The sequence below is a fragment of the Stegostoma tigrinum genome, chromosome 11 (assembly GCF_030684315.1).
Source record: "Stegostoma tigrinum isolate sSteTig4 chromosome 11, sSteTig4.hap1, whole genome shotgun sequence".
NCBI lineage: Eukaryota > Metazoa > Chordata > Chondrichthyes > Orectolobiformes > Stegostomatidae > Stegostoma > Stegostoma tigrinum.
Window position 1 is genome coordinate 81,826,798 of NC_081364.1, and position 71,634 is coordinate 81,898,431.

Consider the following 71,634-nt stretch of genomic DNA (forward strand, 5'->3'; position numbering starts at 1 on the left):
GTTCTTTTTTGATTAACCTCCCTCTCTGCCCAATCACAGTTCATATGAACAACACTCACCCCACTTCACCACGTGGTGTTCTTCATATTCATAATTATTCTCTTTACATCTTACCTGAGGACTGCTAGACCTGTATTTATTACCCTTATTTCACCGCTATTTCTCTATTGGCTGACAGAGCGGTATCAAGAGTATCTTTAGCTTTGAGCTGCCGGAAGCCTTTTCAATCGCGACTTGTTAAAAAATAACAAAAGAACTGGGATGTTGTCAATCAGGAACAAAAACAAAGTTGCTCGAAAAGCTCAGCAGGTCTGGCAGCATCTGTGAAGGTAAAAAGACAGATCCAGTTTTCAGTCTCATTCGTCTCAAAATGCAACATTGCGACGACGTTCATTTGCTTCCAACAATAACACAAAGCACTGCGCATGCTCCAGCTCACAGTGAAGTCTGGCTGATTGATGTCAGTGCGCGACCAATAGGAGTACAGGTGTATAGAGATAATGGGAACTGCAGATGCTGGAGATTCCAAGATAATAAAATGTGAGGCTGGATGAACACAGCAGGCCAAGCAGCATCTCAGGAGCACAAAAGCTGACGTTTCGGGCCTAGACCCTTCATCAGAGAGTACAGGTGTGCCGTGCATGACCGGACGGATGTCGCCCAATCGGAATGAAGGGAGGGCGGGATCAGTGAAAACCACGTGATCATCCACGAGTGCGGTGCAGAGTCGCTGAGATAACCGGAACTGCAGATGCTGGAGAATCCGAGATAACACGGTGTGCAGCTGGATGTACACAGCAGGTCAAGCAGCATCAGAGGAGCAGGAAAGCTGACGTTTCGGGCCTAGATCCTTCGCTGAGACCAAGATTTGTGCAATTGAGGTAAGAGCAGGCCACAGTAAAGAAAGCAAAACGGTAGAAAGCTGGAGGGAAGTGATATTCGTATGGGTTTGGAAGTTTTACAAACAGTTAGTGCACGTCGGAAAACACACCCATTTGAAACTCCCAGACTCACGTTTGCAGAAAACAAATCAACGCCTCAGATGGCGACCGTCACCATCTTTATTGGGGGCAGTGATCCGCGGGGCGCATGCGCGACAGCTTTGAAACTTTAAAAGGGCCGGGGGTGAAGCTGGAGGAACACAACAGGACAGGCAGCATCAGAGAAACAGGAAAACTGACGTATTCGGGCCCACACCCTTCAGAAATGGGGGAGGGGAAGGGGATGCTGAAACAAACAGGGAGAGAGTGGGAGACAAGTGGAGAGGAGACAGACAAGTTAAAGAGGTGGGGATGGAGCAGGTAAAGGTGAGTGTAGGTGGGGAGGGGATGGGTCAGTCTATGGAGGACCAACAAGTCAAAGGGGTGGGATGAGGTTAGCAAGTAGGAAATGGGGGTGTGGCTTGAGATGGGAGGAGGGGATAGGTGAGAGGAAGAGCAGGTTAGGGAGGTGGGGATGAGTAATTGTTTATTGCGAACTGAGTGTAGGTGTTCTGTAAAGTGGTCCCCAAGCCTCTGCTTGGTTTCCCTGATGTAGAGGAGGCCAGAACGGGTGCAGCGGTGCAGTATACCACATTAGCACCTGCCTACCCCATACAGATGGCCTCAAAGCCCTACGCTATTTCCTGTCCTGCAGGTCTGACCAGTTCCCCTCCACTGACCCCATTATGTGCTTCGGTGAACTCGTCCCACTGCCTACAGACAAAGGGGGTGGCCATGGGTACCTGCATGGGCCCAAGCTTTGCCTGCCTCTTTGTTGGAACAATCCCTCTTCCGTACCTCTTCCTCCAGTACATGGATGACTGTATCGGCGCTGCCTCGTGCTCCTATGAGGAGCTCGAACAGTTCGCCCACTTCACCAACACCTTCCACCCCAACGTTAAGTTCACCTGGACCATCTCTAACCACCTCTCTCACCTTCCTGGTCCTCTATTTCCATCTTGGGGAACAATCTCAAAACCGATATATATTTCAAGCCCACTGACTCCCACAGCTACCTAGAATACACCTCCTCCCACCTGTCAAGTTTGTTTTCGGAGACCCTCACGGACGTGCTGCAATAACAAGACACTGACCTGTTTAGAAAAACGCCAATCATTTTCTTACCAAGCAAGTACAAGCTGTGAAGAATCACTGTACTCAACCCGGCACACAGTGCAAAGTCTCACAAGGAGTTCTCCCCGGACAGTCCCTGCTTTTTATACTTTACAAAAGACATGATACAGAAAACGATTTCACAACCTCCAATGACATGATACATAAAACAATTACTACAACAGACAAAAACAGGATACCAAGCAATTATTACATCGACAACATAAAAGACCAGGATATAGTATCGATTGCTTGTGAAGTAGCTGCTCATAGCAGGTGGTGATTTTGAGTTGTTGTCCGGGACAGATTGTGATTTCAAGTTGCCAGTGTGTCTGGCTAGGACAAAGTCAGTGCCCTGGCCCCTTAGTCAGCGACAGAAGTTACATGCTTTAGAGGTTTCACACCTTTACAAAATTTCCCCACCTAACCCTATTTGATACAGATTGATTCTAATTTCAGTTCAGTCAGGAAACTTAAGACAGTGTCTGCATGCCGATGTGTGAGAAGATAAGGAGTTACAAAAGCTTTACACTGAATTCCTAGCTGGGCAGGAAGCTTCAGGGCAGTGTCTGCATACCGATGTGAGTAGATAAAAGACTTTACTTCTATAAATCAAAGTCTCTGTATAGGAATCAAATGCAGATGAAAGACTTTGATTTCTATACTTCTTTAAATTAATGGGATGTTATCACATTAACATCTCACACCCACCCACCGTCCTGCAAAAATGCCATCTCCTATTCCCAATTGCTTCACCTCTGCTGCATCTGCTCCCAGGATTCCACTCCCGTACATCTATGATGTCCTTGTTTTTCAAGGACCGCAACTCCACTCCCCACCTCCCCACCGGAGTGGTCAAGAACACCCTTGACCGTGTCTCCTGCATTTTTCTACAACTCCTCCCTCGCACCCTGTCCCTGCAATAACAACTGAAAAAGAATCCCCCTCATCCTCACATACCACTCCACCAATCTCCGGATCGAACACGTCATCCTCTGACACTTCCGCCATCAGCAATCCGACCTCACCATCAAAGACATTTTTCCCTCCCCACCCTTGCTTGCCTTCCGGAGAGACCAGTCTCTCCGTGACTCCCTTGTCCGCTCCACACTGCCCTCCAACCCCACTACTCCCAGCACCTTCCCCTGCAACCAAAGGAAGTGCTACACTTGCCTCCACACCTCCTATCTCTTCTACCCCCGCCCCCCCCATCCCAGGCCCCAAGAAGACTTTCTACATCGAGCAGATGTTCACCTGCACATCTGCTAATGTGGTATACTGCATCCCCTCTACCCGTTGTGGCCTCCTCTACATTGCAGAAACCAAGCGGAGGCTTGGGGACTGCTTTGCAGAACACCTACGCTCAGTTCGCAAGAAACAACTGCACCTCCCGGTCGCGAACCATTTCAACTCCCCATCCCATTCCTCAGATGACATGTCCATCCTGGGCCACCTGCAGTGCCACAATGATGCCACCCAAGGGTTGCAGGAACAGCAACACATATTCTGCCTGGGAACCCTGCAGCCCAATGGTGTCCATGTGGATTTCAGAAGCCTCAAAATCTCCCCTCCCCCCAACTGCATCCCAAAACTAGCCCAGCTTGTCCCTGCCTCCCTAACCTGTTCTTCCTCTCTCCTATCGCCTCCTCCCACCTCAAGCTGCACCCCTATTTCCTGCTTACTAACTTCATCCCACCCCCTTGACCTGTCTGTCCTGCCTGGACTGACCTATCACCTCCCTACCTCCCCACCTCTCCTCATCTTTACCTGCTCCATGCCCGCCTCTTTAACTTGTCTGTCTCCTCTCCAAATATCTTTTCTCTCCATTTTTGATCTGTCTCCCCCTCTCTCCCTATTTCGTTCAGAATCCTCTTCCCCTCCCCCATTTCTGATGAAGTGTCCAGGCCCAAAACGTCAGCTTTCCTGCTCCGAAGATGCTCCTTGGCCTGCTGTGTTCATCCAGCTCCACACCTTGTTATCTTGGATTCTCCAGCATCTGCAGTTCCTATTATCTCTTATCCAAGAGAAATGTTTGTTTCTTATGGATTTTTTTTCCCAGACTGTTGGATCATAGCAGCTCACACTGCTCTTGCTCACTTCTGTGCTCCCTGATCACCTTTGTTGGTGTCTAATCTCTTCAGTCTGTAATGATGGATAGATTTGATCTCTGTAGTATTTTACTGTAATTTCCTTGTACCTTTTTTGTAAATAAATTTTCCACTGCTGCCCACCCCCTGACCATGTGCTGCTCTCTTAGCAGATTAATTTTTGAATGGTATCTTTCACAGTCAGGAAATATTTTCCCAGAAAGAGAGTGTATTTTTCTTCCATTTCAGACCACCAAATTCTACAGCGTTTTTATCTGTGTCATTCATTTTGCACTTCTGCAACATTTACTGTGTTTCTCCTTCCACAGATACCAGCGATCGTTGCCAAAGCCCTGTTACCTGTGGAGAAGGTGATGTTTAACTTTCGTGTGCTGCTGCAGTTTGTATGATAAAGGTGCTCTCACAATGCTCCATTTGAGAAGTTACAGATCATTCATCTAGCGATACTGAAGAGCTAATGGTGTATGTCCAAATCAACAAACTATTTGTATTTTTATCATGTTTTATAATTTCACAAAAATATTATCAACAAACTTTTGACATAAGGCCATATTAGGTCAGGTGACCAAAAAGTTACCAAATCTACAGGTTTTCCTGACTCTCTCAAGGAAAGCAAACCTAAGAGGTTTATCAGGGGAATTCCAGATCACGTTTTCTGGCAACTGTAGAAACAGCCTCCAATAGTGAAGGGATGATTAAACGCATTGTTGGAGTCTGGAACTAAATGAGTTATCGAAGTCTTGAAGGTTGTTTGGTGCAGGGAGATGGGGCTCATCACAGCCAGGAATTAAATCAAGGGTGAGAATTTTAAATTGTTGCTTATAAATAGGAGCCTTTGTGGGCCAGGGAGCACAGCAGTGATGGTGAACAGGTCTTGGTACAAATGAACTTGTGTGCAGCAGAATTTTAGGTATTCTTGAGGTTGCAGGGATGTTGAATGTGGGAGGCCAACTGGCAGTGAATTTGGGTAGTTAAGCCTAGAGATAACACAGGAATAGATGAGAGGTTCAGCAGATGAGCTGATACTAAGGTGTCACTGTCAGATCACTTCCACTGAAGTGAAAATAAGTGGTTTTTGTGCAGGGCTCTGCTGTTTACCCTCACCTCACCTCAGGAATTCAGCTGTTTGTGAATTTGTGGATCAAGTCTGTAATAAGATCAGGAACCGAGTGCCCACCATGGCCCAAACTGGGTGTCACTGAGCAGGTTACTGCTGAGTAAGTGCTGCTTAATACTGCTGTGACAACACCTTCTATCACTTTACTGATGATAGAGAGTAGATTGCTTGAGGGGAAATTGGTCGGGTTCGATTTTCAATGTTTTTGTGCTGATCAGACCTGGGCAGTTTCACAAATTGTCAATAGATGCCAGCGCTGTAGCAGGACTGAAATAGTTTGGCTTGGATGCTAGCAAGCTGTAGAGCACTAGTCATCGCTACTATTGTCAGAGTGTTGCCAGGGCCCATAACCTTTGCACTGTTCATTCATTTCTTTAATATTATGTGAAATGAATCAAATTGGATGAAAACTCACATCTCTGATGTTGAGGACCTCTGGAGAAGGCTGAGATGGATCATCCAGTTGGCACTTCTGGCTGAAGATTGCTGCAGACTTGTCTTTTGCATGGATAGGTTGGGCTCCTGTGTCGGGTAAAGATGGGGATTTTTGGCATTCTTCCTCCAGTGAGTTGTTTAATTGTCCATCACCGTTCACGACTGGGTGTGGCAGAACTGCAGAGCTTGCATCTGATCTATTGGTTATGGGGTGGCTGAGCTCTAACTCTTGCTGCTTATGCTATTTGGCATGCAGATAGTCCTGTTTGGTGGTTTTACCAGGTTGGCACCTTATTTTTTAGGTATGCCTGGTGCTGCCCTTGGTGTGCCCTCCAATACTCTCCGTTTAACCAGTGTTGGTCCCCTGGATCAATGGCAATGGCTGTCTGTAGAATATGCTGGGCCATGAGGTTACAGATTGTGCTGGAGAAGGTCTGCTACTGTTGCAGTCTCTCTCAAAGCCTCATAGATATCTGGTTTTGAGCTCCTGTGTCTGTTCCAAGTCTGTCCCTTTTCGCCGAAGTTAGTGCCACCCAACGCAATGGGGGGGTATTCTCAAGTTTAAGATGAGGCTTTGTCTCCACAGGACTGTGTGTTGGTTGCTGTTAACAATCCTGTCATGGACAGATGCCTCTGCAGCTGGGAAATTGGTGATGATGAGATCAGCTATATTTTCCCCGTTTGGTGCGTCAGCACCTGCTGCAGTCCCAGCCAAGCAGCTTTGTCCTTCAGGACCCGACCAGCCTGATTGGTAATCCTCCTGCAAACTACTCCTGATGTGGACATCGAGTGTGAATAGCACTAAGTGTACTCACAGTGCTTTCTCCAAGTGCTGTTCAACATGATGGAGTTTTTTGTTTCTTAAAATTCCCTCTTGGGATGTGGAAATCGCTGGCTGGACCAGCGTTTATTACCTGGAAGGCAGTTAAGAGTCAAGCACATCACTATGGGTTTGGAGTCACATGTCATCCAGACCAGGTAAGGATGGCACATTTCCGGAAAGGGCATAAGTGAACCAGATGGGTCTTTCCTGATAATTGGCAATGGTTTCATGGTCATCATGAGAATCTTAGTTCCAGATCATTATTTAATTCATGTTTCACCATCTGCCATGGCAGGATGCGAACCCAGGTCCCCAGAATGTTACCTGGGTCTCTGGATTAATAATCTAGTGATAATACTACTGCTGATTTATCAACCAAGGGAGGATGGTACATGGTAATCAGCAGGAGCCGTGAGACTTCCAGGCGTCAGAGTCAAAGTTGAGTACTCCCAGGTCAAATAATCTGGTCAGAATAGCACTGTGCTGTCACGTCTGCTGGGACAGGGCTTCACTAAGGACAATGATAGTGGTGTGTGTCATTGTTTGCCAGGTATGTTTCCATGAGTCTGACACTGTTCCTTGACTCGTCTTTGAAGCGGCTCTCCAAATTTTGCCACTAGCCCCCAGATATTATTAAGCAGGAGTTTGGGGGGCCGATAGGGCTGATTCTGCAGTTGTCTTTCCTAGTTCCCTGGTAGATGCCAAATGGGCCACCCAGCTTCATTCCTTTGTTGAAACTTTGCAGTGATTTGCAACTGAGTGGCTTGCTGAGGTTGGCAAATTTCTTTCCCCGAAGGACATTAGATTTTTTTTTCACTCTGTCATCAGCAATTGTTGCCATGGCAACCAGTTGATTCTTCCAGTTTTTTTATTGAATTCAAATTCCACCATCTGCTGAGATAGGATTTGAACCTGGACTTCTGTTGTACATTTTAACATTCTGGATAAAAGTTAGTCATCAGGTTTGTTCACTCATTTTTAAATATCACTAACACAGGCATTGTTTCTTTGCAAAACACTGTCCATCATCCTGTCTCCTCCATCCTCTGCTCCAACAGCAAGTGAAGGAGACACATGCAGTTTCTATGTCACTAAGATTGAGACAATCCAATCAGCTGCCTCTGCTGCTTCCCTCTCTTCCACAAGCCCACCAAACCAAATTGCCTAGCATGTTGCTCCTCGTTTTAGGCTTAAACTTGCATCTTTGTCCAGTTTCATGTCAAGCCTTATCAGAGCTCATCTTAACCCTTTGCCCTATTCTCACTAAACTACAAATATTCCAACTCTTATTTCTCCTCCTCCTCCTCTTCCCCCATGCCAATTCACAGATATTGTTACTTGTTCTGTCTGTTTCTCTTTTCTGGTTATGTCCTTCTCACCCATTCTGTTTAAAACCAATGTTCGACCTCACCGTCATTGGAAAATCCCACTCCATCTCTCTTTCCTGTCTGAAATCCATGTAGTAAATGTCCCTCAAGGATCTATCCTTGGCCCATGCTGTTTCTCACCAACATACTTCCAGGAGGTGAGATCTTTCACATGTATTCTACAATGTTCAGATCTAACTCGTCTCCATCACTTTGCTCCACTGTTACTCAATTATAAAACTGCTTATCATGCTTCCACTACTTGATTAGCTGAAATTTCCTCCAATAACACTTTGTGATAGTAAAACACATTGCCTTCAGTTATTATTACAAATTATTTTTCCTTACTATTGTACTGAATCCATCCCTCTCATTGGGAACTGTCTGAGGCTGAACTGCACCCTTCTCAATAATGCTCTCATATCTGGTCTCAAGATGAACATCTTACCGTACATTTCAATCACAAATACCAGAAATTTAAATCTCTAAAATGCTCCTTCTCTCCACCTCTCTCCAGCTCATTCGCGACTGAAACCCCTTACCCATGTCTGTGTTGCCTTAAGCTTGACAATTCCAAAAGAGAACCCTCTCTTCTCTGCCTTATCAAGAATCTGCTCCCACGATGAGAAATATTTCCTCAGCATTTATCCTGTTAACTCCCTTGAGAATCCTCTATTTTTAATTAGAACATCTCTCATTCTTCAAAAAAATCTAGTTAGTATATTCCATACCTGTTTAGTCTTAGCTTAAAACATAATCCCTCCAAACCAATGATCATCTTAGTTCATCTTCTTTGAAATGCCTCCAGTGAAGTTATATACTTGCTCGAATAAGTGGACCAAAAAAGCTGCTCGCATTCTTCCAGATGTGGTCTTGCCAGCAAGTTGTACATTTGTCCTAAGACATGTATTCCAAACTCTTCTACTGCAAACACCTTGACATAAGGATAACATCCCATGACCCTTCCCGATTACCTGTTGCAACTGTGTGCTCGCTTCATGCTTCCTGCACAATTATTCCTGAATCCCTTTTGTGTTGCAGTTTTCCACAGTTTTTACATTTTTAAATAACACTGTTCTTTGGTCATGTCCTCAAAAAATAGCAACTTCACGTTTTCCCAAATTATACTCCATTTGCCGACTTATTGCCCATTTATCAATATCTCTCCATAAACTCTAACCCTCATGGAACTTGACTGTTATCCCTTTTTATGAGATCCTCCCTCATTCTTCTCATCTTTTTGTTGGGAGCACTGGGCAACATGACACATATGTAATTGCTGCCTTTTTAAGGGGCGTTTTTTCAAATGACTAGGAGAAGCTGACTGCCCATTTCTCAGAATCGAGACAACTTGTTCATCAAGTTGCATTGGGCCGGAAAAGCTGATGTCTCATTGTGGCAGTGCAGCAGCACAGAAGGAAAGAAAAGGAAGCAAATCCTGCTGCCTGCATCTCACTAAATCTTGGCCATTCTTTGCCTTGTGTCAAACACCTGTTGTTCTGTTCAGTGACATGAAGCCCCAATGTGGAAATTCCTAGAAACCCAAATAGAAATCCCTCGAATCAGCTGCTGACTCCCACAAGGAATAATGTGCAGCAGGAACAATGCACAGTTACCCTCGGCCAGGAGGAGGGGATGTTGTGGATTTCTACTCTGACAGTGATGGATTTTCTGAATTTGTGTTACAGGATATTACAAGTGGACTTTCAGGTAGGAAGCTCAATTGTAACACCAAACTCTGACAGAATTACTCAATTCATCAGGACCTGGATATTCCCATTGTGTGTGAGTATTGTGTTCCTGCTCATTCCCATTTGCCATGTAAAATTTCTCTCTCATTACTCCATTCTCTCAATAGATCTTTCCTACAACTTTCAATATATGTCCTGTAGTCCTTTTTTATGGCCAGTTGAGTGTACGTTTTACCATTCTAATGTTTATCTTTTGTAAACACCTCCTATCAAAGGTCCCCTCAAAATCCTTTGTTACAAGGAGATCAATCTCAGTTTCCCCAAGCACCTGATTACCGAATGACAGTTTGCTTCTTGTGTGTAAGGCACTCATCCACTTTTCACTTCCACTTACCTGCATGAGTACAGCCCCAACAATATTAAAGGAAGTTAACATCCTCCAGATGAAGCAGTGTCGGAGTGGTGTCCCATCCACCACATTCAACATTCCCCTCTACACCACTGAGGCAAAGTGGCATCACTGTGTGCCTAAGGTGAAGTCACCATTATCCTACCTGACCATAGGGCTGGTTTAACCTGAAGATTACCACACCCCAGGCAAGGGGAGAGGTTGTGAAGGAGAGTCCATCTATTGTCGATGGATATTCTCAATATGTACCAGCAATGCCTAAGTCACATGAAATTAAACTTTAAAAAAAAACCCTATCCATGCAACTAAAAACCCTCTTCGTACAAACCATTCTGTTAAATCTCCTCTCTCCCCTATCAGGGACCCTCCCATCCTTCACAGTGTGTGGGGGATCTTTGGTTTGCACAGACTCAGCTCGTCTCTGTTCCTGTCTGTGATGTCATCATGCTGTGACAATGGCACTGAGCCTCACTGTCTGTGAGGGTGGTAGGCACCGAGATCCTCATAGCGTTTAAGGCATATTTAGATGCACACTTGTGATGCCAACACAGACAAGTGTATGGGCCAAGTGCTGGAAAATTAGATTAGAATAGTTAGGGTGTGGTTTTTAACCAGCCCAGGCTGTATGGGCCACAAAGCCTTTTTCTGTACTGTAGACCTCCGAGACTCTTCACATAGGAAGATGCCCAGCAATATTTCAAGTTATTTCAGAAAATGAGATATTAGACTAAATGACTGACTGATTGGTCAGTGTTTTCGGGAGAAAAGTGAGGTATAGAGGTAAAGCGGTTGACTTCAATTCTGGGGCCTGAAGCCCAGGAAATTGAAAGTGCCGCCATCATGTGGATGAATAAAAATAAGGATTGTATTAGAGGAAAGAAATATCGTTCTTGTGTCACTGATCTGTGAGGCTGGATGATATGAGAGACAGGAAGGGTTCTGAGACTGGAGAAGACTACAAAAATAGAGAAAAGTGAGCTTGGAGGAGATTACAGAAATGGGGAAGATTGTGAGGCTGGAGGAGACCAGACAGAGGGAGTTTGTGACGGTAAAGACAATTAGAGAGCTAAAGAAGTTTGTGGGCTGGAGCAGATGACAGATAAGGTGGTCTGTGAGACTGGAGGAATCTAGATAGATGGTGTGAGTTGAGGCTGGAGGGGGATTCCAACGATAGGCAGGTCATGAGGCTGGAGAGGGATTCCACAGATGTGAAGGGTGTTGAGACTCGAGAATGATGCCTGCAACAATGCAGGTAGTGAGGCTTGAGGGCATGATCTGGAGGGTGGTGAGGTCTGAGGTATGATTCCTGCAGTAGGGAGGGTAGTGAGGCTCCAGGGTGGATTATCATCATAACAGCACAGTGGTGTACTTCCAGGAGATGGAGTGCAGCAGGAATAGAAAGTACCACTTTCTCCAAATCGAATAAAAGTGGAAATCAATATTAGCCTGTGCAGCAAAGGCCACATCCCATAAGTCAATTAAAATTGATGGGTAAAATAGTATCAGAGATAATGGGAACTGCAGATGCTGGAGATTCCAAGATAATAAAATGTGAGGCTGGATGAACACAGCAGGCCAAGCAGCATCTCAGGAGCACAAAAGCTGACGTTTCGGGCCTAGACCCTTCATCAGAGAGCTCTCTGATGAAGGGTCTAGGCCCGAAACGTCAGCTTTTGTGCTCCTGAGATGCTGCTTGGCCTGCTGTGTTCATCCAGCCTCACATTTTATTATCTTAAAATTGATGGGTCTCTGGTTTGGAGAGAGTGAACAGAAGCTCGGGTAATTCTCCATGGAGAACCGTGGAGTACAACATTCAGATAATTGGCAAAAAATGCAGGGTGAAAATGTGAAGAGTGTTTGACTCAGCAAGTTCCCAGGATCTGGAACAGTCTGAATGGCAGCTGGATGCAGATTTAGCAGTTATTCTCAAAAAAGAGTTGGGATTTAACTTTTCAAGGAATGATGGGCAAATGGTGGGGGAATTGTTTCAGTTTTGCAGCACCTCCCAGAGTGAGAGTAAAGCCTTTGACACGATTCCACATGGTAGACTGATGCATAAAGTTGGATCACATGTGATTCAGGAAGAGCTTGCTAATTGGAAGCGGAATTGGCTCAGTTGGAGGAGAGACGGTGGTGCTGGAGGATTTTTCAGAGTGGAGTTCTGTGACCAGCATGTTCCACAGCATTTGGCACAGGGTCCACTTTTGTTTCTCATTTATATTAATGATTTGGATGAGAATTTAAGGGACAAGATTAGTAAGTTTGCAGATGATACTAGAATTAGTGGTATGAAATGTTGGTATAGTGGTCAGTGAAGGTTATCGAAGATGACAGCAAGATCTTGATCAATTATGTCAATGGGTTGAGGAGTGGAGGATCAAGTTCAATTTGAATAAATGTGAGACATTGTATTTTGGTGAAATGAACAGGGTAGGACTTGCACAATTGATGGTTGCACCCAGGGTAGTGTTGTGGAACAGAGAAATGCTGAGATTCAAGTGCATAATTCTTTGAAGTTTATGTAGACAAGTAGACAGAGTGATTAATAAGTTGTTTAGCTCACTTGCTTTCATTGCTCAGACCTTAGAGTCTCAGAGTTGGGATGTTATGTTGAGGTTGTACAGGACATTGTTTTGGCTTCATTTGAGGTATTGTGTGCAGCTCTGGTCGCCCTGTTACAGGAAGGACATTATTATTAAACTGGAGACAATTCAGAATAGACTTGCTGGGATGTTGCCAGGAATGGAGGGCTTGATTATCAAATAGATGGCCAAAGCTGGCACTTTTCTCACTGCAGCATAATGGGTTAACGAGTGGCCTTGGAGGTTCATAAAATCATGAGGGCACAGATTATGCAAATAGCAAGGGTTTATTCACAAGGTTGGCTGATTTCAAGACAAGCGGACATGTGTGTAAGGTGAGAGGAGAAAGACATATTTAAAAAGACATGAGGGAAACTTTTATTTTTACGGAGTTGTCCATGTGTGGAACAAACTTTCAGAGGAAGTGGCAGATACAGGTACAGCCACGTTGTTTAAAAGACATTTGAATTAGGACATAGACAAGAGAGGTTTAGAGGAGTATATGCCAGATGCAGGCAGATGTGATCAGTTTAAAATAAAACTTATTTATTTAATATACATTTCAAAATTCTAAATTGGAGTAAGGCCAACTTTGACATTGTTGGGCAAGAACTTGCAAAAGATGATCGAGAGGGGTAATATGCAGGTCAAGGAATGCTTGGAACGTGGGAGGTCTTCAAAACTAAAATAAGGAGAGCCCAGACACAATATGTTCCTGTTCATGTGAAGGGCAAGGCTGGTAAATGTAGGGGATACTGGCTGACTGGAGAAATTGAGGCTGTGGTCAAGAAAAAGGCGGCAGCACATGTCGGGTATTGACAGCAGGAATTAGGTCAATCCCTCGAAGTACAAGGGCAGTAGGAGTATACTTGAGAAATCAGGACGGCAAAAAGGAGACATGAGCTATCTTTGGCAAATCAAGTTAAGGGGAGTCCCAAGAGATTCTGAAACTTCATTTGGGACAAAAAAGCAACTAGGGAGAAAATAGGGCCCCTTTAAAGATCAACAAGGCTGTCTGTGTGGAACTGCAGGCTGAGATCGTGAATGAGTATTTCGCATTAGTATTTACTGCAGAGAAGGATATGGAAGTGAGAGAGCTTGGAAACATTAAATAGTGAGTCGTGAGAAGTGTCTATATTACAGAGATCTAGGTGCCGGATGTCTTAAAATGCATAAAGGTGGATAGGTTCCTGGCACCTGATCAGGTGTTACCCACAAACTCTGGGAGAAGCTGGGGAAGTAATTGCTGGCCCCTTGCTGAGGTATTTGTATCACTGACACTAGTGAAGTGCCAGAAGGCCGGGTGGCTAATGTGGTGTCATTCTTTAAGGAAAAGCCATGGGACCATCGACCGTTGAGCCTGATGTCAGTGGTGGGTAAGTTGCTGGTGGGGATTCTGAGGGACAGGATTTGCATGTGTTTAGAGAAGCAAAGACTGATTAGGGGTAGTCAACATAGCTTTGTGAGTAGGAAATCTTGTCTCACTAACTTGATTGAGTTTTTTGAAGAAGTGACAAAGAAGATTGAAGAAGGCAAAGCAGTGGACATTGTCTATTATGGACTTCAGCAAGGCATTCACCAAAGCTCCACATGACGGATTGGTTAGCAAGATTAGATCAAATGGAACCCAGGGAGAGTTAGCTATTTGAAACAAAATTGGCTTGAAGGTAGGAGACAAGATCATGGTCAGCTGGGGGAGAGTGGATTCAGTCTAGATGACTATGAACAGCAGTGTGCTGCAAGGATCGGTGCTGGGTCCACTGCTTTTTTTTAATCATTGATGCAAATCATGCGGAATGAATATTGGAGGAATGGTTAGTAAGTTTGCAGATGACACTAAAATTGTTGTTGTAGTAGACAGCAAAGGCGTTTACTTTCCAAGCACAATGGGAACATAATCACATGGGTTGATGTGCCAAGGCGTGATAGAAATAAGTTTAGTTCAGATAAATGTGAGCGATTTGCATTATGGTAATGCAAATCAGCGCAGGACTTAAACAGTTAATGATGAGGCCCTGGGGACTGTTATGCAACACGGACTCCTTGGGGTGCATGTGCACAGTTCCTTGAAGGTGGATTGCAGGTACAGAAGGTAGTGAAGATGATATTTGCTATGCTTGCATTTATAGGTCAGTGCGTTGAGCGTAGGAGTTGGGAGGTCAATGTTATAGGCTGAACAAGGCATTGATTATGCTGCTTTTGGAATACTGTGTTCAGTTCTGGTCTCCCTGCTATAGGAATGATGCTGTTAAACTTGGCAGGGTGCAGAAAAGATTTACAAGGATGTTGCAAGAGGTGGAATTTTGAGCTGTAGGGAGAAGTTGAATATGCTGGGTCTATTTTCCCTGGAGCATTGAAGGCTGAGGGGAGACCTTATTAGAGGTTGTTAAAATTATGGTGGGCGTAGGGTGAATGGCCAAGATTGTTTTCCCAGGTTAGGGGAGACTAGAGCTAATAACATTGGCTTAAGCTGAGAGGGAAAGTCTTAAAAGGGAACCAAAAGAACTGCAGATGCCTTAAATCTGGAAAAAAAAAACAAATTTGCTGGAAAAGCCTAGCAGGTTTGGCAGCATCTGTGGAGGAGAGAAGAGTTTTGGGTTCTGAGGAAGGGTCACCGGTCCTGAAATGTTAACTTTTTTTCCTCCTTAACAGATGCTACAGGCCTGCTGAGCTTTTCCAGCGAATTTGTTTTTTTTTTAAAAGGGAAAGTGGGTGGCGCCTGTGTAGAATGAGCTGCCAGAGGAACTGGTGGAAGCTGGTACAGTTATCCATCCAGATACCTTTTAAATGTTGTATGTGAATAGGAAGGGTGTAGCAGAATATAGGTCAAATGCTTGCAAATGGGATTAGATTAATTTGGGATATCTAGTCAGCGTGGACAACTGGGACCAAAGGGATTGTTTTGTGCTGTAGAATGCTGATGAAGCATTTTTTGTTTTCATTTCAGATTTCCACAATTTTACTTCTGCACTATTCTTCGTCTTTCAGAGGGATCGAAAGGTTGAGTTACAGATCTATACAATGACTGTCCTTCCTCGCTGGCTCCCCCACCTCTCTCTTTTGGTAGTTTTATGCAAACACTGACTGGATCCCTTACCTGGAGGATATTTATGAATGAATTTGTTCTAATGGTGATCCAGCATTTTCCCCAAGTATCGCTCCACACATGCCCAGAGAATTTCTCAGTTTCACAATCTGTGTCCTTCTGGTTTCTTACTCGCTACACTTAACTTTCTGTTTGAAAGTATAGTCTGCAGTTGGAGAATTTAAACAGGTCCACATCCAGGTCTGACGGTCACTTTGTTTATCACAACCCAATTATCTCAGGATTTTGAACATTGAAGGAAAACGCAGCACTCACATTGGGGAGAAATGCACATGGTGTGTGTGTTGAAGAGTCTGTGAAGATTCATCTGAAATGTCCGAACACCAGTGCAGTGACACTGGGAGACAGTGTGGAAATGTGCAGATTGCAGGAAGGAATTTCTTCATCCATCCCAGCTAGAAACTGACCACCAGAGTCACACTGGAGAGAGACCATTGACGTGTTCTGCATGAGGGAAAGGCTTTGCTGATTCGAATTCCCCGCTGATACACCAGCGAGTTCACTCTGGGGAGAGACCTTTCATGAGCTCTGAGTGTGGGAAGGGATTCATTGTCATCCAAACTGTTAACACACCAGCGAGTTCACAGACAACCACAGTTGAAGAACTTTGCTGTCACTCTCACTATCAAATGAACCATGGTTTTGGGCTGTTTGTACAGATGTTACCGATCCCTGCTCAATTAAAGGTGCTGGTATTGTGAATAAAATGTCACACTAACAGTTGTGTAAGGTAGAGCTTGGAAATAGTCACGTTGTCACAACACGTCGACACATTCGCACTGACTAAAGACTATCCACCTGCACGATATGTGAAAAGGGACTTGCTGGTTCATCAGGACTGGTTAACTACCAGCAAATTTCTGAATAAGTTGATTGGTTTGAATATAGCTAACAGTAGAATCAAAAATATCATCAGTGATAATGGGAACTGCAGATGCTGGAGAATCCAAGACAACGAAGTGTGGAGCTGGATGAACGCAGCAGGCCAAGCAGCATCTCGGGAGCATAAAAGCTGACTTTTCGGGCCTAGAGAAGGGTCAAGGCCTGAAACGTCAGCTTTTGTGCTCCTGAGATGCTGCTTGACCTGTTGTGTTCATCCAGCTCCACACATTGTTATAGTAGATTCAAAAACCATGTGTTTTGGGCTTGTTGCTGGAGATCATAGAATCCCTCCAGTGTGGGAGCAGACCATTTAGCCCATCATGTCCGCACTGACCTGTCAAAGAGTGTCTTACCCAGACACTGTCTGCGTGAGTTTCCTCCAGATGCTCTGGTTTCCTCCCACTGTCCAAAACTGTGCAAATTATGTAGATTGACTATGCTAAATTGCCCATAGTATCTTGTGTGCAAAATGCAGGCATAGGGTAGGGTGTGAGACTGGGTGGGATGCTCTTTGCAGGGTTGATATTGACTGAATGGCCATCTTCCACACTGTGTAGGAATTCTGTGATGATCTCGATGGCCCTTTATTTGTTGGATAGGTCTGCACACCTTTACAATGACGGATTCTGTTGCTCTCCACAGACATTTGTTTATTGGAAACAATGTAATCTTTCATTTTGTGGATAAAAATCAAAGGAAAGTTTTAAATCCAAACATAGGATTGGGCTGAGTCATGTCCTATAATCCCTGATTGCATTTTCCCAGTCGGCTATGAAGCCTGGTGTCCGCTGTGACTCTGCCTGGGGGCATTGCAGTCTCTTCAGCTCTTTACCTGGTGTCCATAGCAGCGATGGATCTCATGATGGAAACATAAACCAAGACATTGTATGATTTCTAGTACATATTTTCTATTTAGTCTTCTGGCCTTCACTTCCCTAGAGGCTGAGATACTGTTCTGGGGACCTAGGTGTGAATCCATCTGGAAATAAGAATTTGATGATGACTGTGAATCCATTGTCTTTGTTGGAAAAAACCCATCTGTTCACCAACGGCCTTCAGGGAAGGAAACTGCCATTCCTATCCAGTGATGTGATCATCCCATGAATGAATTTTTTTTAAAAAATGTAAAAAAAACACCTGCAAATACGTTTAACTCTGTCTGAATTTATTTGACAGCTGATGGTTCAAACTGCTTGATGGTCACTTTCTCTTTTGATCAAGTTGTGGCCATTTCGTGGTTGAAACCATAGTAATTCTCGTACAAATAGTGCATGCTCTGACATGCCACTTATGAACCAGACATCCACGTTGACCATATCCTGAGGCTGTGTACCATGAAAGCGAAATTTTTCACCATGTTATCTACTTCTGCTGCTGTTTCAGGGAGCTATGGACTTGAACCTCCCAAACTCCCGAAAACCTTGAGCATTTCATCAAACTGACTTCCAATGGCAGGAATGGACAGGGTCAGTTTGGATTGATGAACATAATTCAGGCTCAACAAGTCTATTGTAGCATTTTGAGAATGTAATTAGTAGTGAGTGTGGCCACCTCTCTGTACTGTAGTGATACAGATTCCCTGATCCTGATTGCCCCAATGGCTGACTGACACTGTCAAAGTCCCTGGGCTGATATCAAATGATTCCTTGGACATGCTGTGTCAGGATCCCCTGACTGAATCCTGTCTCCCTTGCCCTGACTGAGAACTGTTTCCCTGAGACTTGTAGACGTGACCATTTGGTTGAAAAAAATGCATTAGTTGCCACAGCTGCTGACCAGCCCTTGACTGAGTGCTGGTAATAACGATGCTAAGCTGCCTGACTTATGCCTGTGATAAGCAACCAGGCAAGACAGGAGCACTGTGGGACATTAGGTTCTAGTTGAGACATCAAAGTGCAAAAATGCCAGGGAAAGGCAGAGATATTGTGCCAGGCCCTGAGCAGAACATGCCTCAGGTGCTGAAAAGCATGTAGAGTTCTGACAGCAACAATGTACTTTGTGGGCAGGCAATTCTGCATCTTGACGTAGCATTTTTATTTCACTCTGGCTCATTTTGCTAGATCTGCAAATATCTATTGGTCTGGCTAATGTGAGAAATGGCTTTCGGCGTAATATGCCACTGACTTGGTCATTCACAGTTGTGCCCCACATCAGTGAGTCAGTAATCTGATTAAACTCACAGGCCTCGACTTGCGAAAAATAAAGCAGCCACATGCACATCTGTTTGATTGGTTGCTTTTGCACTCAAATGAAAAATGTGCATTGTATACACCATATCCTTTCCTGGCTCACAGTGTTCCCAAAATCTCTCATTCAATACATCCAAGTCATCATCATCAATTTCAAAATTAGAGAATACTTCGATAGCATTTTTTTCTGAAATGCTATTTGTAATGAGGTAGTGTTGGCAGGTGATTTTCTTTTACTTCTGATGCCATGTATGAATATTCAGGGATGGTGTTGGTGGGAAGGTGCAGCGTGTACCAGGGATGAGGCAATAATATTCAGAGCAAGTGCTGAACATGCAGAAAAGGAGAGATTAACGTTTACCTTGGAACAAGCATATTTAGAAAAAGTTGGGTGAAAGTACTGAGAGAAAGCATTTTAGTGGCACGGTGGCTCAGGGGTTAGCACTGCTGCCTCACAGCACTCGGACCCGGGTTCGATTCCAGCCTTGGGCGACTGCCTGTGTAGAGTTTGCACATTCTCCCCATGTCTGTGTGAGTTTACTCCCACAGTCCAAAGATGTGCAGGTTAGGTGGATTGGCTGTGCTAAATTGCCTGTTGTATTCAGGGAGGGGTACATTAGGAGGGTTATAGATCTGGCTGGGATGCTGTGAGGTTTGGTGTGGACTTGTTGGGCTGAAGGGCCTGTTTCCACACTGTAGGAATTCCATGATTATGGTTCCAGAGCATAGAGCATTGAGCATATCCCAGCATATCAAGGATAGTAGGAACTTCAAATGCTGGAGAATCTGAGATAACAAGGTGTTTAGACCTAGGATTTTTCAAGTTTTGATCAGTCTGCTTTTAAAATTGGTTTAATAAGACTTCATCATTCCTGGGAACACTGCAATACCACAATAATGCATGGAGAAAGTTCGTATTCCAACTCCCTGCTCCAAAAATCAGTTTAATATAGGGTCCTTAGGCAAAGGACATATCAGATATTAAAGCTGATAGGGACAAATGCTTTTTCTGTGGTGTTGTCTTCACACCAAAACCACTAAAAGCAAGGCCATGTTTCCACACATGAGATAGCCACCAACTGTGAACACTTGGTATAATAAACACTTGATCCTATTTTCCACCAGCCTGACTGTGTGCAAAGACTTGCAAATCACTGCTGACAGTTTTTACTGTTGTTCCCAAACTCCTGGGTTTCTTAACCAGGGCAAAGAAGTCAGTTTGCACCAGTGCTTTTTCATCACTTTTCTAGAAAACATCTTCGGAGTGAATGTAGATCATCGAAAATGTACCAATCAGATGAGGTAGGGCAGAGCTGACGTCACCAACAAGCCTCATCAACCAGCTCCATGACTAGCAGCGGGTCAGTGAGATTGTAGCAACAATCGGCAGAGAACGGCACGCTCAGAGAATGTCCCAGCACAGAGGAAGGTGCTTCAGCCTGTCACTCTCTGCATCAGCTGTCTGTACGGGTAACTTCACCAGTCCTTCCCAATGCCCTGTAAATCTCTCATCATTCAACTCTCTCCTGAGGGCCATGAATAATTCTGCTTCCAGCGCCCTCTCAGGCAGTGCACAGCCCGCAGGAACCACTCGCTGAAGATGGTGGGTCCACCTCCCTTGATAAATGTGACTCTTTGTTACAAAAAAAAGGCGAATCACTATCCCCTCCCTCCAAATCCATCCCACCCCGTCTGTTTCTTTGGAATGTGTAACTGCCTGCAGTGTCAATGTGCCTGCAGTTGCTAAAAGGGTCTGATTTTTGTGCCATTCTATTCTGTGCACTAAGCAAACTGAACTGTTAGCAATGCATAAAAATGCCTGCCTCTTCCCAAATCAAATCAAATACTTGAAACAAATTCTAATTCTGATCAAGTAATATCCCTGTCAGGAAGTACTGGGTCACAGTTACAAACAGAATTTCTTAGACTAATCCATCTGACCTGGAATATATGAACTCTGGTCCCCAAACCACTCCAACATCCCTAACGTCACTCCCCGCCCTTCATGGAAATGAGCAGCGTGATGCTGCTGGATATTAAGTTCAGTACATTGAAAAGTCACAAATGGTTTGGCTTCGACTCCAAACATTCCAATTACAATCTGGTAATTTAGAATTGCAAATTAAGATCCAAGAGCTGCAGAGATATAAAGGATGGAAACAGACTGATTGCTGCAACTTGTCTATTCGAACCAGATATCCTAAGTTATTTTAGTCCCATTTGCCAACATTTGGCCCCTATCCCTCTGTCCCCTTCCTATTCATTTACCAATCCTGATGCTGTTTAAGAGCTGGGATTGTACCACCTCCTCCATACATGCAGCATTCTCTACATGTAAAACTGTCCCTCAGGTCCCTTTTAAACCTTTCGCCTGTCAACTTAAACCATGCTCTCAGGTTTGGATTCCTTTCCTTGAGAAAAAGATATTGACAATTCACCCCATCCAAGCCCCTCATGATTTTATAAACCTCTGTAAGGTCACGCCTCAGCCTATGACGTTACAGGGAATCAGCTCCGGCCTATTCAGCCACCTCTTCCTGTCGCTCAAACTATTCAATCCAAGCACCACTCTTGTAAATGTTTTTTTTTTCCTGAAACCTTTCAGTTAAACAATTTTCCTGTAGCAGGGATATTATAACTGAATGCAGTATTCAAAAAGTGGCAATGTTCTGTACACCTGCATTATAACGTCCAAACTCCGATACTCAATACATTGATCAATAACAGCAAGCATGCCAAATGCCTTCTTCACCACCCTGTCTAACTGTGGCTCCGCTTTCAAGGAATTTTGCATCCGCACCCCAATGTCTCTGTTTGGTGACACTCCCCAAGGCCTTACCATTAACTTGTAAGTCCTGCCCTAGTTTGCCTTACCAAATTGCATCACATCACATTTATCTGAACTCTATCTGTCACTCATAGGCCCATCTGATCAAGGTCCCGTTGTACTCTGAGATAACATTCTTCACTATCCACAACAACATGAATTTTGGGGCCATCGGCAAACTTACTAACCATCCCTCCTATGCTTCCATCTAAATCATTTATATAAAGTTATGGCTAAGCAGTGTCCCAGCACTGATTCTTGTGACATACCACAGGTCACAAGTCTCCAGTCTGAAATATAATACTCCGCCATCACTCTGTGCCTCCTGCCTTCAAGCCAGTCTTGGATCCAAACCATTAGCTTCCACTGGATTCCATGTGATCTAACCAGTCTACCATGAGGAACCTTTTCAAACACCTTTCCAAAGTGCATCCAAACAATTTTTACCCGCTCTGTCTTCACCAACCTTCTTTGTCACCTCTGCAAAATCCTCATGTAAGTGGGACATGATTTACATCACACCAACACCAGAGTCAGATGACTGGGAACAGTATGTGAAGCAAAATGTGTACATGAGATAACAAAATGTGGAGCTGGATGAATACAGCAGGCCAAACAGCCCACAGCCTCCACAGCCAGCAGCCCCAGAGGAGACAGCCACGCTGAGCCCTGCCGAATTTTCACCATCCCCCAGACCTCCCACTGACTGAGGTCAAACGGTTAGTCCTCAGTAAGGGGCTCACCTTTGTCCTCATTCACCCACACATCCACGAATGACAGTCACGTTAGGACATTGAGCAGTTTTTCTGCCACCTTTGCCTCTCCAGCTATCTTCTCCTCAATCCATCTTTGATCCGCCTCTCCCTCACTCCCTATTTATATCAGAACCCTCTCCCCATTCCGCTTTTCTGATGAAGGGTCCAAGCCCGAAACGTCAGCTTTTGTGCTCCTAAGATGTTGCTTCGCCTGCTGTGTTCATCCAGCTCCACACTTTGTTATCTCGGATTCTCCAGCATCTGCAGTTCCTATTATCTCTGATACAAAATGTGTACATGACTGGTTGAAAATAATGAAATAATTTCATTGTCTTCAACTTTAAAATCAAATGCTGGAGTCTGCAGCTCAAAAGATATCAGAGCCACTGGGATCAGAGGAAACCCACAGTTCATGAAATGCCCAGGATTCAGGGTGATGTCACTGAGCAATTGCCCGTGTGTGATAACATCACCCACTTGAACACAGAGCATTCGGGTCTGCACAAACAGGTGGTGTGCACCAAGGAAGTGAGGGTCTGTGGAGTGATTGAAAGGAGATTGATCAGAATGATTCAGGAACTGAGGGATATTAATTGTAAGGTCAGGTTGGTGAAACTGAAGATGTTCTGCACAAAGCGAAGGAGACTGATGATCTTTGACAAAGATGTCTCGTTCTATGATACTCCCAAACATCCCAGATGTCCTCTTTTTTCAAAAACCGCAACTTCCCCTCCACAGTGATCAAAAATACCCTCGACCATGTCTCCCGCATTTCCCGCAACTCATCCCTCACACCCCCTATTCGCAATAATAACCAAAATTGAATACCCATTATCCTTACATACCACATGACCAACCTCCAAATCCAACGCATCTTCGTCTGACATTTCTGCCATCTGCAATCCGACCCCACCACCAAAGACCGAAGCAAGTGCCATGCCTGCCCCTATATCTCCCCCTTCACCCCCATCCCAGGCCCGAGGAAGACTTTTCACATCAAACAGATGTTCACCTGCACATCTGTCAATGTTATACACTGTATCCGCTGTTCCCGTTGTGGCCTCCTCTACATTGAGGAAACTATACGGAGGCTTGGGGACCGCTTTGTGGAACACCTATCCTCTGTTCGCAGCAAACAACTACACCTCCCAGTTGCGAACCATTTCAATTTCCAACCCCCCCAACTCCTCGGATGGCATGTCCATCCTGGGCCTCCTGCATTGCCACAATGATGCCACCCGAAAGATGCAGGAACAGCATCTCATATTTCGCTTGGGAACCCTGCAGCCCAAGGGTATCAATGTGGATTTCACAAGCTTCAAAATCTCCCTTCCCTCGACCACATGCCAAAACCAGCCCAGCTAGTCTCTGCCTCCCTAACCATTCCTCCCTTCTCAAGCCCCACCCCCATCCCCTATCCACTATCCTCACGCAACACCCTCCCAACCTATCCATCCTCCCTGGACTGACCTATCTCCCCTTAACTCCACACCTACAGTCACCTTCACTGGTTTGAACCCCAACTCTTTGACCTGTCTGTCTCCTTTCACCCTATCTTCTCCTTTATCCATCTTCTATCCGCCTCCCTGTCTCCCTATTTATTTCAGAATCCCTTTCCTCTCACCCATTTTTGAATAAGGGTCCCGACCTGAAACGTCAAAATTTCCTGCTCCCCTGAATCTGCTTGGCCTGCTGTGTTCATCCAGCTTCACACCGTGTTATCTCGGATGCTTGGAGACTGCTTTGTGGAGCACCTACACTACCCACTCACCGACCAACCCCCACGCCCTCTTCCCACCTACACGAACCTCACCTCTACTAGTCTCATTCCTGCCTCCTCGACCTGTCCGTCTTCCCTCCCACTACTCGCCCCTCCCTCCTCACTGACCAACCCCCGTCAAATCTCCCTACCTGCCTCACCTTTACTGGCTTTATCCCCAACTCCTTGACCTGTCCATCCTCTCTCCACCTATCTGCTCCACTATCTACCTTCTGTCACTGCCTCCCCCTCTCTCTATTTCAGAGCTCTGTTCTCCTACTTCTTTTCTGAAGGAGGGTTCAGACCTGAAACATCAGCTTTCCTGCTCCTCTGATGCTGCCTGGCCTGCTGTGTTCATCCAACTCCACAGCTTGTTATCTCAGCCTTCAGCATCAGCAGTTCCTTTTGCCCCCGTCACCATTCATGACTGGTTGTAGCAGGATAGTTGCAATCCTTCCACTCTGTCTGTAATGCGTTAGTTCTGCTGTTTGTAATGCAAGCAGTTGAATGCAGTAGCAATAATGGGTTGGCATCAGTTTCAGGTACGCATGGTTCTGACCCCGGCATGTTTGCCTGCACTCGTCACTGAACCATTGATCAGCTTCATGGGAATCATAGACTGAGGGATTATCCGGGACAAAGAGTCACAGATTCTGGTGGAATACAATTCTGCTTCTGCTGCTGCTGCTGTGGTTTCCATCACGACATGGATGCCCATTTTTGAGCTGCAATAAGTGCAATGTAATGTTCCCCAGTTCAGACTGAGTCCCCATTGCCCTTGTACGCAGTGACCTACTCTATTTTCTGATGTGGTAACACTTACATTTTAATATTCTCATTCTACTGACAGTCTCTCCATGGTGTCACATCTCCAACTTGTCACATTGCTCAAAACCCTTTAACATATTCATCTGAACCTTTTCCTTTCCAGTAAGGACATCTTTGGGTGGCACAGTGGCTCAGTGGTTAACACTGCTGCCTCACAGCCCCTGTGATGTCGGCTCAATTCTACCCTCAGATGACTGTGTGGAGTTTGCATGTTCTCCCGTGTTTGTGTGGGTTTCCTCCAGGTGGTCCACTTTCCACCCACAGACCTAAGCTGTGCAGGCTCAGTGAATTGCCCATGCTAAAGTGCCCATTGTGTGGATTAGGTGAGTAATAGGGGGCTGGATCTGGATGGCATGCTGTGAGGGTCGGTGTGGATTTGTTAGGCTGGAGGGCTTGTTTCCACACTGTAGGAAGGTTTTTAAAGTGAATGTTTCTCACCCTGACCATGATTAAGAGCTCTGTACTGTCAGTGAGGCTAGAGTTGTGTAGTTTCAGAACCAAGTAATTTTTTCACCTTGCACTGTCACTCACTTCTCAGTGTTTGGTGATCCATGTTGGACAGGGTGTTTGAGCAACTTTGACACACGTTTTTGGGATTTATTCAAAAACACAAATTGCTGAAGAAACTCAGCAGGTCTGGCAGCGTCTGTAGAGTGAAAGCAAAGTTCAGCTGTTGGACCCAGTGATGCCTTTTCAAAGCTTCCAGTTCTGCAGCAATTTTTCATTTTTCAGATTTCCAGCATGCACGGTTCTTTGTTTTGTTGAAAATTCAGTCAGTGCCGATTCATTTCTGGAGAAATTCAGCAGGTCGAGATGCATCTGTGGAGACAGAGAAACAGGGTTCAGGCTTTAAGTCCAGCAAGACCCTTCTTCAGAACTGAACAGGTTCGGGAAATGGCCTTTTTAATACCTTACGAGAGGTGGAGGAGGGCTAACAGAAAACAGAGGGTGTTGGGGTGCGGTGCAAAATACAAATCGGCTTTTAATTGTGTTGAAAGAGAAGCAGATGTACAATGGGAGGAAATAAAGTTATGAATGGGGGAGATGGGTTCCCTCAACTGAATGCAATGTTAACAAGACACAAACAAGACAAGGTCACATCGTCTGTGCCATATTGTGTTCATCATATCTTCATTAATAACCCTGAGTGTGTTGAGCATATGTGAACAATCTTATATGTCTCCACACATACGCTGATTAAACAGTGTATATAAAATCATTTCTCCTCCGTTCCGTTGCAACCTATCGTGTTTTGTTCACCTTGTCAGTCACCATTCCTTCAGCCAAATTTATTCTGTCTCTTTCTCTGCATTTTATTTTATTCCATCTTAGAAGAAGAAATTGCCTACTGGGCTATATCAAGTTCATCCTGTCCAGGCTGCACAGCCACTGTCCCCTCTTCCTTACTGTTTCTTAATCAATCACATAGATATTGTCTCTGACCCTTTACTCCCAATAAGCAAAGCTATTGGAAATGTAATGTTTACTTTTGGGCTCAGGCTAAAAAAAATTGGTCAGGAAAGGCTGTATAAACTGCAAAAAAATTGTTTGCAACTTTAGAAGCAAATTATTGAAAATATTGTGTTAAAGATAAAATGTTGCCTTATTAGGGCAGTGAGAGGAAAGTTCAGTGAAACCCACATTTCCTGTCTTTCTCCAGGTTGTTGTGGCCAGAGACAGTGTTTAGATTGGCAGTTGTTGTGATGGAGGAGATTTCGGTGAAATAACAACCTCTCATTTGGCTCTCAGGAAAATGGTTACATACGTCATCACATGTGGATAACACGGCAGAATCATCGAGCCTGTGCAGAGAAAGTATCAACTTTCTCCTCTGTCTCTATCATTGTGAGAGGAATTGGAGATGGGCATTGAGTCCAATAGCAGGCAATGTCACCCAAACCAGGTAGTGTTGTTACATTAAAAGTGTCAGAGTGGAAGGGGTTAATGGGAGCTGTTTGTTCAGTGACTTGAATTAATGTCAGTCTCCATGGATACTAACTGTGTCACTGGAGGGTTTCCCTCTTCTATTAATAAGGGGTTTCTCCCAATGCGTTATCCCACAGTATCTGTGGCTGTGTCATCCTCAACACAATTGGGATCAGCAGCTCCAGAGATGTGGAGAGATCAGAATCTGTGACCAGCAGATTGGGATGTTCCAAATTATGGACCAGAATCTCAGAACCACAGCCGGGAATGTGACAATAATGTGCCAGCATCTGAGAGGAATAGATTGGAATGTTCCAACAATGGACAGGGGTTTATCCTCTGGCCTTTACTATCTTTCTATCAATTGGGCACCATTAACATTGTGGATAGAAGCTGTACTGATGGTTATTCAAGCGGGTTACTATCCCATCCTCGCTATTGTTGGTGTTCCCGGTAAGTCTCTCTATCTCTGTCCATTCATTTATTCTGTAAGCCTTTGTGACCAGCGACTCAATTTCTGAGCTCTGTAGTTGGCAAAGAAGGAAACTATTGTATTCACTTTCAATTACAAACTCAATTCTTATTCGAGGGTTTTTTTCACCTTCACTTACAAACCCCCAAGGAAGAATAAAAGTGTTCATAACCACCGTTGGCCCATTTTGTCCTGAGCTGATTTATATCACAGTATTCCCTTTATCACCAATAATATTCCCAGTCTTCACTTCTGCCTCAGTGCTGTTTATGATTAAATCATAATCTGCTCCTTTCCAGTCGCATTTCTCTTCTGGCCACACTTGCAGTTACTAAAATTTTGATTGTGTACTTATTCTTATCTCTCCCTCGACCTATGCCAGTTGTAAAGTGTGGAGCGAGTTTGATTCTAAAATGAGGTGGTCACAGCTTTGTGTCAGTGGTTTCAGCATAACCCGTCGATGGCCATCAAATGACAGTTTCATTGAACTGTTTAGATTCTAGAACTTTCCAAGTAGCAGTGGTGCCATGTCCATCATCTCCTAAGTGCAGTGCTCTGATGTGTTCACTTGTTGACAGAGGCCGTCTCTCTTCACCCCAACCCCCACTGACCCATTGCTGAGTGAATACATTAATTCTGTCTCCACAGAATAAGATATAGGAAATCTTCCAGAAATTCTACAGGACAGTGACTGTGAAAATGAGAAACTGTGGGAGATTAGAATTAATAAAGAGGAATTGCTCAAAACTAATTGAACTGAAGTTTGGTACTTTGCTCTGGTATGTCCCAGAGAATACATGGAGGTGGGAATAAAGCTTGTGAAAGAGTTACAGGGTCAGACAGCTCTTCAGTCCAACCAGTCCATGTCAAACATAATCCCAAACTATCCTAGTCCCATCTGCCTGGGCTTGGCCCATATCTCTCCGACTGTTTCCTGTTCATGAACTTGTCCAAATGTCATTTAAAACTTGTAACTACGAGAAAGAATTATTGATTACCATTCAAAATTCTTCAGATTCTGGAATTGCCAGTTGGAAGTAACTGTTGTAACGCACATAAAAAAAACTGGACTGAGAGGGAAATCAAAATAAAAATACATTTTGGACAGCTTGATATCTGTTATGAGGAAAATATGGAACCTTTTTTGAGGGCTTTAAAAACTAGACACTTGGGAAATCATGATATGACTTGGCAGAGTCAACTTAGATTCAGGAAATGGAAGTTATCTTTGGTAAACCTGTGCAGTTTATGTTAATTGAAACATCCAAAAATTTCAGATGTGTGTCCAAATTATCCCCGGAAATGTCTTCCATTGCTACTCCACCATCTTCCCTAAGATTCTATTCCTATTAACTCTAGCCAGTTCCTTCCTCATGATGTTTTTTTTAGTTTCATTACTCAATTGTCATCATGTCACATCCAAATGCACACAATACATTTAAACTGAAAGAGGGAGCTTTGAGAGATAAAACATGGAGAAAGATTGGAGTATTCATTCACTTTATTTATGTCATGTATGTATGAGATAGCGAGAAAGAGAGAGAGAGAATATGGGTGATGAGATGTAAAAATAGAGAAAACTAGATTATCGACTGAAGTTGATGTACTTTCCTATTTGTTTTGGCAATTCCTGTGTGTTGTGATCCTTTGTCCACTGCATGTACGACTGAGTAATATGTATATAATAGTTGAAGCATCCACACATGAGAACCAGTGGGAGTGGTGTATTTGAATTTACAGAATACTTTTGATATGGTTGCACAGAGGTGAGTGAATAAAATTAGAGTTGAGAGGTAAGGTGGAACATACTACATGGATTGAGAATTGTTTAGTTGAGACATTACAGAGAATGGAGCCCTTTTCCAGGCTGAATGCTGCTACATTTGGGGTATCACATGAATCAGTGTTTGGACCACAGTAATTTTAAAGGCATACAAACAATTTGAATGTGGCCAGCAACAGCATACATCTCATTTTGTAATGATTAGATGATGTGAGGTTGGGATGTGTTGTGGTCATGAAAGGGCCTGTATGTCCTTGATCATAGGTCACCAAAATTAGTACATGCAGGGGTATCAGTCATGTGGGAAGTAAATGGTATGTTGTCCTTCATTGTAAGATGATTCATGTACATGAATAGAACCATATGTCTGCACATGTACAGCCTTGATGAAAGAGTATTTATGGGCACTGTGCACAGGCTTGATCTCTTTTGTAATGAAAGAACTCCTTGCCACAGACACGGTACAAATGGTCATCACCAGTCTAATCCCTGAGATGATGGTACCATGAGGAGCGAGTGAAGAAAGTGAGTGTTTAATATGTTGTGCTGTGAGAGAATCAGAGATTACTGCATTAAAACTACAAAGTTGGTGATGAACTCTTATATCCACAAAAGAAATTGATAGGGTGAGAAATCCCATACGTGACCCATGTAAATACATGTGGATTTTACATGTAAAATGACATAGAGCCCCACAGTGATTCAGAGAGAAGCGCAGGCTCTGAATGAACTCTCCCCACATTAATCTGTGACCCTACACTGAACGCCATGTTGTTCACAATCCTGACAGCAGCCATAATACCCTCTTTGTGACATTACCCAGACCAACCAGATTCTGATCTCCATAGAGAATGCAAGCATGTCTTTTCAGAGGATGCCACTTGTGATTTTGCACAAAGCATTAGGCTTCCCACCACACAACTGTAAAGCTGCATTAAAGTACTGCATGTGTACCATGAACAATGGAGGCACGTTGAACAGCGTGAAGCACACTATCTGTACAGCCTAGCTCCATTTGCTTGTCATGTTACCTCAGTCTGTTTTCATGTAAGTGACTGTAGGGTCTCAATGGCCTTCTCCTTTCAATATGTAGGGGCTCAAGGGGCTGTAGAGCAGGGCCAAATGCTGAATTGATCCACCCTGGGTTCCTAAGGAACAGTTGGATGTGTGAACTCATGTGACATTGCTGTAACTGTGAGAGATTATTTTATTTTGGTTTCTTTTAAGAGAAGGATTGAACGAGAGGCACAAAGCTGTCCAGTTAAGACCATTGAGTAAACAGTCTTGAGAGGCCTTGGGTTTTTGTTTTAATGCAGCCTGAATGAGTGTGACGAGCTCGCACGGATCAGAATTTCTGAGTTTTGCTTTTCAGTTGCATCAGAAGCTACTGGTGTCTCAATGGAGTTGGAAGCTTCAGTGAATGTCTCCTGGCTGCAGAATTTTCTTTGGATGATTGGTTCCTCATCCTGAATTGGAGAACTGCATGTGAGAACCTGTGAATGAATTTTATTTCTTACCAAAGTGTCTGTTTATGGGCTGTTACTATGCTGGAACAGCTAATTAGTAATATTTGCTGTAGCTATTATACTATTAGGTTATCCACCAGAGCGAGGTTATTCTAAATTCCTCTTTTTTGGTTCTACTTTGACTACAGTGTTTAAATAAATCATGTTTTGTTTAACATCTGTCAACTATTTCATTAACGTATCTCTGAATAAATGTCAACAGAAATGCACCACAGGCCTCTGGGGAAGAGATTTCCCACTCCAAATGCCCTTTTAGAATTTCTTCTCGTCCACCTGATGGAATCAGAAAGTCACACAACGCAGAAACTGATTATTTTCCCCCACTGACTTGATATGTAATCTGATCTATTCCCAATTGCAAATATTTGGTCCATATCCCCCTCAACTTTTCCTATTCATGTACCAATCCAGATACTTTTTTAGCTGTGTAATTGCACACACCTTCACCACTTCTGACAGCACTTTCTGATCACACATCTCTCTCTGCGTGAAAACTTTGCCCTAAGTTCCCTTCTAGGTCGTTCCCCTTTCACATTCAACCTTAGCACTTTAATTTTGGCCTCCCCTCTCCTGGGAAACAGACCTTGGTTATTCAGACTATTCATGTCCCTCATGATCTTATAAACATCTGTCATGTCACCCTTCAGCCTCCAGCACTCCAGGGGAAAACACTTCAAACTGTTCAGCCTCTCCTGACAGTTCAAACCCTCCTGTCCTTGAACATCCTTGTAAATCTGTTTTTTCTGTGCCTCTCAAGGTTAACAATATCCTTCCTTTAGCAGAGCCAACCGATATGTGCACAGTATTCTTAAAGTGGCCTCATCAATGTCCTGTACAGGAGCAACATGCCATCCCAACCCCTATACCCAATGCTCTGACTGATTAGGGCAGTCATGACAAATGTGTCCTTCCCTACCCTGTCTCACATGCTACTCCACATTCAAGGAACTATGTGTGTGCACTAAAGGTCTCTTTATTCAGCAACAGTCCCCAGGGCCCCAGCATTGACTGTATAATGATAGAAAGCAGTGAACTCAGAGCTGATACTTGCGGCACACCGCTGGTCACTGGTCTCCAGTCTGTAAAACAATCCTCTGCATTCAAGCCAATTTTGAATTCAATTGGCTAGCTACTCGTCTGGATCCCACGTGAGCCACCATTACTAATCTGTTTACAATTCCGAACGTTACCGAACACCTTCCTGAAGCCCATATAGAAAATGTCTACCACACAGCCTTCATCAACCTTCTTTATCACCTCTTCAAAATAATCAAGTTAGTGAGACACGATTTTCACTGCACAAAGCCATGCTTACTATCCCTAATCAATACTTACTTTTCCAACTGCTTGTAAACCCTATCCCTCAGAATCCCCTCCAACAACTTACCCAGCACTCATGTCAGCCTCTCTGGTCTATGGTTCCCTGGCTTGGCTGGTCACTGTTTCCTTTTCCAGTCCCACTCCTCCACTGGTCACAGCAAATTTTATCTGTAACCAGGTTGGTGATGTGGCCGATGATATAGGGCTCAGACTGCGTCAGGGTCGGTGTAAGGAGCAAGTCAGGCAGTTTTCTTTAATCTGCGAAAACAACATATTTATGATCAAAACAAATTTACTCAAACTATGATGGAATGAAGAATGACATATGCAGTTCACACACACACACACACACACACACACACACACACACACACACGTATATTTGATGACAAGCTGAAATATTAATTTGAAAGAACTTTGTCCATGTAACAGTTGAACTCATGATAAAAGGAAGAATGTGAGAGATTGTCCCAACTATTATTCTGCTTTCAAAATTTATTCTGCTCGCACAGGTTGTTGGCAATGGGATTATTTCCTGGAACTGTTAGATTTGGCTGAATTCCCTTTGCTACAGGCAGTGGGAGATTCCAATTAATCCTCATCATGAGTCCTCCATGAGTGGTAAAGATGATTGGTGCATTTTCAGCTCTCATACATTGATGTGATGAGGAACAAGGAAATAGAGAGGGAGCGATAGGCTGTTGCTTTTCAGGCAGGTTACTTTTTCCCCTCTGAGTTGAATCGCACAATAACGCTAGCCAACCCCCAAACTGGAACGTGTGAGGTCTCCTTGAACATTGTCTCCATTATATGCTTACATCACATTCCCTGCTCCATGTAGTTGTATCATTGCTGCTGTAATACACAGAGCAACATATGATCGCACTCGTTATAAAGGTATGTTTATATGTGCCTGCATAATTTAAAAATATCATGTTTAATATATGTTTAATACATATATAATTTGTGTTAACAAGAATGTGTCTTATTCCGAAAGAAATACAAAAATTACTGGGAAAGCTCAGCAGCCTGGCGGCATCCATGAAGAGAAATGAGAATTAATGTTTTGGGTTCAGTGGTCCTTCCTCAGAACCTGTTTTATTTTTAAAATTATTTCCCCAGTTTTATTCTCCCGTACAAGAGGAAATATCAGTCAGGTCTTCACCATTTACACTCACCTCAAGTTCTTGCATAGTCAAGAGCATTTCTCGTTGTCAGGCCTAAACTGTTAATCCTCCAGAAACTGAATGTCTTCATCACAGGACGGTATATACAAGTTAGCCAGGAAGGAGCTGAAGAAAAGGCTTAGGAGAGCTATGATGGGGCATGAGAAACGTTTGGTGGATAGCATCAAGGAAAACCCCAAGGCTTTTTTACACGTATGTGCAGAACAAGAGAATGAACAGAGAAAGGGTAGGGCCAATCAAGAATTGTAAAGGGAATTTGTGCACAGATCCTAAAGAGATAGGAGGGGTCCTTAATGAATACTTTTCTTCAGTATTCACACCTGAGAGGGACCTCGTTGTAGAGGAGGACGTTGTGAAATAGGTAGGCTAGAGGGGGTGGATGTTAGTAAAGAAGATGTACTACGAATTCTGAGGAAGTTGAAGGTAGATACGTCATCCAGCCCTGATGGGATTTATCCAAGGATTCTGTGGGAAGTGAAGGACAAGATCGCAGGGCCTGTGGCGATGATCTTTTCATCCTCACTCTCCACGGTTATATTGCTGGAAGATTGGAAAGAGGCAAACATCATTCCTTTGTTCAAAAAAGGCAACAGGAATAACCCCAGAAATTATAGAACGCTCAGTCTTACTTCAGTGCTGGGCAAATTATTGGAAAGGGCTCTGAGAGATAGAATTTATGATCACTTGGACAGGCACAGTTTGATTCGTGATGTGCAGCATGGATTTGTAATGGTTAGATCATTCCTCACAAACCTTACTGAATTCTTTGAAGAGGTGACCAAACACGTGGATGAAGGTGGAGCAGTGGATGTGGTATATGCGGATTTGACCCAGGCCTTTGATAAGGTTCCCCAGGGTAGGCTCATGCAGAAGGTAAGGAGACATGGGATATGGGGAAATGTGGCAGATTGGCTGACCCTTCTAGGACAAACGGTGGTAGTGGACGGGAAATATTCAACATGGTGCTCTGTTATGAGTGGTGTACCACAAGGATCTGTTCAGGGTCCTCTTCTATTTGTGATTTTTGTAAATGATTTGGATGAACGAGTGGAATGATGGATTAGTAAGTTTGTGGATGATATAAAGGTGGGTAACTGTGGACTGTGTGGACGGCTGCTCTAGGTTACAAAGGGACATTGATAGAATGCAGAGTTGGGCTGAGAAGTGGTAAATGGAGTTTAACCCTAAAACGTGTGAGGTGATTCATTTCTGAAGGACAAACTTGAAAGCAGAATACAGGGTTAATGGAAAGATTCTTGGCAGTGCAGACGAGCAGAGGTTCATGCTCAAAGTTCCCTGAAAGCAGGTGGATAGAGTTGTTAAGAAGGCTTATGGTATTTTAGCTTTCATTAATAGAGGGATTGAGTTCAAGAGCCGTGAAGTTATGCTCGAGCTGTACCAAAGCTTGGTTCAGCCACATCTGGAGTATTGTGTTCAATTCTGATCACCTCATTACAGGAAAGATCTGGAAGCATTGTAAAAGGTGCAGAGGAAATTTTCCAGGATGTTGCCTGGAATGGAGGGAAGCTCTTCTGAGGAAAGGTTGAGAGATCTAGGGCTTTCCTCTCTAGAATGACAAAGGATGAGAGGTGACTTGATAGAAGTGTACAAAACGATCGGAGGTATAGATAGAGTGGAGAGCCAGAGACTTTTCCTGGGGTGGAGGTAGCTTTAATGAGGGGACAAATTTTTAATGTGAGTGGAAGTAGATATAGTGGAGACGTCAGAGGTAGGTTCTTTACTCAGAGAGTGGTAGAGGTGTGGAATGCATTGCCGGAGAGGGTAGTGGAGTCAGCCTCATTAGGGACATTTAAGTGGCGATGAGGCATGTAACAATGTGATAGTATAAGGTAGAGGTGGAGGTTAGATAGACCTTAGGTTTAGGGTAAAGGTCTGGCACAACATTGTGGGCCTAAGACCCGGAACTGTGCTGTACTGTTCTGTTCTATATAGAGACCCATCTTTGAAAAGTTTCAAAGGCCATCGTTTTTTTTTTATTAGTTTAGGGCATGATACCTACAGACAGTGCATTGGGTAGAATCTCAGCAATGTCCTGTAGAAATGCAGGGAAATATGCCTAAGATCATACCCAGCACCCTTTGCAGGAAACAGCACCATTCCATTTCCTTTCCAAATCACTTGTGACATCTTCAGATTAACTTTATCTGATTTATGTACCAGGACCCACAACTCCCTCTTTCACACGCAAGCTCTGTGTTCTCCCTCCAGTTAAATAATTTACCGCCGTTTTACCCTTTCCCCAAAACACAAACTTCCCATAACCCACACTGTACTGTTTTATTTGCAATGCTGAAAGTTTGCTCATTATCATCCCCTGTCTACAGCCCGTTATAGATGCTCCGCCTCCACTTGACATCTTATTGAATGACTGTCCTGGTGTACTAGCAAATTGAGCTCCAATCTTGTCAGACCTTCGTCCAAATCGTTAACCTAGATTGTGAACTGGTGATGACCTCACACATCCCCGAGGAATTCCAGTCATTGCAGCTTTCCAAACTGAAAATAAATAATTATCTCTACTCTGCATTTCCTGTTAGCAAACCAGGGCTCGCTGTGTAGCAGCCGAGAAAGGTTGCAGGGCCTCTACTGCAGTGTTTAACTGGTAGACGAGGTGTATTTGAGCTCAGCAACACACCATTAGGGCTATTTGTTGTCGGATCATCATGTAGAGGTTGTGCTGTCAATGATTCCGATTCTTGAGTGTTTAAAGAACAAGCACAGAACATAGACTGACATTTGAGTAGAATGCTACACGGTCAAGAATGCTGTCTTTCAGATGCAGCAATAAATCTTGTCTGCACTCTCAGTCAGGTGCTCAATTTTCCCCGGACACATATTGAGGAAGAGGGAAGATTTCCTATCAGTTTGGTTAACATTCGCCCCTTTACAAACACCACAAATACAGATAATCTTAATAATTAATTTCATTTCTGGCTGTAGGTGCTGTGTGAAAAATTTGCCACAATAAAATAGAACAAAGTCTTTGATGAGTGACCTTACAGACGTTTGCAAAGTCATAAGGGGCACAGATGTAAACAGCCAAAGTCTTTTCCCCGGGATGGGGGAGTCCAAAACGAGGGGGCCCAGCTTTAAGAGGAGAGAGGGGAAATCTTTAAAAGGGACTTATGGGGCAACATTTTCATGCAGAGGGTGGTGTGTTTATGGCATGAACTGCCAGAGGAAGTGGTGGAGGCTTTTACAATTACAACATTTAAAATTATCAGGATGGGTATATGTTTTGGAACAGTTTAAAGATGTATGAACCAAATGCTGCCAAAGGGGCCTGGATTTCTTTGGGATATCTGTACGGCATGGACGAGTTGGACCAAACAGTCTGTTTGGATGCTGTATATCTCGATGTCTCTCTGAATCCATGTTTGAGTGCTCCATTTGTGTAGCTCCTGAGAGGGAAAGAATGATCCCCTAGCTCATTATAACTTCCTTTCCCCCTGCAACAGCTTTGAGGGCTGGAGTGAGAGAACAACACACAGGATAGGAACTGCAGTTGGCCGTTCAGACCCTCGAGCCTGCTGCTCAATTTAGAAAGCTCATGGCTGATCTGTTTGTGGCTGAACACCTCTTTCCTGTTTACTCCCAATAATAGACCCTCTTGTCCATTAAATGTCGGTTGAGCTCTGCCTTGAATATCTTCACTAACCCAGTCTTCACTGTTCCCCGAGGATGAGAACACCACAGACAACACAATATTAAAGAGAAAGATAAATTCTTATCTCAATCTTAATCGGGAGAACCCTTAAAGTGGGTTACATCACAGCAAGTTACCTCCTCTTTAAAGAGCAGAACACTTGGGAGCAGATGTAGGCCATTCATCCCCTCAAACCTATTCCATATTCCAATTGACTCTGTTCAGTAAAGTGTTTATCAATCTCAGCCATCACTGTTCTCTTGGGAAAACATTTCCGATACCTTCAGACCAGACAGCATAAGACGTTGGAGCAGAATTAGCCATATGGCCATCAAGTTTGCACTGCTGTTTGATTATGCTTGACAGGTTTCTCAAAAAAATAGTTATCTCGCCTTCTCACCATAACCCTTCATCTGCTTATTAATTGAAGGGCATCTGTCTCTCTCTTAAAGACCTGGCTGTGTGTGTGTGTGTGTGTGTGTGTGTGTGTGTGTGTGTGTGTGTGTGTGTGTGTGTGTGTGTTTCTGCTTTATGGCAGGAGACAGGGTGTTCATGGAGGATTGTCCTTCATACTGGAAGCCTGTGATTAGCGGTGATCCACAGGGATTGGTGTTGGATTTGCATGTGTTTTTCATTTAAATAAATGATTTAGATGAAAATTATAGAAGGTATGGTTAGCAAGTTTATGGATGACAGTGAGACTATTTGAGCCGTAGACAGGGAAGGTTATCCAAGATTACAAAGAGATCCTGATCATGTGGATGAATGAATCATAAAAATGTACAGTATGGGAACAAATCATTTGGCCCAACATGTCCATGCTGACCAGATATCTGAAATTAATCTTGTCCCATTTCCCAGTGTTTGGCCTATATTCCTCTGAACCCTTCCAATGTATATAACCATCCACGTACCTTTAAAATGGTGTTTTCACAAGCCTCCAGCATGTGATCTGGCATTCATTCTTATGTTTCTTAAATCTTTCCCCTTGCAACTTAAACCTGTCCCTTCTAATGTTTGACTCCCCATACTCTGGGAAAAAGACCCTGACTATTCATTCTATCCATGCCCTTCATGATTTTATAAACATATATAAGGTGCACATTTTGCTCCAATCAACACGAATGGCTGTGCTTTCTGTTATCCCGGGCCTGAATTCTGAAATTCAACACTGATACCGCTTCCTTCTCCATCAAGTCACATTTCTGGAAAAAGCATAACCAACTTTTTCAGACATTTTATGAAAAACATCTGTGGGATTTGATTCTAGACCTTTGGGCCCAAAGGTGGAGACATTACCACCACACTGCGATGGCCCCTGAATCTGCAACCTTACTCTCCTGTATATTTGCTCATCAACCTGTTCTGACAGGCTGTGACACACCTCTGCGACTGGCAGGAGTTGGATCCAGAACTTCTGGCCCAGAGCTAGTGACATTGCCACAGGTTCAAGGATGGAAATCGAATCCAGAGCTCTGGCACAGAGGCATTTTATCCATTACACAAGACCTAAGTCATGCCCAGATTTTGAGTCACATTTTGCCTGCCAACTGAGTTTGAGTTTATCAAATTCTGGTTAACTTTACTGAAGTACACAGGGAAGATTTTTCAGTGTTGACCAAATGCAAAGTACTTGCCTCAACTATAGCATGTTGGGTGCATGTGCTGTGCCATTGAGATAAACTAATAACATCTTGAATTGCTTGGCTGTGATTTCCAACCTTAATGGTTATTATCTGAAACCCTCCCTCGACTGACACCTTCTCTCCCTCCTCCTGGACACCACCCCAAGGCGTCTTACTCTCCCTGACCTCTTAATTTCCAACTGCCATTGAGACATCAAACACCTCAACCTCTCCAGCCTCTCACCCACTCCAACCTCTCCCCCACAGAGCATGCAGCCCTTTGCTCCCTCCGCTCCAAGTCTGACCTCGGTATAAAACACACGGACAAGGGAGGTGCAGTTGTAATATGGTGCACTGACCTCTCCATCGCTGACGCCAGGACCAGCTCTCTGAAACCTCATCCTACCATCCCCAGGATCATGACCCCACCCCGACCACCAAAACATCATCCCCAAGACCATCCAAAACCTCATCACTTCAGGTGGCCTGCCACCCACAGTCTCCAACTTCATCGTTCCCCAACCCCACACCACCCGCTTCTATCTCCTTCCCAAAATCCACAAACCTGACTGACCTAGTCGACCAATTGTCTCTGCCTGCTCCAGCCCCACCGAAGTTGTCTCCACCCTTGTAGACTCAACTTTCTCCCCCTTGGTCTGGGAACTCCCTACCAACGTCTGTGACACCACCCACGCCTTCCACTGCCTCCAAAACATCCGAATCCCTGGTCCCCAACACCTCATCTTCAGAATGGATGCCCAATCCCTACATACTTGCAGTCCCCATGCAGACGGCCTGCAGACCCTCTGCTCCGTCATGTCCCGCAGGCCCGACCAGCCCCCCGCCACTGACAACCTTGTCCATTTAGTTGAACTCATCCTCAACCTTAACAACTTCTCCTTCAATTCTCCCACTTCTGACAGACAAAGGGGGTGGCCATGGGTAGCCGCATGGGCCCAAGCTATGCCTGCCTCTTTGTAGGGTACGTGGAACAGTCCCTCTTCTGAAGCTACACTGGCCCCAAACCCCATCTCTTCCTCCGTTACATTGATGACTGTATCGGCGCAGCCTCATGCTCCCACGAAGAACTTGAACAGTTCATCCACTTCACCAACTCCATCCGCTCCAACCTTAAGTTTATCTGGACCATCTCTGACAACTTTCTCTCCATCCAGGACCTCTCTGTTTCCATCTCTGGCAACCACCTGGAAACCAATATCCATTTCAAGCCTACTGACTCCTACAGCTACCTAGAATACACCTCCTCCCACCCACCTTCGTTGCAAAAATGCCATCCCCTATTCCCAATTCCTTCACCTCCGCCGCATCTGCTCCCGAGATGAGGCATTCCACTCCCGTACATCTCAGATATCCTCGTTTTTCAAGGGCTGCAACTTCCCCTCCAAGTGGTCGAAAACCCCGTCGACAGGACCTCCCGTGTTTCCCACAACTCATCCCTCACACCCCCTCCCCGCAATAACAACAAAAACAGAATCCCCCTTCTCCTCACATTCCACACCACGAACATCCAGACCCATTGCATCATCCTCCGGCACTTCCGCCACCTGCCATCAGACCCCGCTACCAAATCTGCTTTCCGGAGGGACCACGCTCCCCATGACTCCCTTGTCCGCTTCACACTCCCCACCAGCCAAACCATCCCTGGCACTTTTCCCTGCAACCGCAGGAAGTGCTACAGATGCCCCCACACCTCCCCACTCACCCCCATCCTAGGCCCCAAGAAGACTTTTCACATCAAGCAGATGTTCACCTGCACATCTGCCAATGTGGTATATGGTATCCCCTGTTCCTGATGGGGCCTCCTCTACGTTGGGAAACCAAGCAGAGGCTCAGAGACCACTTTGTGGAACACCTACGCTCGGTCTGCAACAAACGATAGCACCTCCCAGTCGCAAACCACTTCAACTCCCCCTCCCACTCTTTGGATGACATGTCCATCCTGGGCCTCCTCCAGTGCCACAGTGATGCCACCTGAAGGCTGCAGGAACAGCACCTCATATTTCGCTTGGGAACCCTGCAGCCTAATGGTATCAATGTGGACTTCATAAGCTTCAAAATCTCCCCTCACGCTATTGCATCCCAAAGCCAGCCCAGCTCATCCCTGCCCCCATAACCTGTCTGCCCTTTCTCCCACCTATCAACTACTCCCACCTCAAATCCTAACCCCACCTCATACCTACCGGCCTCATCTCCGTCTCCTTGAACTGTCCTTCTCCTCTCCACCTATCTGATCCTTTATCTATCTTCCATCTGACTTCCCCTCTTGCTCTATTTATTCGAGAATCGCCTTCACCTCTCCCATTTCTGAAGAAGGGCCCAGACCTGAAACATCAGCTTTCCTGCTCTTCTGATGCTGCTTGGCCTGCTGTGTCCATCCAGCTCTAAACCTTATTATCTCCGATTCTCCAGTATTGGCAGTTCCGACTATGTCTGTAAACTGCAATATTAGCGAAATAAATTCTGCGCTATGAAGAATCTCGATTAGACATTACTGAACACCAGACACGACAAAAGAGCATAATTTCCAACCCCAAAAGATCATATTGCAGATCACTATTTCCCACCACTAAGGTGTGACTGCCCTCCCCTAAAACCATTAAATGTTACACAGCAACAAGTTATATTCTAGGATCAAAAACAAAGTTGCTGGAAAAGCTCAGCAGGTCTGGCAGCATCTGTGAAGGAAAAAAAAACAGAGTTAATGTTTGGGGTCCAGTGACCCTTCCTCAGAAGTTATGGCCACTGGGAAAATGTCAGTTTGTCTGCTGAAAATAGGGAGGTTGGTGGGGTAGAGAGTAAACGTGATGCTGGGGCCCAGAGAGAGAGAAAGAAGTTGGACAGACAAAAGAGTTAATAAATATCAGGCTGGAAGGGTGAGTACTTGTTAATAGGGACTGTTCGTGACTAACAACAGGGAGTGTGTAATGGCAGTCTGTGTGGTAACAAGACCTGGTGTGTGCGGTGGGGTCTGGGACATGGGAGAGTTTAGGCCCTAAAATTATTGAACTCAATATTGAGTCTGGAGGGCTGTAGGGTCCCAAGCAGAAAATGAGGTGTTGTTCCTCGCAGCTTGTGTTGGACTTCGCTGGAACACTGCAGCAAGCCAGAGACAGAGGTGTTGGCCAGGGAGCAGGATGGTGCATTAAAGTGGCAGGCAACAGGAAGATCAGGGTCTTTTCTTGGGAGCAAAATGTAGATGTTCTACAAAGCGGTCGCCAAGTCTATGTTTCATTTCCCCAATGTAGAGGAGACCACATTGTGAGCAGCAAATGCAGCAGACTAGATTCTGGGAAGTGCAGGTGAAGTGTTGCTTCACCTGGAAGGTATGTTTGTGCCCTTGGATACTGGAGACGGAGGGAGTAAATGGGCAGGTGTTGCATCTTCATTGGTTCCAGGGGAAGGTGCCCTAGGGCTGTGGGGAAGTTGGGGGTTTGGACCAGGGTGTCGCAGAGGTAACGGCCCTGCAGAAGGCATACAAGTGAGGGGAGGGGAATATGTGTCTGGTGGTGGCATCTCACTGAAAGTGGCAGAAATGGTGTCTGATGATCTTCTGGATGTGGATGCTGTTGGGATGGTCGTTGAGGAGAGGGGGAACCCTATCGCTGTTGTGGGAGGAAGGAGAAGGAGTGAGGGCAGAAGTGTGGGAGATGGGTCGGACCTGGTTGAGGGCCCTGTCCACAAAGGAGCTGAGGAATCCTCGATTGAGGAAGGAGGTAGACATGTTGGAGGCTCCCTTGTTGAAGCTGGCCTCATCTGAACATATCCGACGGAGACGGGGGCCCTGAGAGAATGGGATGGTGTCTTTACAGGAAGTGGGATTGAGGATGTATAGTCCAGGTAGCTGTGGGAGTCTGTCGGTTTGTAATGGACATTAGTGCCCAGTCTATCCCCAGGAATGGAAACAGAAGTGTTAAAGAAGGGAAGGGAAGGGACAGAGGTAGACCAGATGAAAGTGAAGGCAGGGTGGAAATTGGAAGCAAAATATTTGAAGTTTTCTAATTCCAGATGAGAGAGTGAAGCAGTACCGATCATATCATTGATGCATTGGAGAAAGATTAGTGGGTGGAGGCTAGAATAGGACTGGAAAAAGTTCCACATACCCCATGAAGAGGCAGGTATAGCTTTGGCCCATCTGAGTACCCATGGCAACCCCTCTTTCCTGAAGAAAAAGAGTGTCCTCATTTGATCTGCAGTCCATCCCCCATCTGGATCCTCCTGCCCGCACAAGGCAAACCAAGCACAGAGGCTTTGTGAAAATAAAGACCGGAGTTTTTAGGCCTTCTGGAGATGGGAGGGCCTTTCAAAACATGTCAGGGTTGTTGAGGGCTGGGAATGACACTCACTGGGCTGTGGTGGGGCAGATTGTGTTTAATTTGCATAAATGTGAGACATTGCCTTTGGTGAAACAAACAAGGGCAGGGCTTATCCAATTTAAATTAGGGCCTTTGGTAGTGTTGCAGAAAGAGACTCGGCCGTCAGATATAATTCTTCGAAGTTTGAGTCACACATAGACAGTCTGGTTAAGAAGGTGTTCAGTTTGCGACCTGCTATGCTCAGACCTTTGAGTTTGGGAGGTGGGGTGTCATTTTCATGTTGTACTGGATGTAGGTGAGGCATCTTCTGGAGTACTGTGTCCAGTTCTGGTCGCGCTGTTATAGGAAGGATAATATTAATCTGGAGAGGGTTTAGCAGAGATTTACCGGGATGTCGCTGGGAATTGATAGTTTGAGTTATAAGGAGAGGCTGGACAGGCTGGGACTTTTCTCAGTTGTGCATCGGAGATTGAGGATTTTCCTGATTGAGGTTTACAAAGCTTGAGGGGCACAGATAATTTGAAAGTCAGTAATCTTTTCTTGGGGGTGGAGGATTTCAAGATGATGGGGATATTTAAATTTTTGCGGAACAAATATCTTAAAAGACATGAGGAAAAATTATTTTACAGAGAGTTGTTTGTGTATGGAACAAACTTCCAGACAAAATGCTGAATGTGCCGACAGTTACAACATTTAAAAGACATTTAGACAAGTACATGAAGAAGAAATCAGTTTGGATGGTATTGCGAGCAGCTGCCCTCCCAGGCCCACTCCGAATAAATCCCTGATGGTTCCCATCATCTGCCGCTGCCTGTGCAGTGGCGTGTGGAGACCAGCAGAGGGGGGCATTGCATCACATCAAACAGCACAGAGACTGTCAAACCTGTGCCACACAGAAACACACACAAATACACCGATACTTACACAAATAAGGGGAAACTATCAAAATTTATCTGTCTCTGTGGTTTGTCAATATTTCATTCACTCCATCTGGTGTGTGTCAGGATTTCTGTTATTCTGTGGACAGCATTTCATTGTTTGAGTCACTCGATGAGAGTACATCAGTATTTGCTCACTCCAGTGAGTGTGACAGTATTTCAGTTGTTCCATGGGGACTGTGACTCTGTGAGATTTTTAATGCTTGATTATTGATGATGTAAGGACAAGTTGTGTGTGAGTATGTTGTGAGCCCACCCTCCTGCCCACCGAGACCGTGGGGATTCCATTTGTACCGGCTCGATATAAAAGGGAGATGGCACCAGGGGCACGGTTTCTAAGCTGTGCCAGGTGGAAATGGAACTGACAGTGGGGTTAAAGTGAGAATTACCCTTCACCGAATATTGCTCCTTACTCGGTCGGTGGGACGTGTATATTTTGGAATCTCCACATGGGTCGTGCTGGTTCTCTCCAGCTCATTCCAGGGTTCTCCCCATGCGGTGGAGGAAGGTGGGCGAGGGAACTGATGTTGGGTACACCAACTCCCTCCTTGGCCCTTTCTGTCCTATTCCAGGCTGTTTCTCCTGGAATGAGGGAAAGGGAGGGAGGGAATGAAAGTGAATGTTCGTGGCCCTGCTGCTAGTGATGGTGTAGGTGAGGGGGAAATGGTGAGGTGTCCGGATTGAATCAGTCCACAGTGTTGGATCCATGCAGTGTTTTCAGTGTAGGGGAGTAGCGGAGGTGTGTGTGTGTGTGTGTGTGTGTGTGTGTGTGTGTGCGTGAGAGAGAGAGAGAGAGAGAGAGAGAGAGAGAGACAGTGTGTGATGGAGCAGAGAGTATACGGTGATACTTATCCTGACAGAGCGAGAAAAGTTATTATTGCCTGTCCTGGACATTTCTTCAGACTGCAGGTACTGCACTGAGCTGGGTGTGAGCTCAGGCCATGCTGGTGTGGACTCATCTGGGAAGAGAATGGTCCTCCTTTGTACTAGGCCACCAACGAGCACTTCTGTGTCCCTTTCAACAAATCTTGGTGCAATTGCCCCTTATCTGTCAGGCTCGGGGTAAACTGCAGGCTGGCTCCGAACTGAGAAAGGTCAACTGTGTGCCCATTGGCTTTTTAAAGTTGGCACCTGCGCCAGGGGTTAATGGGATACCTGGGCCATCCAGGCGATGGGAACTATTACCAGCCATGATGGTTGGGACAATCAGACTGGCATTGAATAGGAGGAATGGCATGTGCTGGGGTAGGTAGATAATGAGGGGAGTTTGATGAGATAACATCAGAAAACTAGCTCAGCCTCCTGCAGACTGTCCCTCTGTCAGACTCAATTAAAATGTCACTGAGACAAATTATTGTTAGATTCAGCCCAATGAGCCAAAGACTGTGCTCACCACACTCTCAGTCACAAATGCAGAACAAATGTTCATTAAAAACTCTCCATCATATGAAATCACAGCAATATCCTGTTTACACATCTTTCCTGAAAAGCTGACCCATGTTGCAAGATGCGATCAAAATGTCCACATGCCAGCATTCAAAAACTTGTGAACGCATCCTTCCGTGACATAATTTCTCCATCGCCCCCTCTCTGTCTTTTTATCCAATCCATCCCATCTGTACCTGACATTATTTGTGAACAGTTGGATGTCAGTTAATTGAACAAAAGATAAGATCCCGATGGAAGAGGTCTCATTCCAGGGAGAGGGAGACACCGTTTCAAAATCCCCTCAGGCAGTTAAAGGGGTGAGTACATTTTCCCTGTGTTCATGTTTCTTCACAACCGAAAATTGACCACAATTTAGACTAAAAGGCAGAAATTTCCAACCTCTGTTTGTCTTCAAGGAACTGGGATAGAATCCATCAGGAAGGCAGCATCTTCACACTCCGTATCAGGAACTGTAAAGAAGTGGCTTCTGCCTGCTCTCGAGCGATCGAGTGTGTAGGAGTGTTCCAGAAACCATCTGTTCTCATGGATGTGCGTTGGTGTCTTTCGGGAGGGAGAGTTTCTTGTCTTTTATGTTACATTTATTGTTAAAAAAATGAGACATTACTATTTGTTATTTCAACTTCAATTTTTTGTATAAATCAGTGATAAGTTTGAAAATGTCACTGGGCCCGCAATCAAACTGGTAACCTTGCCTCCAGGCTGATGTATAATTCATTTGTTTTCCTTCCTCACAGTTAACGTTGTGACGATCTATGTCCTGCTTTATAAAGATTGTGGGTTGTCTCCATGTGTCAGACGTTACCTGGGGGCCATGGCAGTGGCGGATCTACTGGTCATTATCCTCGACCTGATATTGAGACACATTCCCATTGTTTATCCGGAACAGTTTTATTTCCTGCGGTACATCCCCGTGTGTAATATCCACGCCGTCCTGCTTTATGCAGCCACTGACTGTTCTGTCTGGTTCACCGTCACTTTCACCTTTGATCGATTTGTGGCCATTTGTTGCCAGAAGCTGAAAAGTAAATATTGCAGTGAGAAAACGGCGGCTGTGGTTCTGGGAACAGTGACTGTGCTGAGCTGTTGAAAGAACATTTTCTGGTATTTTCTGTTCACAGCTCGCTATCGGCTGTGGAACGCCCCCTGGTTTTGTTTGGTAACAGTCGATTCTCAATTCTCTCGCGTCTGGACCACAATCGAGTTCCTCCACCACATTCTAACCCCGACTCTCCCATTTCTCCTGATTCTGCTGCTCAATGTTTTCACCGTCAGACACATTTTAGTGACCAGCAGAGCCCGCAGGAGACTCCGGGCTCACACCAATGGGGACGGTCAGTGTGACACAGAAATGAGAAATCGAAAAAAATCCATCATTTTACTGTTTGTGATCTCGGCCAATTTCATCCTGTTATGGTCAACGTTAATGGTGTATTCTATATGGTACCGGATGTGGTGGATTGGGTATTACTCTGTGTATCTACATCCCTTTGTGCAGGAATTGGGCTTCATGCTGCAGCTCCTCAGTTGCTGCACAAACACCGCGATTTATGCCGTGACCCAGACTAAGTTCAGGCAGCAGCTGAAGAATGTGCTGAAATATCCCTTTACCCAAATTCATCAATCAATCAAATTCACTCATTAATCAATCCATCCAGGATTTTCTCATTTCAGTTCAATGTTTCAGCAATGAAGCAGCCTGTCGCTACGGTAACAGACTGAGGGTAGTGCTGGTTTATCCAACCTTATCCCACAGGGGGTTACAGGGAAACATGTCAATGTTTTTCTCAACTCACAGGCCAAAGAGAAAAGGCACCATTCCACTGACTGCATCCATAACTTCAATATGTAATTAACGTTCATTAAAAAGTGCCAAGCAGCACAGCAAACTATATTGTTGCTTGTCTCTGTGTTGAAGAAGCTCAGCTGGAGAGACGCAGACTCAACCCAAAGGGAATGGGAGGATTTCGGTACTGAGCTCAGGAGTTGGGTTTAACTCACTCTGACCTTGCATTCACCTCTGGGATATCTCTGTCTCTTTCTCTCCAGTCCCTTCTCACTCTCTCTTCCTCTCTAGCCCACATTTCTCTATGGTTTCCATCCTTCTCTCAATTCCCTTCATTCTCTCTTTCCACCCAGCCTCTCCAAACCACTCCCTCCCTCTCTCCCTGCATCCTGTTCTCGCTCGCTCCCCCTCGAATGAGCACAACCCTTTTTCTCACCCTCTGCCTGTGTGAACCCCATCGCAGACTCTGTATTTTTCCCTTTGACCCCACCTCTCCCTCATCCCCGATCACACTCTTTCCCTCACTCCAACCCCCTGCCCCTCTCTATCTCTCTCCCCATCCCCCTCTGTACACTTGTCTCTCTCCTACACGCCCCCACTGACTCTCACCTCTCCCTCTGCCTCTGTTTCCTTGCCTCTAACTCTCTATCACTGACCCACTTTCTCTGTCTCTGTCTCTCTCTGTCTCTGTCTCTGTCTCTCTCTCTCTCTCTCTCTCCCTCTCTCTGCCCCCTCCCTCTTATCCTCCACTCTCCTTTCAAGTCCCTCACTTTTCTCTGTCACCCTCTGACTCCATGTCCCCTTGTCCTCCTATCCGCCAGACCTGTCTCTGGCTCCCTGACCCCCGTCCCCCTGAACCCCAGCCCCTGCCCCTGTCGCTCTCTCTCTCCCGCTCTCCCTGTCGCTCACTCCCTTCCTCCCTGTCACTCAGTGCATCACTCCCTCACCATTGCTCCTTCCCAATCTCACACTCCCTCCTCTTCCATCGATCCCTCGCTCCTTCCCTCCTCATTCCACAGCCCCTCACTCCCTGTCCATCCCTCCCCATCCCTCCCACTCTCCCTCCCCAATTCCCTTGCTTCATCTCCTCCCCGCCCCTCCCTGCCTTGTTTCCTTTCTCGCTCCCTCCCTCCCCATCCATCGCTCCCTCATGCCCTCTGTCCCCCTGTCACTCGGTCCATTCCTCACCATTTCTCTGTCCCTCCCTCCCCTGCCCCGTGCAGCCTCCCTCTCATTCACTCCCTATCTCCCTCCCCATCCCTCACTCCCCAAATCCACATCCTTCGCTCCCCGGCCCTTGCTCCCTTGCTCCCTCTCCGTCTCGTCCCATCCCTAGCCCCCACACTCCCCGTCCATTCCTTCCACTCCATCCCCAGCTCCCTCCATCCCTATCCCTTGCTCTGTCCCTTGCTCACTTGCTCCCTTGCTCCCTCCCCGTCCATCGCTCCCTCACAGTCATTCGTTCCCTCCCCATCTCTCACTCCCTCACTCAATCCCTCTCTGCATCTCACTCCCCATCCCTCACTGCCTCGATGCCCGACTCTCCCTCCCTGTCCCTTACACCCTCGCTTGATCCCTACCCCCCCGACCCTGTCCTTCGCTCCCTCACTCCCTGTCCCTCCTCTCTGTTCCTCACTGACTCAATTCCCGTCCCTCGCTCCCTCGCTTCCCATGCATCCAACCCCATCCATTGTGCCCTGCATCCCCATCCAACCCTCGCTAACTACCTGCCTCCCCCATCAGTCACTCCCTCCCTCACTGTCCCTCACCCCCGTGCTCTCCATCCCTCGCTACCTCCCCAACCCCCATTCCGAACCCATCTGTCACTCACTCCCTTTCCCTTCTCACTCCCTGGCTGTTGATCCATCCCATCCCCCACTCCCTCCCTGTCCCTCGCTCCCTTGTTCACTCCCTCCTTCCCTTGCACCGTGCCCTCCCCGTCCCTCTCGCCCTTGCTTCCTTTCTCACTCCCTCCTTCATCTCCATCCCTCCCTGTCCCTTGCTCTGTCCCTTGCTCACTTGCTTCCTCGTTCCCTCCCCATCCATCACTCCCTCCCCATCTCTCACTCTCTCTCTGTCTCTTGCTCACTCCCTCCCTGTACCTCATTCCCCAAGCCTCGCTGACTCGCTCGCCGACTCTCCCTCCCATCCCTTGCCCCCTCCCTCACTCTCTGCCGAGGTCACATTCTGTCACTTGCCCCCCGACCTTTCTCCCTTGCTCCTTCCCACCCTGTCCCTTCCATCCCTCACTCCCTCCCCGTCCATCGGTCCCTCATCATCTGTCGTTCACTCCCTGTCCCTCATACCCTCTCTGTCCCTCACTCCCTTCCAGTCCCTTGCTCAGTCCCTCCCCATCCCTCACTCTCTCACTACCTTTCCCTCACCGCCTCCCCATGCCTTGCTCCCTCGTGTCCTCCCTGTCCCTCACTCCCTCCCTGCTGCTCTCCCCATCTCTCCCGCCCCATTTCTCCCGACTTCGCTCCCTCCTGTCCCTCACTCCCATCCCTCAATCCCTTGTTCCTTTCCCTCCCTCCCGATCCCTTCCCACATCCCCTCTCCCATCCCTCACTCACTATTTCCACCCATCCCTTGCTCCCTCGGTTGCTGCCTCCCTGTCTCTCACTCCATGTCCCACAATCTCCTTCCCTAGTGCCATCGCTCCTCAACTGTCCGTCCCCATCCCTCACGCCCACTTCCCTCGCTCCTCCTCTGTACTTCGCTCCCTCCATTGCATACCTCTCTGTGTCTTTGTCCCTCCCACCCATCCTTCCCTCCTACCTCCCACCCTGTTCCTCGCACCCTCCCTGTCCCTCGCTCCCTAATCCTTCCCATGCTTCCTCGCTGTCCCTCACTCCCTCACTGTCCCTTGCTCCCTTTCCATCCCCCGTTCACTCCCTGTCTGTCCTTCCCGACACAACCCTCACTCCCTCCCCATCACTCGCTCCCTCGATGCCCATTGCTACTTCCCCATCCCTCGCTCCCGCCCCTTCCCTTGTTTCCTCTACTTCCCTTGCTTCCTTCCCGTCCCTTGTTCTCCAGCCGCCCATTGCTCCCTCCCTAGCTCCCTCTCAGTCCCTTGCTCCCTACCTGACTCCCACTCCATCCCTTGCTCCTTCCCACCCCGTCCCTCACTCTCTCACTCCCTCCCCATCCATCATTCCCTCGCCTGCTCCCTGTTCTTCATTCCTTCCATGTCCATCTCTCCACTCCCATCCCTTGCTCCCACCCATCCCTCCCTCCATGCTCCCTCTCTCCGTTTTCCCTCGTTCCCTTGTTCCCCATCTATCCCCCCATGTCCCTCACTACCTCCCCATCCCTCACTTCCTCAATGTCCTTCACTCCCTCCCTGTCCCTCGCTCCCTCACTGTACTTTGCTCCATCCCTCCCCGTCCCTCGTTCCATCGCCATCACTTGCTTCCTCACTTTTTCTCATTCACTCCCAGTCTGTTGCTCCCTACCCTTCCTTCACCGATTCCCCGTCCCTCGCTCCGTGCATGTCCATCGTTACCTTCCTGTCCCTTGCTCCCACCTCGTCTGTCACTCCTTCCGTGTCCCTTGCTCCCTCCCTATCCCTTGATCCCTCGCCTTCCCTTGCTCCCTACCTGTCTCCCAGTCTCCCACCACCCCTCGCTCCATCCCTCTCTCTGACCCCGTCCCTTGCTCCCTCTCTGTCTCTTGCTCCCTGCCTCAATCCCACTCAATCCCTTGCTCCCTCCCACCATGCCCCTCTCTCGCTCACTCCCTCCCTGGCCATCATCCCTCGCTCACTCCCGGTCTCTCACTCCTTCCATGTCCATCCCTCCCACCCCATCCCTCACTCCCTCCCTATTCCTCACTCAGTCACCTGTCCTTGCTGCCTCTCAGTCCCTCTCTCCCTTGCCATCCCTTGCTCCCTCCCTGTCCCTCACTGCCTCCAACCATCTCCCTCACTCCATCCCTGTTGCTCCCTCAATCGGTCCCTTCCCATTGCTCCCTCCCTCGCTGCCTCCCCATCTGCATCTCCCTCCCAATACCTAGTTCCACACCCTATGCATCCCTCACTCCCTATCACTCACTTCCCAGCCCTCCATCGCTCATTCCCCATCCCTCCCTTGCTTTGTCTACCCGTCTCTTGCTCTCTCCCTCTCCCTGTACCTCCCCATTTCTCGCTCGCTCCCTCGCTCCCTCCTTGTCACTTGCTCCCTCACTCCTTGTCTCTCGCTCGCTCCCTCCCTTCCCCATCACTCGCTCACTCTTCCCCATCCCTCGCTACCTCGCTCCCTCCTCTTTCCTTCATTCCCTCTCTCACTCCCCATCTCTCCCTTCATGTTCCTCGCTACCTCCCCATCCCTCACTCCCTCCCCATCTTCTGCTCTCTCTATGTCCCTCGCTCCCTCCCTATCCGTCGCTCCCTCCCTGCTCCCCTCTCCCTCCATGTCCATCGTTCCCTACCCATCCCTCGCTTCCTCCCTCGCTCCCTCACCATCCCTCTTTCGCTCACGCTCTCCCCCTGCCCCCTTGTCCCTCGCTCACTCCCTCCCTGTGCCATGCTACCTCCCTCCCCATCACTCCCTACCTCCTTCCCAATCCTCCATCTTGTGCTCCCGTCCTGTCTTTCACTCCCTCACTCCCCAACTCGCTTCCTCCCTCCTTGTGCTGTGCTCCCTCCCTCCTTGTCTCTCAATCGCTTCCTCCCCATCCATTACTAACCTCCCCTTCCCTCACTCCTTTCCTGTCCCTCACTCCCTTGCTATCACTCGCTCCCTCCCTCCTTGTCCCTTGCTCTCTTCCTTCTTGTCTCTCACGCAGTCCCTCTCTGTCCATCACTCCCTCACTCCCTCCTCCTTCCCTTTCCCCATAACTTGCTCACTTCTTCTGCATCCGTTCCCACTCACTCCCTCCCCTTTCCTACATTCCCGCCCTTGTTCGCTCACTCCACGTCTCTCCCTCCACTTCCCTTGCTTCCTCGACGTCCCTCGTTCACTCACGGTCCATCAATCCCTACACATCCCGCACTCCATCCCCGTTCCTCGCTCTCTCCATGTCCATCACTACCTCCCCATCCCTCACTCCCTCTATGTCCATCACTCCCTCCCTGTCTCTCGCTCCCTAACTCTTCCTATACTCCCTCCCTGTCCTTTGCTCCCTTGCAGGCCTCGCTGCCTCGCCATCCCTCATTCACTCCCTGTCCGTTGCTCCCCACCCAACCATTACTCTCTCCATCGCTCCCGCGATGCCCATTGCTACCTCCCCATCCCTCAGTCCCTCCCCTCCCCTCTTTCCTTCCACTTCCCTAGCTCCCTTCCTGTCCCCTGCTCCCCAGCTGCCCATCTCTCCCTCCCTCGCTCCCTCTCCATCCATTGCTCCCTACATCACTCCCACTCCATCCCTTGCTCCCTCCCACCCCGTCCCTCACTTTCTCACTCCCTCCCCATCCATCTCTCCCTCGCCCACTCCCTGTCCTTCACTCCTTCAATGCCCATCTCTCCATCCCCATCCCTTGCTCCCTCCCCGTCCCTCCCTCAATGTTTGTCGCTACACCCTCATCCTTCGCTCCCTCCCCTTCCCTTGATCCCACCCTCTAACTAACTTCCTCATGCTCTCCCCGTCCTTCACACCCTCCCTGTCCCTTGTTCCCTCCCTGTCCCTTGCTCCCTGGCCGTCCCTTGCTCCTCGCCGACCCTCGTTCACTCCTCATCCGTCACTCCCTAACCATCCCGCACTTCCTCCCCGTCCCGCGCTCCCTCCCTGCCCCTCACACCACAATTCCCCATACGTCACTCCCCATCCTTGCTCCCTCACTTCCTGTCTCACCCTTTACGTCCCTCGCACTCTTCCCATCACTCATTGTTCCCCTGCTCCCCATCGCTCCCTCCCCGGCTCCTCGCCCCTCCCTCCCTATCCCTCCGCCCCTTCCCTCCCCAACCCGCCCAGCCCCTTGCTCCCTCGCTCCCTCCCTGTCGCTCCCTGTCACTCTCTCTCTCCAAATCCCTCACTCCTTCAATCGTTCCATGCCTGTCCATCACTCCCTCGCTCCATCCACGTTCTTCCCTCCCTCTCCATCCCTCACTCCCTCACTGTCCCTCCCTGTCCCACGATCCCTGCCCCCATCCCTCTCCCTGTCCCCTTCCGCTCCGTCCCTCACTGCCTATCCTTGCTTGTCTCCCTCCCAGTCCCTTGCTTCCTCCCTCTCCTTCCCACCCTGTCCCCCTCCCTGACGCTTCCTGCCCCCCTCCTGCCCCTACACCCCGCCCTATCCCTTTCACTCAATCACTTTAACTGTCCCTCACTCACTCCCTGCCCATCCTTGTCCCTGCCCCGCTTCAACGATTTTCATCCCCACCTCCCTGACCTGTCTATCTTCTCTCCACCTATCCGCTCCTCTATCCATCTTCTATCAGAGCCTCCCAATCTCTCTATTTACTTCGGAGAATCCTTCCTTTCTCCAATTTCTGTCGAAGGGTCCAGACCTGAAACATCAGCTTTCCAGCTCCTCTGATGCTGCCCGGCCTTCTGTGTTCATCCATCTCCACAACTTGTTACCCCACACCCTGTTACCCCACACCCTGTTATCCCACACCCAGTTATCCCACACCTTGTTACCCCACACCCTGTTACCACACACCCTGTTATCCCACACCCAGTTATCCCACACCTTGTTATCCCACACCCTGTTATCCCACACCCTGTAATCCCACACCTTGTTATCCCACACCCAGCAATCCCACACCTTGTTATCCCCCACCCGGTTATCCCACACCCTGTTATCCAACATCCTGTTATTCCACACCCTGTAATCCCAAACCCTGTTATCCCACACACTGTTATCCAAAACCTTGTTATCCCACACCTTGTTATCCCACAATTTGTTATACCGCACCCTTGTTATCCCACACCTTGTAATCCCACACCCTGCTATCCCACACTCTGTTATTCACATCTTCTTATCCCACATCTTGTTATCCAACACCCTGTTATCCCACACCTTGATATCCCACACCTTGTTATGCCAAACCGTGTTATCTCACACCCTGTTATCCCACACCTTGTTATCCAAAACCTTGTTATCCCACACCTTGTTATCCCACATCCTGTTATCCCACACCCTGTAATCCCAGACCCTATTATCCCACACCTTGTTTTCCCACACCTTGTTATCCCACACCCTGTTATCCTTCACCTTGTTATCCCACACCTTGTTATCCCACACACTGCTATCCCACACCCTATTATCCCACACCTTGTTATCCCACACCTTGTTATCCCACACCCTGTTATCCCACACCCTGTTATCCCACACCTTGTTATCTCAGGCCCCAGCATCAGCAGTTCCTACTAACCCCAAAGGGTACCATCTCTCTTTTGTGTCCTCTCTCTGGACAGGGAGCTTGTTGAGCCCACCACTGGGCTGGGTACTTCCCAACACACGTTGGTACCTCAGGGTATACAATGCCTCATAGACTCCTGGAACAACATCCTGATTTATTCAGAAATGTTGCTTTTGCTTTTGGGACTGATTTTCACATCTTTTAGTGTGGGTCATATGTTTTTGGGTGTGTGCAATAAATGAAAAATGTCTCTCAGAAAATAAATTTGTTGGTTCTGAGATTGTACCCATTACAGACAGTGATGATGTTTGTAAATAGTAATTGAAAGAAAGACATTGAAGATGGGTGAGTCAAATCAAACGCCATGTCAACAACCAACAGATTTATTCAATTCATCAGGACCAGAAGGTCTCTCTCCCTCTCTCCCTCCCCATCCCTCGCTCCTTCAATTGGTCCCTTGGGAAAAAAAGCTCCGGAGTGGAGAAACTGTACACATAGTGTACTGATGGACAAGGATTCAACAGATCATCCAATCTGGAGAGATGCCAGGAGATCAGCATCATGGAATAACCGTGGAAATGTGTGGATAGTGCGAAGGGATACAGATACCCAGGGCAGCTGGAAGCTCACCGTCACAGTCACTCCAGGGAGAGACCATTCACCTGCTAAATGTGTGGGAAGGGATTTGCTCAGTCACCCAGCCTCGTGTCACACCAGTGGGCTCACACTGACAAGAGACCTTTTAAATGCTCTGACTGTGGGAAAAGCTTTAGGAGCTCTAAACTTCTGATTCAATATAGACCTGTTCACACGGGGGAGAACTCTTTAAAAACTCTTTAACTCATAATAATGAACTTTCCAACCAACTTCCTTGCAGATTAGGAACTGTTTCTGCTGTTGATATCACTCAAGGATCAGGAAAATAAATGTTCAGTCACAAATCTTACAGGAACTCTGGTTGTAATCTCCAAGAAAGACTGAACAGCTTAAAGCTCAGGAAAACAGGAGGCTGCAAATTAAGCTGATACAAACAGGGAGCTTTGACCCTGTACAATCAAATCATTGAACCTTAAAGGAAAATAAATGGATCAGCTATGAAGAAGAGTGACTCAACCCAAAACGCTGATTTCTCTCCACAGACAGTGTCAGACCTGTTGACCTTTTCCGGTAATTTCTCATATACAGTTTCTGCAGTCCTTTCAATTTCTGTTAATTGAATCCAAAGGATTTTTCATTGCCCCAAGGCACTTTAAAAATGTTCACCTCTCTTTCTGTCTGTCTATGTGAGTTAACAATCAGATAGAGATGACGCCGACTGAGCGTCTTCACGAATTTCCAATTGAACCTGTCTCCCTCACATTCTCAAACACCTCATTACTCACTGGTTCATGCAGAAGCTCTGTCAGAAATGAGAACTTCCTTAGATGCGAACTCTCCTTATGCTTCTGACCACTTCCCTGTTCCCTGCATTACTTTCAGCTGCCCCTACTTTGCCCTCACGGGGTTGTTGAAGAGCTCAAAAGGAGAGGGAGCTTAAACTGAGAAATTCAAGAGTCAAAATGAAAGAGGAAGAGGAAAATAAATAAACCTGTTTTGTGGATCACAGGGGAGTGAGAGTCCAGGATCCGCCTGTTGTAACGTTTCACACAGTAACAAGAAACAACATTCTCTTATGAGAGTTAAACCCAGGCAGCAAGAGACACAGCCCTGAATATTAACAGATTTTATTCAAACACAGGAGATTTGTTCAGCCAATAATAGCATGCAGTGTAATATAAATGGATGTGAAGTGAGTAGTGAGAGGAAATAATGCCACAAGCTGCAGATGGACAGGTTTTATTGGAACAAGAGAAGACCATTCAGCCCCTCAAGCCTGTTCTTTCATTCAATGAGATCAGTGCCTGATCTGTTGCCCGACTTTCAATTTCCAAAACCCACCAGGCCTATCAATGAGGCTCCTCTGAAACAGACGAGGTACATTCAATATTCACACAATAATATTGAAAAACCTAAAAAAAACCTGCAGATGCAGGGGAATCAGAAATAAAAACAGAAATTGCTGGAAAAATTCAGCAGGGCTGTAAAAATCTATGCATAGAAACCAGAGTTAACCTTTTGGGTCCAGTAACACTTCACGTGACCAGATGCAGCTGACCATTTCCTCTTTTCTATAAAATGCTGTGTACAATTTTTGGTGCGAGAACAATGAGATTGTCAATAACAACAGAGAAAACTGCAGGTCATGCTCAATCAGAATAAAACCGATTCTGGTTTTTTACTTTTAAATCAATTGTAATACTTTATTCATTATCATTTCAGGAACAGGGTAAGAGACCAGAAAATCAACTCAGTGCCATTGGGTCTGGGAAACATTGTTAATTCTGACCTGGCCTGACCTACATGTGAATCCATACCACATAAACGAGCTTGATTCTTAGCCATCCTCTAGGCAGTTGGAATGGATGATAAGTGCTTGCTGAGCTCTTGATACCACGTACCCATGAACAAACAAACAAAAAAACAATTACTGCAGTTACTTGAAAACCAGCTCGTGTTTCATTTAGCTAAAAGACTGGGGGATTTTTGTTCCCCACATTCAGAGCAGGTGGATGGCCGCTCCCCAATGTGTATTTATCAATGTACAGTGAGGGTTGATGATGCCCTGAACCCAAGCCCAATGTGAGAGCACCTGAACAGTCTCTCTTCAGTGTAATCACGTGGCTGGCACATCTGTCCATTTGAACTTTCATAGCATTTCCCACATTGTGCACATTTAAAGGGTTTCTCTTCAGAGCGAACCTGTTCGTGTTTCAGCAGGCTGGATGACAGGGACAAATCCTTCCCACACTCGGAGCAGGTGAATGGTCTCTCCCCAGTGTGGACCCATTGGTGAGTCAGCAGGTGGGATGACTGAATGAATTCCTTGCCACACCCACAGCAGGGAAACAGCCCCTGTCCAGTGTGGAACCGCTGTGAATGCCTTCTCACACACGAAGCAGGTGAACAGTTCCTTCCTGGTGTTATTGTGCCGATGTGTTTGCAGTTTGGATGGGTAATTGTAACTCCTCCCACAGAACCCACGGATCCATGGTTTCCTGTTGGTGTGGCATTGCTTCAGTTTCAAAAAAGTAAGTTGATCACCCGAAGCCTTGTCCACACACAGAATCTGTGCACAGTTTCTCTTCGCTGTGAATGGCTCATCTATCTCCACATTCAAAATCTGATGATATTCAGCTTACATTAAAGTGAAGCAATTCTGTCAGATCTTGTCTTTTGACTGCACAGCCGCAAATTCCAAAACAATGTGGAATTGGCCAGAAATAAAAGAAAAGGAGCATAAAATGACACAGAAAAATGAAAGGCAGCTTGTGAAATCCAGGCAAATGATCTGGTAATTTACAGGGCTGGCACAGGGGAAAAGTGACCATAGAAGCTACTGTCTTGTCATTATATCATCAACTAATTCACTCGTTCATCAGGGATGGGAACCTGTCATCCAATCAGGACCTATGGAATACTCCGACCTCAAAGGGAAAAAGAGAGCCCTGGACAGGGTCTAAGAGCAGTCTATACTTTCAGAGGGAGAGGCTGTAGCCTCTGTATAGCGACCTGAAGGGGTTCCTTCCTTGGTCTTTTGTTCAGAGCAATTAAATAAAAGCCTGCTTTAAGGGATTATGCATATCAGCAGCTTGCTAGCTTCTGTGGTGTGAGTGTTCAGTGTTTGCAGCTCGTAAGTGTGAAGTTATTGTTTCAAGGCCACAAAGGCAGGAGGAGGCGCTGTTCCCACTCTACCAGTTCTGGTTTTGCGATTCAGTTCAGTGTTTTTGATGCTGTCAGGAAAATGCTCCCCAAATGGAAATCTTATCCAGTGTGTAACCACAAAGGCATTTGGATGTTGCTATAATGCCTAATATAAAGACCTACAGATGCCGGGTATCTGAAACAAAAAACAGAAACTGGTGAAGAAACCGAACAGGTTTGGAAGTACCTGTGGGGGAACACAGTTCTGAAGAAGTACTGAAACGTTAATTCTGATTCTCTGCCCACAGATGCTGCCAAATCTGCTGAGGTTTTCTAGCAATTTATGCCATTATTTTTAAATGAATGTGTGTTCCAACTATTTGGATGAAACAACCAGTCCCACCATGGACTGAAGTTAACCCTTTGGAAATATGTGAACTGATTGGATTCAAATAAACCTAGTAATGAGTCCCTCTTCCTCAGCTCCGCTTGGAGGGATGAGTGAGTGGGTAGTGCCCTGCTGTGATCATTGCCAGGTGGTTAAGGAGATGGAGTTTGAAACCCATTGGGGTGTCCCTGGGCAGTTTCAAATCCTGCCGACTGTGGTTGAGCACTGAATGCAAATCAGAAGGGAATTTGCTACCCACCTCCCTGTTTGCAACAGCAATCACAGGAGGGGTGGGGAACAAAGCATTTCACCCATGTCGCCAATGGTGAGAATATGCAACTCAATGCCTGTCGGAGTGGAACCACATTGGAGTTGAGACACATTTAGATATACACTTGATGCTGTGAGCGAAGTGCTGGGGAATGAGTCTAGAATACTCAGGATCTTGAGTTCCACTGCTGCAGACCTTGAAGTCCTTGAGATGTCAGTTTGTGAAGTGACAGGACTGTGCCTGCAAAATACACTCCTGTCTTTGAGGCACATTATTTATTGAGACTGGGGGTAACAGTCACTGTGCATATTCCTGGAATCAGTATCTGGGAGAATTAGGAAAACGTGATACTGGTGTCTCTTTACCCAAACTCACTGTTTCTCAATGTCCTGTCTGACAATCCCTGGCCCTGCCTTCCAGGTCAAGATTGGCTTCATGATCCGCCTGCATTTGTTTCTAGCAGCTCATTGAGCTGGGAGCTGGAGGTGAGGCAGGGACAGAAACTGAAAGATGTGACATGAAAGTGTTTATAATTTGCCTTATGCTATGAATTTGGATACAGTAATTGTGAAGTGGAAGGCAGGAAGCTAAAATGTATGGTCCCTTTGATATTTATGCTTTGTCTGCACTCAGAAACTTAAACAAAAGTCTGTCTGTGAGGTGCAGCTGAAGTTGCCACGACAGGGAACCTCAAAACGTGAAGCAAATGTACCGAAGTCTGACAGGGGACAGGCAACACATGCGCCCTGTTTGCATTTGGCCAATGAATGTAAACGAAGCCCCTTGATACAGGAAGCCAATTGGATTTAAATCTGATGGTGTTTACAACCTGTAACCAATCACATGGTAAGAATATGATGAAGTCATATGCGTATATAAGACGAGGGCATTTGGACAATCGGAAAGAGTCGACTGTCATCTGCCAGAGTTGGCACCATTCAGCTCCCAGAGAAAGCACATCATATTCATCAAACGTACCACTGCATTTTAGCTCAAAGTCCTCACTGAAGAAATTATCGAGGTAAAACATTCCTGACAGCAGAATTAATGGAAGAAAAGCTGTGAAGAGAGCGGAGACAACAAAATATTCCAGAAGACAGTCTGCGAATTTGGAGAGATTATGTTATAGTTTATTGCTTCATATGAATTGAGTAAAGATTAGTGGGACTTGTTTTCACTTAAAAAGCATTCCAGAAAAAAAAGACCATTTGGGGAGCAGTTAGGATTCAAAGGGTGAATTGTTGGTTTGTTTGTAATTTTGTTAATTTATTTATTGTTTTCTAAATAAATAAATAAATTTTATTTATTACTGTTGAAGTGGAGATCAAGGATTTTTCTTCTATTAAATACCTTTTTCAATCGATTACATGGGGAAGGGCGAGCTTCTCTGGATGTTTAGGGGGTAATTATTAGACAAGAACCACTAGTCCTGTCATAAGAGGTGGGGGCTTGTGTTTTAGTTTAATTATCAGAGGGGTTTGCCCATTCTCTGTCGTAACACTTTATGTCAGTTGTCTTCAGTGAGGGATGCCTGCCGGGCGCTGTCCTGTCTGATTCCCAGGAGCTGCAGTGATTGGGACAGTGAACTGTCGAAATTGAAATTTCAACATAAGCAGTTTGTGGGTCTATTGCAGCCCAAATGTCCATTTCATGTCCCAGCTCACAGTAACGGTTGTCGTTGTCTGACGAAGTCGCTTGTGATCCAACTAAAGCTGCCTTTGGTAGATCAACTTGTGTGGGGGACAGAGAGCAGACGTGAGGCACACGGAACGGGTACAATGCTGAGGCCTCTGTTATTCTCGGAGATGTGTCTGGTATCTCCGTCTGTGGATGGAAATCACGAGGAGTTCCCCAAGCAGGTATTAACACAGTCTTGCAGCCTCAAACTTCAGTTCCATTTGTGGTCATTTGAGGTTCCAGGGATAAACTCATTGCCATTTGCCCTCGAAACGTCAACACGCAAGTCTACGGGCCAAATGCTAAAAACTAGGAATAGATTAGATGGAGGTTTGATAATCTGCACTGACACAATGGGCCGAATGGTCGTCTTCCATGCTGTACAAACTCGAGGATGGACAAACTGATCTGCAGTGAAAATAGTCATGAATGAAAATGCAAAACAGTGACAATGTGAAAATGTACCTCACCTTCTCTCCCTTTCACAGGTTGTCCAGTGGCTAAGACTTGGCCCTCTCCCCTCCCCAGCCCAGCTTTGATTCCTAGTCAGGGAATAGACTCTTTGTTATGTTATTTTATTGGGGTGACAGCACTTCTAACTGGTCCTTCAGGGGATGGAACGTGAACTGTATAGTTCTATACGTTATTCAGATTAACATAAAACAAAGAGCTGTGGAAATATGACACAAAAAAGGAGTTAATATGGAAGCTCAGCAGGTCTGGCAGCATCTGTGTAGAGAAAGAGAGTTACCGTATCAGGTCCTGTGACTGTTCTTCAGAACCAGGTTAGTTACGCATTTCTGTATTATAATGTCGGGGAAATTATCGGCTTTATCTGTCAAATCAGCGTATTAATCAAAATTGCTCGCTATCATCAGCTGACAACTGTCAAGTTTACAGCTCTAAAGGGGTTTCATCAGCCCTGACGCTGCTTCCGTTCCCATCAGTGATGAAAGTCTCTGCTTAAATTGTTCCTTTTTCTTTTCCTTGTGTCAATTAGCAGCCATATCGAATGGAAAGTGATTATTTCAGTGTCTACCTCAATTTCTGTCTCCTGTTTTTCTCTCTGTGTATCCACTTCATCCCCTTTCACATTCTCAGTCTCTCCTTCTCCCAATATCGCTCATTTCCTATTCCTGCTCTGTGCAAAGTCAGGAATTTGAAGATAATTTGAGAGCGGACGTGCTGGAAGGCTTTTTCCTCCTGGCTGGAGTGTTCAGAACAGCGCTCACATTCCCTAGTTATTGTGTCTGTCACTTAGGACGAAATGACAGGACATTTCATCTTTTAAAAGATTGTGAATCTTTAGAATTCTAAATAAAATTCTGAATCTGCCAGGCAAACAAAAAGTCCACCACAATGATAGGATTATAGTGATGTATTTCCTGTTGGTGTAAACTGAATGGTGACAGCAGAGAATGAGGGCGATCAGCTCGTTCTGTCTGTGCCATTGCCACAAAATTCCCCGCTAAATCTGCAGATTATCCCGTCTCACCTCGTTATTCCTGCCAAACTGGGTATTAAGGGATGAGAAGAGAAGAAAAGGTGAAGCAGACGTGCTTGTGGAACAGTGGAACGGAACTTCATGATGAATCCAGCAGGAAAAGAGGAGACACTATAGCAGCCTCCTGACGATAAATGCATTTTCTTTGCCGGTAAAATTCACCGGTTCACTCAGCGCAAGCATTGAACTGAATCAATGACCGTGATTATTTTTGTTGTTTGTTCATCTTGTGCCCATCAGACTATTACTGCTCATGCCCCTGTCAGCGCCACAACCCTGCCACATGTAAGCATTGTGCTTAAATGGGCCCAGAGTCACAATGGATAACGTCTGACTATGAATCAGGTGATTGTAAGTTTGACTCCTCCTTAACTTGTGTCATTCACAAGTCCTTTACACTCCCAAATTAATCTTCCTCATTACCCTGGAAATTGAGATTCGTTTTGAATTCCTACCTGCAGGAAGGAGAATCCTCTCTGTGTCTCACATCAGAAAATGTGACCATTAGAGGAGGGGAAGCTGAAGCCATCACCCAAGCATCAGTTCAATTTCCCACACCCATTGACCCAATCACTGCATTTCCCAGGAATAGGAATGAAACCAGTCTCTGCTTTGTGACTCTTTGGGAAGCGCAATTAGAGGAGAATCAAGGTGTTTTTTTTCCAATCAGCAGAGACAGCAGAGGAAGCTTCCCCTTCTTTAAGAGGCTGGGACATTGACTCTGATGTTCTCAGGCACATTAAGTGACATGAGAAACTGAAAGGATTCCCATCAGAGACTGCTCTGTGTTTGATTTTGTTCCTGTCAAGAACAATAAACCCTGATTCCCTGACCGGAAACTGAGCCCGGGCCACAGCAATGAGAGCGCTAAGCCACAAGTACTAGATCACCAGGAATGACAGTGGAAAAACATGCTTATGTTCTTACTGACACAGCTTTTGGCCTTTTCTTGTTCACTGAAGATAAGCTTCTCCTTCAAAATAATCGAGTTACTGAGTTTGTACAGAATGGAAAGAGGCCTGACATCCCAGTTTCCAGCACTTAGCCTGTAGCCCTGTGTGCTCTGATGTTTTAAGCGTTCATCTCAAACATATTTTCCCTGTGATGGTTTAATCTCAAGCGACACAAAAAATGGGACTGAAGCCTGAGATGGTAAAACCGTGTTCCCGCCCACTCAGGAGACTGCACCTCATTCTCACTCACAGAGAGAAACACACAGACACATTGACCCACGAGTGATAGCGACCTCAGGAGAGAACAACCCCCAGAAAGCAAATATTTCACACATCTAGCTTAGATTGCCCTAATTTATACTTCAAAACCATTGTCTGGTTACAGCAAAGAAAGAAAAAAAATCGACCCCTCCGCTGTCCATATTACTCCCCAATTGTTTCCCCGTAACTCTGCAGTTTATTCTGCCGAACTGGAACATTGCTCACATCAGCTGCTTTCCGTCCTTCAGAAAGATCGTTCTCAAGTACCTGATAGGACAAACAGAAATGTGATGTTTCAAATGCATTTCTGGCTGGGTGAGGAAATGACGTGGTGGTGTTAATACTATTTAATGAGAAGTAATTTCAAACGTCTTTAAAGACCTCCTTCGGATGTTGCTTGCAGAATGTGATGAAAATTCTCTCACTCCCCAGTAAGAATGCAACTCAAGAGCACTCGGTGAACCACTAAACTGCAAAGTCATTCATTGGAAACTGCAATGCAATAGGTTACGGAATAGCCTGTGCATCATACACGAAGACATTGTGACAAATCCGATACAGAGCCGAGGCTATCATGTGCAGAAGAATGGGAGGTTGTAATGCCAAATCAAACAGTGTCCATGGTGATATGAACAGAGCTCTACTCTGGTCGTCTAGTGATGAGGATTCAGTGCCTTCACTGGCATGGCCTTTTAATGTTTAACATTTACATCAATAAATACAAAATACTGACGAATCTTTAGAAACAGAATTATGCCACGGACTAGTTAGAATCACTTCACTGCATATCACAGGTTCATATCAGCAAAGCCAGATGCAATTGTCTGAAGTGCAAATGGATGAAAACAATCCATTGTGGGGACGTCAGGGCAAGTGATGGTTTGTGAGAGCTGACCGTAGGTCTAATGCAGCCAGGCCCAATGTAGGTTCTGAGGGCAGGAAAGCTGATGCTTCAGGTTCCAGAATGGAAACATTAGCTTTCCTGCTCGCCTGATGCTGTTTGGCCTGTTGTGTTCATCCAACTCTGCACCTTGTTATCTCAGATTCCCAGCATCGGCAGTTCCTACTATCTTGGGATTCTGAAGGCTGGTTTTCACTCTTTACCCTGATATATCATCACTCTGGATCGATCACCCACTATGACTCTCCTTTGCGTGCTGTACTTTGCACGTCTCACATTGGTTCAGAGCCCAGAGGGCATCCATGCATGTTAACTTGGCAAATTTCACTCAGCTCAGCCTAACAGTCTCGTATTAAGACCATAAACTTTAGAAGTAGAAAGGAACCATCCAAACGATTCAGCCTGCTCCACCATTTACTGATATTGTGTCTGATATGATAATCCTGAACTGCACTTTCTTGCCTTTCCTCATAACCCGTGATACCTTCACTGAATAAAAATCTGTCGAACTCACCGTTGAATACACTTAATGACCAAGATGTGACAACTCTCTGCTGTAAAGAATTCCATGGATTCACGACCATCTGAGAGAATAAATGTTTCCCCACCTGTCTTAAATGTGCAAGACCCCATTCTGATATTAGGCACTCTGGTGCAAGATTGCCCAGAAGGAAAACCATTTTTTGTGTCCAACATATGAAATCTCCAAGGAACCGGTAAGCTTTAATAAGGACGACGTGTTGTTATTGTAGTACTGTGTCTGAGCACGTGGAGTCATAGAACATAGAACAGTACAGCACAGAACAGGCCCTTCAGCCCACAATGTTGTGCCGATCATTGATCCTCATGTATGCACCCTCAAATTTCTGTGACCATATGCATGTCCAGCAGTCTCTTAAATGACCCCAATGACCTTGCTTCCACAAGTGCTGCTGGCAACGCATTCCATGCTCTCACAATTCTCTGCGTAAAGAACCCGCCTCTGACATCCCCTCTATACTTTCCACCAACCAGCTTAAAACTATGACTCCTCATTGGGTTTCATGACTTCCTCCTCTTTGGTTTCATGCCTGATGTAAAACTTTCACTGACACTTACAGAGCCATCCCCTTTTTGTCTTTTAATGTCAGGAATTTGTGTTCATTTTAAGAGTTTTGACAGGAGCAATAAAATCTTCATTCCTATTTCAGAATCAAACCGAGAACACAGCAGTTGTAATGGTGAATCCCAAAAAGGAAGGTGCGCACAATAGTTGCAACTTTTTGTCTTGACACTGCTTTTGGCCTTTCGTTTCATTTGCAAAATGTTTGAGATTTGGGAAGTCAGCCAGTGATGGGATCTCATTTGTTTCTCTGCTGTATTGCGGTTGGGTGTGGAAGCCTCAGAGTGTGGAAGGCAGTGTGTGGTGGGATCTTGCTGTGTTGCTGGGTGAACGTGTCGGATTCCAGAAATATTCAGCCCTTCGAGCCTGCTCCACCATTCATCGTGATCCTGGCTGATCATCCAACTCAAGAACTTTATCCTACTTTCTCCCCATCACCTTTAACCCCATTCACCCCACGTGCTGTATCTGGTCGCCTCTTGAACACATTCAATGTTTTGCCACCAACTCCTTCCTGTGGTAATGAATCCCACATCCTCAACACTATATGGGTGAAGAAATGTCTCCGCACCTCCATCCTAAATGGCCTACCCCGAACCCTCAGACTGTGACCGCTGGCTCTGGACACACTCACCATCGGGAACATCTTCCCTGCATCTACCCTGTCCAGTCTTATCAGAATTTTATGTGTCTATGCGATCCCTCCTCGTTTATCTGAACTCTATGGAAAACAATCCTAACCTGTTCAATCTCTCCCCATATGCCAGTCCTGCCATCCCTGGAACTAGCCTGGTAAACCCTCGCTGAACTCCCTCGAGAGCAAGAGCATCCTTCCTCAGAAAAGGAGACCAAAACTGCACACAGTATTCTGGGTGTAGCCTCACCAAGGCCCTGTCTAACCCTGTACTCAAAACCTCTCACAATGAAGGACAACGTACCGTTTGCCTTCTTTACCACCTGCTGCAGCTGCATGTTTACCTTCAGCATCTGGTGCACAGGGGCACCCAGGTCCCACTGCACACTCCCCCCTCCCAATTTACAGCCATTCAGGTAGTAATCTGCCTTTTGTTTTTGCTTCCAAACTGAATAACCTCACTTTTACCCAAATTAGACTGCATCTGGATGTGCGTTTGCTCGCTAAGCTGGAAGGTTAGTTTTCAGACGTTTCGTCAACCTCAACCTGAGCTACAAATCTTCTCAGAACTCGCTAGACTGCATCTGCCATAAATTTGCGCACCCACACAAACTGTCCAAATATTCTGCATCCATCTCTGCATCCTCATCACAGCTCACCCTCTCATCCAAATGGGTTCGTCTGCAAACTTTGAGGTGTTCCACTGTTCTGGAGTGAGGTGGGATCTTGCTGTCGGGGGGGACAGGTTGTCAGATTGTGAAATGTAGCCAGGGTTGGGATCTTGCTGTGCTTTTGATGCTTTTTGTACAGTTTTATTCAAATTTTATTTCAGTCTCCGTCTTTATCACACCCGCCATCCCTGAGGAGATTTAATCCAGGAGCTGAAACTCGGGACGGTACAGAGACAGAGAAAGAATCAAATTGTTCTGCCATGACGAATCCTCAGACGGGAGCTGGAACCAGAGAGAGAGATTGATAGAGAGCGACAATAAACCATTCCATCTTCTTGTGGTTCATTTCCAAACTCGTGCTCACGAGGGAAACTAACTGTGGGGTTCAGGCTGTCTCAGGGGTTTGTACCACATCGGGATGAGCTCTGGGCTGGGGACTGGTGTGGCAGAAAGGCAAAGGGGGGTTGCTGAACAGTCCGATCCCATCGTCTCCCTCTCTCTCCATATTCCCAGCCGCCGGCCGCTCCCACATTCTTCACATCAACCCCCCCATTCACTCTCCCCACACGCCATTCACTCTCCCCATCGCTCCCCCCGTTCACTCTCCCCCTCCCGCCTCATTCACCCTCCCCTCCTCACCCCATTCACTCTCCCCACACCCCGTTCATTCTCCCCCTCCATTCCCCCCGCTCACTACCCCCTCCCTTCACCCCCGCTCACTCTCCCCCTCCTGCTCATTCTCCTCTTCCCTTCCCCCAATCACTCCCCCACTACTTCCCACCCCGCTCACTCTCGCCCTCCCTTCCCTCCGCTCACTCTCCCCCTCCCTTTCCCCCGCTCACTATCCCCCTCCCTTCCTCTCGCTCACTCTCCCACTTCCTTCCCCCCCCCCGCTCACTCTCCCCTTCACTTCCCCCCGGCTCACTCTCCCGCTTATCTTTCTTTGTCAGTCCTACACTAACTTTCTCTCTCTTTATCCCTCTGTCTCTCTCCCTGGGGGTGTCACTCTGCCTGCCTGTGTCTTTCTATCACTGTCCCTTTCTCTGGGAGCAGGGTTTGGACTCAATGTCGGAATTGCGGGTGCTGAATAGTTATTGGAGTGCCTTCCTCACTCTCTCCCTCTCTCCCGGTGGCTTTTCTCTCCACAGTCAATGCCCCTTTTTATCCTCTCAAATTCTCTTTCTGTCTGCCTGCCTGCCTTTCTCTCTCCCTCCCTCTCCAGCTGTCAGTCTCCCTCTCTCCCTGCCTCCCTCTTTCTGTTCCTCTCCCTCTGTCGGTCCCTGTCCCTCTGTCCTATCCCTGTCTCCCTCTCTTTCTGTTTGTTCCTGGCTCTGTCTGTCCCTCTGCCTCTGTCAGGCCCAAACCTGTGTTGGGGGGAGGAGGAGAGCAACATTTGTGAGGGCACAAAGTGGGGGCGGGGGCAGTTCCAAAATAGGGATGGAGGGCACACTTAAGGGGCAATATCTGCAGTGAATAAAAACCGGAAGAACGGCGGATGCTGTAAATCAGGAACAGAAACAAAGTTACTGGAAAAGCCCACAGGTCTGGCAGCATCTGTGAAGGAGAAAACAGAGGTAACGTTTCGGGTGCTTCCTCAGAACTGGGTCCCGGGACCCGAAACGTTTTCCTTCTCAGATGCTGCCAGGCCGGTTGGGCTTTTCCAGCAACTTTGTTATTGTTCGGTATTTGGAGGGAACGGAAATGTGGGAAATGCAATATTCGGAGCGCAATTTTGGCAGGTGGGGGCTAAATATTTGTGCGGGGGCAGTGCAGTATCTAAGGGGGCAATAGAGTTTTGGTGGGCACAAAATGTGTAGATGGGGTACAATACTGTGAAGGGGTGGCAACATTTGAAGATGCACCTCGGAGGGTCGCGAGAGGGGCAAAACCAGGAGTCAATGAAACGTGTTGAGGGAAATATCGGGGGAAATGGAGGAGGGGAGAATGTGAAATGAAAAGAGTATCGGGGCTCAAAACTGGAATACACAAAAATCTAAACGTCACGTTTTGGGGTGGGAGGTGGGGAAAGAGAGAGGCAGAGAAAAATGCAGAAAAAAAATGCAGAGAGAAAAGACAAATAAAAGTGGAGGGAAAAGACATGGGAATGGAAGGGACAAAGCGTGAGGGAGGGGCCCAAAAGAGAAGTTGCCAGTGAGAGAGGGGGAGAATGAAATAAAGAGTTGACTCTGTGAGAGACAGAGACACAGGCAAGAGTAAGAGACAGAGAGAGAAAGAGCGAAAGGGAGACAAGAGGAGAGACTTTGAGAGAAAGAGACAGGAATTCAAAGAGAAAGAAAAAGAGAGTGAGATACACGGACACATACACACACACACACACACAAACACACACACACACACACACACACACACACACACACACACACACACACTCGCCTCAGACCTGAAATACACACAGAGACAAAGCTGGAGGTTCAAACCAGCTGCAAAACACTTTTATTCAGACATGGGAACAGAATCTTCTACAACCAGGGAACACAGATTTATCCCACAGCGAAACATAGTATTTTCACACAAACCAACACGAGGTGTGAATGGTGTTGAACGTGATCAGTAAAGTCCGTGAGTTTACTTTTAATGAGCTTCTGGGAATGAACGTAAATCCACTTCAGCGACGTACATCAAATGGTGACATGGATCTGTTGTACGAGTGGACATTTGTTCATTGCACAAATTATCCCTAGTTTATTTCTCTCGGTCTGTGTATATTTGTGACTGTGTATGAATATGTCCGTGTGTCTCTGTAACTGTGTGCATGAGTGTGAGTTAGTGTTTATGAGTGTGCATTAGTGTCTGTCTCTCTGTTTGTGTGTGTCTCTGTGCCTGTGTCTCGGTGCAGTGGGGTCTCTCTTGTCTTGGTGGTGAATCCATTGAAATGTGTTTTACCTCCTCTCCTCTTTCATTCTGTCTCTACCTCTTTTGTTTAAAGTGATACACCTGTCCTGTTAATGTGTGTCTCCATATGTGTGTCTCTGTGTGTATGTATCTGTATTTCAATCTCTGGCTGCAGGGGTACTCCCTGGAGGGATGTTTGAATGAGTGAATCATGAATGAATTAAAAAGTTAGGAATTAAAAACTCATTTTCTCGCTCCCTCTTGTATTTAAAGTGATACTTTATCGTCGGCCTCCCGACGACTCTACACAAACCGCTGATTTTTTTGTTCCTTGGAAGGCATCGCAGTGTTTTAACATCTCCGGACACACAGTTGCTTCGCTCTTGAAACAATGTCTTTGGAGACACAGAGAAGTTTTGTCCAATAGATGTTGTCCCTGAGATATTAGCAGAACGAGACATGAACAAGCCCACTGCTGATCTCACTCCCTTCACATTTGATTTCTTTTCCAGCTTAGGATCTGGGAGAGTAGATTCCAAAACATGACAAATTGCAGAAAGTGTAATAAGATTCCCCATGCCTCCTCACAAAACGGTTTACTCGAAGGTACCTGAGTACATTCGCAAAGCGAATACTCTATTAAATGTATATAATGTCAGGAAAATGCCCAAAGGCAAACCATTTCCACATTTGCAGGGGGAACACAACATTTCTGAACATGAACATATTTACTCTGACGAGCATCAGTACATTTTCAATCCTCTCTGTACCAGCACATTTTGTGTGTGTGTTGCTGTTGCTGTGATCGAGCCCCTCTCTCTTTCTCTCTGATTGAACCCCTGATGCTTTTAACCCTTCACCATCCCCTGTGCAGTGGCAGGGGAGGCCAGCAGATAGTGGCGTGTTACCACTTTAACATAAGGGACAAGTCAGTGGTGAGACAGGGGAGCCTTTCTCTTTCCTTCTCTCTTACCCTGCGCTCGCACATTCTCTCTCTCCCCTCTCTGTCCCTCCCTCCTTCTCTATGTCCCTTTCGCTCCTTCTTTCTCACCCCCTCCGTTTATCTCCAACCATCTCCCCCCTCGAACAATCTCTCACCATCTCTCCCATTTCTTCCTTCCTCTCTCTCTCTACATTTTCTCTCTTGCTCTCTCTCTCTGGCCCACCATTCGGAAAGCTCATGTTTGATGTGATTCTGTTTGAATGCCACCTCCCTGCCAGAAAGAAGGTGTCTAAAATCTAAAACGACAAGCAAATTGAGACTATGAACAAAGACAGCGAACATTAGAAGATATAGAGTGTCAGTGAGAAGCTAATTGTTGAGAATGTGATGCTTGCGAGTCCTGTCCACTTCCCTTCCATCACTTCATTGAACATTGGGAGATAACTGATTGGCTGCCAATCAACTCAATTTTTTTTCTGCCTTTTGCGCTAAGGAAATTGCTGGGCAATTGCCCGTATTTCTGGGTAGATGCCAGTGCTGTGAATATACTGGCACAGATTGGCTTGGGTCCATGCCAGTTCTGGAACATGACCCTTCAGTGTTATTGCTGAAAGTCTGTCAGTGCCTACAGCTTTTGTAATGTCCAGTTCCTTCAGCTGTTTCCCGATATTCCATGGAGGGAGTCAATTAGTTCAAGATTGACATCAGGGACATTGACGTTCTCAGGAGGGGCAACAATAAGAAGATACAAAAGGCATACCTGTGTGATATGGCTGTACTGCATGCAAAACAAAACTTCTCACTGTATCTCGGTACATGTGACAGTAATAACTCAAACCAAATCGAACCGAGGGGTCATCAGCTCGACACTTCTTATTGAAGATGGAAGCAAACAGTTCTGCCGTGTCAGTGGAACGATGCCCTGTGTTCCCTCAGCATTGACTCTGGGAATATTTACGGAGATGTCTCTTCCTGTTATGGCTCGAGTTGCCCACCTCCATTCACAGCTCCCCTCGGCAGGTCTGCACAGCTCAGACCTGATCTGCTGTTTAGGTGGTCCCTTAGCTGTGTCAATCACAAGCTGCTTTCACTGTTTGTCCTTCAGTTACGCCTATGTTTAATAGCACCAGATTGACACACTCAGTCCTGGCCCATGGCAATGGCATGTGGGCCCACACCTAGATGTTTCCCACAGCAGTGTCCATTGTTCCCAACACACACAGGGATGACCTTCAGCCCCACCACAACACTGTTCCCCTGAAAAATGCCAGGGATCCTACACCCACTTTGTTCCCCTCCCACTGACCTGCTGCACCCCCACTACACTAATCCTTTAACAACAGGCGTGGCCTTCACCCATACGATGGTCCCGAGCACCATCCTATTCCCCAATCCACACTGTTCCCCCAGCCATGGGAGGTGAGAGAGGATGAGATGAAGTGAGCCA

At 46.2% G+C, this 71,634-nt stretch overlaps 2 long non-coding RNA genes and 1 other non-coding gene across 4 annotated transcripts; 1 reads left to right on the forward strand and 2 right to left on the reverse strand.

The window, feature by feature from the left end:
• Positions 1–498: 498 nt before the first annotated feature.
• Positions 499–16,449, forward strand: LOC132210163 (uncharacterized). Of its 2 annotated transcripts, XR_009446396.1 has the most exons (5): positions 499–881; positions 2,553–2,674; positions 4,510–4,663; positions 9,632–9,728; positions 15,573–16,449. It is a non-coding gene; the product is annotated as an uncharacterized LOC132210163 (long non-coding RNA). The 2 variants fall into 2 exon arrangements; XR_009446395.1 differs by lacking the exon at positions 2,553–2,674 and having other exon boundaries at positions 629–881.
• A 3,209-nt stretch (positions 16,450–19,658) lies between these two features.
• LOC132210288 (U2 spliceosomal RNA) lies at positions 19,659–19,850 on the reverse strand. The gene has a single exon (XR_009446515.1). It is a non-coding gene; the product is annotated as a U2 spliceosomal RNA (small nuclear RNA).
• A 5,856-nt stretch (positions 19,851–25,706) lies between these two features.
• On the reverse strand, positions 25,707–45,679 carry LOC132210236 (uncharacterized). Its single transcript, XR_009446466.1, has 3 exons — positions 45,577–45,679; positions 32,066–32,256; positions 25,707–25,790 (listed from the first exon to the last, which is right to left on the reverse strand). It is a non-coding gene; the product is annotated as an uncharacterized LOC132210236 (long non-coding RNA).
• Between the last annotated feature and the right edge of the window lie 25,955 nt (positions 45,680–71,634).